The following is a 72,089-nucleotide window of genomic DNA, read 5'->3' on the forward strand; positions in this document are numbered from 1 at the left end:
CAACAAAAATGTCTCCAGGTATTGTCTAATATCCCCTGGGGAAGTGGGGAGAGACTAACCCCCACCATTACCCCCAGTGAGAACCACTGGTCTCTACAAGTTCAGGGAAAGCCCTGTCCCTGGGGCTGAGCTAATGGGAATTCAGATTCCATCTCCTACTCCCTTCTGCATACTCCCTGTGGGACACACACACACACACACACACACACACACACACGTCTAGTATAATGAAAGCTCTCTGAGTTCCCTTTGACTTGTTGTCCTGTCTGTATTGAATGTGGAACAACATGGCTTAAGAGAGTCCTGGTCAGTCGTGTGTCCACCAGGCAAGTGACTGAAGAACACAACTCCCATCACTCCTTACCCATCACTGCTTCTCCTCAGCCTATCTGCAGAACATGTTCTTGCCAGGACTAGCTGTCTTTAAAGCCAAGCTTAAGTCTCACTTCTTCCATGAATCCTTGTTGGCCTGTTCAACTTCCTGTGGCTGGTAGGGGCAGTTGAATGACTGTTTAATTCATTCATTCAACAAATATTTACTGAGCCCCTACTATGTGTCGGGCATTGTTCTGAGTCCTGGGAATACAGCAATCAACAAAGCAAAGTGTCTACTCTCATGAACTTACTAGAAGGGAAGAGACAATGAATGAATGAATGAATGATGTAGTGTGGGGGTGTAACTGTAGGGGTTTGGACGGATCAATAGTCTATCCCCCATGTGTGGTAGGTAGTTTCCAAAGAAGGCCCTTCCCTCCCTGTATGTGCAGACTGCTCTTTACATCAAGATGCTGGGATGGCTCTGTGACTGCATCGACCAATAGGATTCAGTAGGAGTGATATTCCAGGGCTTCTATGACCAAGAAGAAGACTTAAGAAGACTGTTGGCTCCTACTTCCTTCCTCTTGGAACACTTGCTTTTGGAACAGTCCCACTTGGAACCTAGTTGCCATGCCAGGAGGAAGCCCAAGCCCAAGCAGCTATGTGGAGGAGAGCCAAGCCCCGCCCACCCACCCCCACCCCCCCCAGCAGACAGCCCCAGATGAGCTCCCAGCTAGTGGCCAGCACCAAACACCAGCCATGTGAGTGAGGCCATTTGGGACCTTCCAGCCGGTCCAGCATTCCAGCTGACAACCTGGGAAGCAAAAGAACTATCTGGTCAACCCACAGACTCTTGAGAAATAGTAAATTGTTAACTTAAGCTATCGAGTTTGGGACGATTTGTTATGCAGTGATAGATAAAAGAGACACATCTAAATCCATAACCACTGACAGGCCAGCATAAGAGCCCAACAGATATTTAAACTTATAATTGGTAACGCTGACTGGAGGATATAGCTAGTTAATGCTTTACTCATGAACTAGACAGAGTCCAGTGACTGGCACAACTGGATACCCTCAGGCCTTCTCTTCTTCCCCCTCCCTCCTGGGCAGGTGGGGAGGCCCCTTCTGTGAGACAGAGAGCAGACGAGAACTTGCTCTCGGCAGAAAGGCTGGCTCCCCGAAGAAGGCGGCCAAGCTGAGCATGCTCAGTGTCTTCCCCCAGACTCATCCATCAGACAACTCAGTCCTCCCACAGAGAACAGGGAGTGATGGGTAGGGAGACAGGCCAACAGAGATGGTCTGACTGGTCTTCCTCCACGTGGAAATATGACGAATATGAGAAAAAGAGTGTCCCAGCAGTGACAAGGGCTCTGCCAAGGAGAAGCTGTGTTTGTGCTACTCAACACAGGCTGGACAGGGAAGACCTCTTTGAGGGGTTGACATTTGAGCAGTGATCTGGATGGGGGGCCGTGGGGACATCTGGAGAAGAGCTTCTAGGCAGAGACAGTGGTTAGTGTGTTTGCAGAGCAGCAGGGAGGCCCGTGTGCCTGAAGCTGGGGGCGGGGCATGAGAAGAGGAGAAGGGATTGAGGTTTAGAGGTGGGCAGAGGCCAGAGCATGGGGGCCAAGTGCACCTGGGAAGGATGTCAGACTTTATTTTACATGTGATGGGAAGTCACCAGAAGGTGATCAATGTTCCTTGATAAGTGGGGTCTCCAAGTCACAAAGGCAAGGGCTTCAGTGTCCTGGTAGTTAGGTTTCCTGTTTGTTGGAGGTGTGGCTGAGCCAGGAAGAAGGGGCTGCAGGGCTCCTGTGTGTTGGTGAGGCCACCAAGCTGGAGGGGTGGAGACTCCAGGTGCTCAGTCACGTGCACTGCGATCGGGTCCAACACCTGGCTGGTTACAGGCACTTTCAGAACAAAATGGCCAAACAAAAGGTGTTTGCTTTGCAAGACTTCCGGTCTGAGCCACATGGGCAGTGGAATTTCAGATACCAAACTTCACGTGAGTGCCTATGTAATGTTCAGGGCATTCTACAGACACTGGGTGGGACGGAGGGGCAGCGATGACTACAGTGGGCTCTGCTTGTCTTCCTGGAGAAGGAGAAGGAAGGTGATGTCTCCATAATGAAAGGGAGAATGCTGTCACCACCACAGGGAGTGCTGAGGGCCCTCAGAAGATGCAGAGACCACATACGAGAAGGGGATTGGCTGAAGTTGCTGTGGCATGGAAGATATGCTATACAAACTTACGAGTATATTATATACACTGCTTTTCCAAATACTCCTTGCAGGCTTAACCCTACGTGAGGAACTGGGCTATGCACCCAGCACTTACAACAGTAGGTGTTCTGCAAATTATTGATTGGCTGACTCTACACAGATGATCCTGTTTAGCGCCTACACACAACTCTATGAAGTAGGCATCATGCCCATTTTACAGATGAAGAAACTGAGACTTAGGGGGGTTAAGGAACTTGTCTGAAGTCCCCGCCACCAGGAAGTGATAGAGGCAGGACTGGCACAGCAGTTCTTCAGTATTGAAGACTTCTCCGCAGAAGCAGAAAGGGTAGAGGCCTACCTCGGTTCCCCTCCAACTCTCTGGCTGGTCAACATCTAAGGGCCTCCTCACCCTGAGATGCTGTCTTTCTTTCCATAGAAAGGGTGGGGCAGGCTCACAGGAAGCTGGGTCACCACCCTTTGCCTCCGGCTTCCCAGAGTAAAAAATAACTTGCTGTTCCCGGAAGTATGTGCATACTGCAGGAAGGACATGGAATATTAGTCAAGGCTCCCTTTGTTCTGCAGCTGCGGTAAAAAATGTAGCTGCCTCTCTCTCCAGCTCCGCTCCCTTCTCTCCCATCACCACCTCTTGTCTCCTCTCATTCAGAATAACTGGGAGAGCTTGTACTGGAATTCCAGTTTTTCCTAAAGTGTGGAAAACTCGTCCCTGCTGGTATGGCAAACGATCTTCACTGGGAAACAGCCAGACTTCTAAGGAATCGTAATTGTTATGTATGTCTTTCTACAGTCCTGTTTTTGGCAAGAAATACCGGGCTTCCAGTTATTACAACAATCAAATATTTCCCTCATAATTATATTTAAATTTAAAACGTGAGTTGATTTTAAGAAAAATGTTAACCGGTTAACAACTCCGGTGGTGTGGAGATACGGCCAGAATCACAAACAAGGATGTAAAGGGCTTGAGCGTGGGAAATACTCATCTTAGTTCAGAGCCCAGTACACCATCTCTTAAGAAGGGCTGTGCGAATACCGGCAAATTTTTTGGAAGAGCCCCGTTGGTGAGTCTAAGGGCTGGCTCTAGGCCGGCCCAGGAGCTGGAAGGACAGGAGTCTTGGCTGTGCCATTCCCCCTGGGGGCCTGCGTGAGCCTCCTGGCTCTGGGCCGAGTTCCCCTTTTCTGCAATTGAGGAGGTTGCTGCCCTTCCAGCCGGCGCCTTCTCCTTCTTTCACCCTCCTGCCAGCTCTGGAGCTTAGACCAGGAGACAGTGTAAGGGGAAACGATTTCATGTTTCACATGCACACTCGCTTCCTTATCAAATACTCCTTGCGCCCCTCTGTGCACCGGGCACCTCTGCTCTCTCTAGGAAAGTCGTTACTTAAGGCCGTCTTGTCTCGGCCACCAAAGCCCAGGGCGCCACCTGCTGTCCCCATGGAGCCAGTGCAGCCTCCGATTTCGAGCCCCCTTCATCCGGAGGGAGAGGATGAGAATCCCCGGGAAATCCGGGGACGCAGGTCTTTTGCGAGCAGTTGGGAAGGCCGAAAGGGGATGCAAAGTAAATGGATGTGGGCAATTGGAAGAAAAGCCTCCCACGGATGGAGGGGCCCGGAGAGAACCGAAGGAAAGTGGGCAGCCGCCGCCGCCGCGTCTCGCCGTGCTTTTCTCTGGGATAAACGCTTACCACTGGCACCTCCAGGCGACCAAGGGGCACTGGGTCTGCTCCCCACCGCATCCCCGGGTGTGGATAGAGCAGCTGGGGAGCTGCATCAGAATCTCAATAAATGGATGATGAATCAATTTAATTGGGACAGTGCATTCTTTTTCGCTGCTTTAAGTGGAAAGGAAAGCGATGCAAGATTCAAGGTACAGAAAAGGCACCTCCTCCCCCCGCCGCCCCGCAACACACACGGAAATTGCTCCCCAAAGCTCTCTTTCTCAGCAGTCTCAGCGAGGAGGTTGGAACTCCTCTGCGTCCAGAATGACATCTCCATGTCCGTCCGCCTGGGCCTGCCACCTCCCGCCCCCACCGCCAGCGCCCGCCCTCCTTCGCCTGGTGGACGCTTGAGCAAACAGCTCAAAGTCCAGGTAGGTTTTGCAGCTGGATGCCGGGGTGCAACCAGGAGCACAGGCTCTCCACCTAAGGTGTTCTCTCGCTTTGGTCTGAGTTGGTGGTGGGGAGGGGGGGTGTTAGAATCGGAGTACTCTGGTCTCACCAGTAGATTCTGGGGCAGTAGGTTTGGAGTGGAGTCCTGGGAGGCAGTCTCCCCCGCCCCTCCCCCCCGCGATTCTTGTCCTTCAAGGGTTGCACACCACTGCACTGGCCTGAAAGGCACTCCTTTGTCCAGGCTTCTTCCAGGCGCAGTGAAAAAATAATTGATTGTGGATGGGGAACTTACTTCCTGCGAGGTACTGCACCTGGGCTTCATGAGAATTCTCATTTAATGCTCACCACTGCCCTTTGAGGGGGCACCGTCTTTCTGTACATTTTAAAGAAAGGGGAGACTAAAGCTTAGAGGATTACTTGACTTGCCCCAGTCCAGTAAATGGCAGGGACAGGATTGGAATTCAATTCATTCTGATTTCAAAGCACTTTTTCCCTAACTTTTCCCAGTACAACAATTCTCTTTTTTCACGTTATTTGGGTATAACGATTTTAGAGTTAATTTTTAAAATAGGCAATACAGGTATGTGGTTCAAAAATTTTTCAAAGTACTAAAATATATTCAGTACCATTGCAAAGCAATGTGAATACACTTAACATTCCTGACAACTGCGCTTGAAAATTTAAAGATGGTGACTTTTATGTTATGTGTTTTTTTTTTAACCACAATTTTTAAAAAGAGGCGTTCAGTAGGAGGATTCTCTCTTGCCTTTGTCCCCTGTCTGTCTGGTGACCCCTCACCATGGGTAACCATCGCTATTAGTTTTATATGGATCTTTCCTTTTTAAAGTACACACGAATACATACAAATACATCCCCCCCCCTTCCTTTTTTGCACAAAGAGTAACAAACTGTCCGTACCAATCTGCATCTTGTTATTGTCATAGGACACTATATCTTGGAGAACTTTCTATATCAGAACTTCAAGAGCCCCTCATTCCTTTTTAAAATTAATTAATAATTAAAAATTTTAAATTGAGGTATAATCAACGTAACATTGTATTAGTTTCAGGTGTACAACCTAATGATTCAACATCTTATACCTTAACTACAGTAAGTCTAGTTAACAGAAACTTTTTCTTGTGATGATGACTTTTAATATCTATTAGCAACTTTCAGATATTCAGTACAGTATTATTAACTAGAGCTGCCATGCTGTACATTACATCCCCATGACATCTCTTTTCTAACTGGAAGTTTGTACCTTTTAACCCCCTTTGCCCATATTCTCCATCCTCCCACCCCCTCCTCTGTAGCTATGGGTGTGGTTTTCGTTTGCTTGTTTTTTACATTTCACATATAAGTGAGATCGTATGGTATTTGTCTTTCTCTGACTTGCTTCGCCTAGCATAATACCCTCAAGGCCCACCCATGTTGTTGCACATGGCAGGATTTCCTTCTTTTTTATTTTTTAATGATTGAATGGTATTCCATTGTGTATATACATATACATCACACCTCCTTTATCCATTCACCCATGGATACTTAAGTTGTTTCCACATCTCGGCTATTGTAAATAATGCCGCAGCTCATTGCTTCTGTTAGCTGCTAGGGTAGCTCATTGTACAGAGACCATAGTTTCTGCTCACCACTCCCCTGCTGATGGGCCTTAAGATATTTTCCAGTCTCTTGAAGACATATTGGTAACTAGCACCCAGAGGAGCCCGTTCAACTTACCTAGAGTTTAAACCATGACCTCAAAATAAAATGTATGGCTTAGACTCACCCTTGAAAACCGACAGCCCCATGTTCAAGACTCGGCCCCTTGCCTCAGTAAATCCCAGGCTGTTTTTCCTCCAGTGCTGGAATGGATAACGTGCCATATGGAGTAGCAGGTGTGCATTTAGGGGCCTTGGGGTCCAAATCAAGTGTCTTTACACACTGCAGTCACCCACGTTGTGGTCAGCTCACACCGTGAGAGACTTTTGGCATACAGGGCCCAGCAGATTCACAGCCCCCATCTCATGCCCTCTCTGGGCTTGTTGGGTGGAGTGGTGGGTGGAGTCACTCAAGATATTAAACTTCTTTTGGGGGGTAGGTGGGAAGATGCATACAAATGAATTAATGTAAGTTGCACACGAGGGTGCTGGGGTGCCACCTCTTGCTGTGCTGCATGGTAGTGGTCACTCTCCATAGGTGCTCTGATGGCCCTTCCATTAGCGCTTTCTCCCACTGTCCCTCATTAAACCGTGAGCTCCTGAAAACCCGAAGTGGAGACCTCGTTGTTCCTTGCCATTCTCACAGCCTTGAAAGTATGACTGGGGCACAGGCAACGCTGGGTGTTGACCACGTGCCAGGGGCCTGCTCAGCACCTTATTCAATTGCCTCACTTAATCCTGGTAACAACTCCCTGAAGTAGGTGCTATTGTTATTCTCAGTTTTGAGATGAAGAAAATGAGGCACAGAGAGGTCAGGCTACCTGTCAAAGTCACACAGCTCCTAAGTGGCAGAGTTGAGATTGTGAGTCTGGGAGGTTTGGCTCCAGAATCTGTCCTCTTCACTGCTCTGCTGCCTCCGTGACCTTTCCTCTTTGTCCTGGATAGTGAGGGAGGAAAGCTGGATCGTGTTAACTTTAATACTTGCTTTAGCAAAAGTGTATTGTGAGCCTCGGCTCTGCTACTAATTAGCTGTTTTGACCTTGAGACAGTTAGTTAATGTTTTTGTTTCTCATCCATAAAGCAGGGACAATAGTACTGAGTGCATGTGGCTATCGTGAGGGTTCAGTGAATTAGGACATATGAGGAGCTTACACAGAGTAAGCATTCAAAGAGTGTATGCTGCTAGGCAATGGGCCAGGTCCTTTAGGCTCTTGGTACTCAAGGCAGCATGGGCATCACCTGAGAGCTTGTTAGAAACGCAGAATCCCAGGCCCCTCCCCAGACCAGCTGAATCAGAATCTGCGTTTTAGCAAGGTCCCTAGGTGATTTGCAAGTGCATTAAAGTCTGAGAGAGCTCTGCTCTGTAGCAATGACTTTCAATCCCCCTTCTCCCTCAGAATCCCAGGCCTGACTCCTGAAACCCTGCATGGCGTGCGGGGGTGAGGCTGGACCATCCAGTTTTATCAGCTCCTTCAGCCTCTTCTGAAGGTTGGGGACCAGCCAGGCTTGGGAACCCAGCTCTAAGAGCCAGCAGAGGTGAGTGAATGAAGCAGTTTCTGCACTTTTTTTTCTTTTCTTTTTTTTTTTTGTGGTACGTGGGCCTCTCATTGTTGTGGCCTCTCCCGTTGCGGAGCACAGGCTCCGGACGCGCAGGCCCAGCAGCCATGGCTCACGGGCCCAGCCGCTCCGAGGCATGTGGGATCCTCCCGGACTGGGGCACGAACCCGTGTCCCCTGCATCGGCAGGTGGACTCTCAACCACTGCACCACAAGGGAAGCCCAGTTTCTGCACTTTTGATGTGACAGGGTAGACACTCTTTTGGCTGTAGTGCCCAAACTTTTTAATCTTTTTCTGGGTCTGTCTTTCATCCTTGCCCAACCTGGAATTTTGAGAAATGAAGCTTTAGTGACTCACGCAAGAAAGGAGGTCAGAGACAAGAGTGCCACCCTGTGGCAAGAGCCTGGCATTACCATCCAGAAAGCCGCTGGTGAGGATAAGAACTGAGTGACTTCTGTCTGTGGTAACAGGATGTTGATAGCTACGTCCTACTGAGCCTTTCTTATATGTCGGGCACTGTGCCAAGTCTTCCTCATGGATTAGTTTATTTGAAGCAGGTACTATTGTTACCCCCATGTTGCAGAGGTAGAGAGGGATGAGGTGATTTGATCAGGCTCCCTCAGAGGTGAAGGCTGGAGCTGGGAGGGAACTCAGGGCAGCCTGGCTCTAGAGCAAACAATTATAACAGTTTTGATATATTTCCTCTGTAGCAAAAGAAGAAGGCCTTTCTGGTGTGGACCCCCAAATTTTCGACTATTTTTAGACCTGTGCTATTTTGTTTACTGGAGCCGGGCAGTCAGAGACCTGGGTTCTGGCATGAGCGCCCCTCTCTTCTACCCAGGGAGTTGCAGGTAAGTCATTCACCTAATCTTTCTGAGTTTGTAGAAGAGGGGGTAATACTATTTGAGCTGTTTACATTATAGCATCTCTGCATGCTCTGCAAGAAGGCAGCATCTACAAGCCAAGGAGAGAGACCTCTGGAGAAATCAACGCTGCCAACAACTTGATCTCAGACTTACAGACTCCAGAACTGTGAGGAAATACATTTCTGTTGTTTAAGCCTTCCAGTCTGTGGTAATTTGTTGTGGCAGCCCTAGCAGACTAATATAAGCCCCCAAAAGCAATAACCTCAATCCAGACAGAGCATATACAGTGGAAGCTCTGTTTAAAAAATGGGGTCTCCCTATGGAGAACAGTATGGAGGTTCCTTAAAAAACTAAAAATAGAACTACCATATGATCTAGCGATCCCACTCTGGGCATACATACAGAGAAAACTATGATTTGAAAAGATGCATGCACCCCAATGTTCATTGAAGCACTATTTACAACAACCAAGACATGGAAGCAACCCAAGTGTCCATCAACAGATGAATGGTTAAAGAAGATGTAGTATATATGTGCAATGGAATATTACTCAGCCATAAAAAAGAATGAAATAATGTTATTTTGCAGGAACATGGATGGACCTAGAGATTATCATACTAAGTGAAGTAAACCAGACAGAGAAAGATAAATATCATATGATATAGCTTATATGTGAAATCTAAAAAAAGTGATACAGATGAACTTACTTACAAAACAGAAATAGACTTACAGACATAGAAGACAAACTTATGGTTACCAAAGGGGAAAAGGCAGGAAGGGATAAATTAGGAGTTTGGGATTAACATATACACACTACTATATGTAAAATAGATAACCAACAAGGACCTACTGTATACTGAATATTTTGTAATAACCTATAAGGGAAAAGAATCTGAAAAAAAATGATATATATGTGTGTATAACTGAATCATTTTGCTGTACAATTGAAACTAACACAACATTGTAAATCAACTATACTTCAATAAAAAAATTAAAATTAAAAATAAAAAGGGGGTTTGGGTTGACTAGTGTTACTATCATGTTGAGGCCTGGTCTTGGGTCACAGTGGTGACTTCAGGTGGTGTTTCCCAGAGTGTGGTATGTGGAACATGGTGGTACATGAAATGATGTTAGAGGTTATATGGATGAATGTAATTCTATATATATAATTTTTTAAATTAGGAAAATATTAACATATCATACTCATGACTTCATGGTTATTATTGTTTAGAGTGAGCTAAGTTAAAAAATAATAAACTGAGGCTTCCCTGGTGGTGCAGTGGTTGAGAGTCCGCCTGTCGATGCAGGGGACACGGGTTCCTGCCCCAGTCCGGGAAGATCCCACACGCCGCGGAGCGGCTGGGCCTGTGAGCCATGGCCGCTTAGCCTGCGCGTCCGGAGCCTGTGCTTCGCAACGGGAGAGGCCACAGCAGTTAGAGGCCCATGTACCACAAAAACAACAACAAAAAAAAAAACAAAAAAAAACTGATTTGAAGTTGATTTAAAGAAAATTAGATTAGTTGGGTGATAAGTGAATATAACAATGTTGGCAGAATAATGAAGGTGTATTCACATGACTGCCATTGGGGGAAATGCTGAGCTGAGGACTGACTGTATTTCTGGGAAGATGGCTGTGTGTTGAGAAAGGCTGCTGCCATGTGCATTCCCCCACAAAGTGCTACACCTCTGTTTATGGATCTGAATGAGCTTGAATTTTAAAATGATTCAGTACAACATAGCTGCTCCAAACTGCTAAGTCCACCATAGATTGAATTACACAGAAAAGAGGGAACGGAGCTGGGGAAAAGGACTTGGACTGTAAGAAAGGGAATTCCGACTTCCCTGGTAGTGCAGTGGTTAAGAATCCACCTGCCAGCTAACACATATCCTTCTCAAACTCTTCCAAAATATAACAGAGGGAGGAACACTCCCAAACTCATTCTACAAGGCCACCATCACCCTGATACCAAAACCAGACAAAGACGTCACAAAGAAAGAAAATTACAGACCAGTATCATTGATGAACACAGATGCAAAATTCCTCAACAAAATACTAGCAAACAGAATCCAACAGCACATTAAAAGGATCATACACCGTGATCAAGTGGGGTTTATCGCAGGAATCCAAGGATTCTTCAATATATGCAAATCAATCAATGTGATAAACCATGTTAACAAATTGAAAGAGAAAAACCATATGATCATCTCAATAGATGCAGAAAAAGCTTTCAACACAATTCAACACCCATTTATGATAAAAACTCTCCAGAAAGTAGGCATAAAGGGAACTTTCCTCAACATAATAAAGGCCATATATGACAAACCCACAGCCAACATAACATCATTCTCAATGGTGAAAAACTGAAACCATTTCCACTAAGATCAGGAACAAGACAAGTTTGCCCACTCTCATCACTCTTATTCAACATAGTTTTGGAAGTTTTAGCCACAGCAATCAGAGAAGAAAAAGAAATAAAAGGAATCCAAAATCAGAAAAGAAGTAAAACTGTCACTATTTGCAGATGACATGATACTATACATAGAGAGTCTCAAAGATGCTACCAGAAAACTACTAGAGTGAATCAATGAATTTGGTAAAGCAGCAGGATATAAAGTTAATGCACAGAAATCTCTTGCATACACTAATAATGAAAAACCTGAAAGAGAAATTAAGGAAACACTCCCATTTACCATTGCAACAAAAAGAATAAAATACCTAGGAATAAACCTACCTAAGGAGACAAAAGACCCGTATGCAGAAAACTATAAGACACTGTTGAAAGAAAGTAAAGACGATAACAAACAGATGGAGGGAAATACCATGTTTTTGGATTGGAAGAATCAACATTGTGAAAATGACTATACTACCCAAAGCAATCTACAGATTCAATGCAACCCCTATCAAACTACCAATGACATTTTTCACAGAACTATAACAAAAAATTTCACAATTTGTATGGAAACATAAAAGATCCTGATGAGCCAAAGCAATCTTTAGAAAGAAAAATGGAGCTGGAGGAATCAGGCTTCCAGACTTCAGACTATACTACAAAGCTACAGTAATCAAGACAATATGGTACTGGCACAAAAACAGAAACATAGATCTATGGAACAGGATAGAAAGCCCAGAGATAAACCCATGCACATATGGTCACCTTATCTTTGATAAAGGAGGCAAGAATATACAGTGGAGAAAAGACAGCCTCTTTAATAAGTGGTGCTGGGAAAACTGGACAGCTACATGTACAAGAATGAAATTAGAACACTCCCTAACACCATACACAAAAATAAACTCAAAATGGATTAAAGACCTAAATGTAAGAAATGGAAATAAAAACAAAAATAAACAAATGGGACCTAGTGAAACTTAAAAGCTTTTGCACAGCAAAGCAAACCATAAACAAGAGGAAAAGACAACACTCAGAATGGTAGAAAATATTTGCAAATGGAGCAACTGACAAAGGATTAATCTCCAAAATATACAGGGAGCTTATGCAGCTCAATATCAAAAAAGAACAAACAACCCAATCCAAAAATGGGCAGAAGACCTATATAGACATTTCTCCAAAGAAGATATACAGATTGCCAACAAACACATGAAAGGATGCTCAATATCACTAATCATTAGAGAAATGCAAATGAAAACTACAATTAGGTATCACCTCACACCAGTCAGAATGGCCATCATCAAAAAATCTACAGACAATAAATGCTGGAGAGGGTGTGGAGAAAAGGGGACCCTGTTGCACTGTTGGTGGGAATGTGAATTGATACAGCCACTATGGAGGTTCCTTAAAAAACTAAAAATAGAACTACCATAAGACCCAGCAATCCCACTACTGGGCATATACCCTGAGAAAACCATAATTCAAAAGAGTCATGTACCACAATGTTTTTGCAGCTCTATTTACAGTAGCCAGGACATGGAAGCAACCTAAGTGTCTATAGACAGATGAATGGATAAAGAAGATGTGGCACATATATACAATGGAATATTACTCAGCCATAAAAAGAAACGAAATTGAGTTATTTGTAGTGAGGTGGATGGACCTACAGACTCATACAGAGTGAAATAAGTCAGAAAGAGAAAAACAAATACCATATGCTAACATATGTATATAGAATCTAAAAGAAAAAAAAAGGTTCTGAAGAGCCTAGGGGCAGGAAAGGAACAAAGATGCAGAGGTAGAGAATGGACTTTAGGACACGGGGAGGGGGAAGTGTAAGCTGGGACGAAGTGAGAGAGTGGCATGGACATATTATACACTACCAAATGTAAAATAGACAGCTAGTGGGAAGCAGCTGCATAGCACAGGGAGATCAGCTATGTGCTTTGTGATCACCTAGAGGGGTGGGATAGGGAGGGTGGGGGGGAGACGCAAGAGGGAGGAGATATGGGGATATATGTATATGCATAGCTGATTCACTTTGTTATACAGCAGAAACTAACACACCATTGTAAAGCAATTATACTCCAAAAAAGATGTTTAAAAAAATAAAAAAATAAAAATAAACCTTAAAAAGAAAAAAGGAATCCGCCTGCCAATGCAGGGGACACGGGTTCGATCCCTAGCCCAGGAAGATCCTACATGCTGCAGAGCAGCTAAGCCCGTGTGCCTTAACTACTGATCCTGTGCTCTATAGCCCATGAGCCTCAACTACTGAAGCCCATATGCTTAGAGCCCATGCTGTACAACAGGAGAAGCCACCGCAATGAGAAGTTCGTGCACCGCAAGGAAGAGTAGTCCTGGCTCGCCGCAACTAGAGAAAGCCCATGCACTGCAACGAAGACCCAACGCAGCCAAAGATATAAATAAACAAACAAACAAACAAATAAATAAATAAATAAAAGGGAATTCCTATGGAATAAGGTGCCTGCTCCATGTTCAGCACACACATCGAGAGAAGGGAAAACTGTCCTGTCAAGATCCGTTGAGGAAATGAGAGAAGAGAGAAAATGCAGGAGGAGTGGGACAAAATGCCAGTCGCTTACAATTGCTTAGCCCTTAGCAATTGGCAAAGGTCTTACAGGCCTGTTTTCTTGACTGGATTCAATGATATTCTGTAGTCAAGCTGGGTGGGACATGGGGAACTCTTAAACACTGTGTTCTCCTGCACCTCCCTTCCCAGTCCCCTTGGCCTGGCTCCTGCTTCATCACTCCAGCAAGCAGACCCCTCAAAGTCACCAGGGCTCTTGATGATCACCCCAGTTTTGCAGACAAGGAGCCAAGGGCCACCAAAGTGAAGCCACTTCCTTGACTAAGGCTGTCCAGCTGGTGGGGGGCAAAGCTGAGGAGCTTTTTGTTCCTCACTCTAGGGCTTGTTACGACCTAGTATTTCCCTTTCTTTACCTGTTTGCAGGACTGTTGTATGGATGTGACACTACTCTGTCTGGGCAGCTTAAGAGTAAATCTGGGCCTCAGTGGGAGAAGATGTCAGCAGAGGGTGGAGCTGGTAGGAGAGGGTAAGGCCAGAGGCAAGTTTCAGCTCTGTTATCTCACCAAGAAAATTCTCCTGACTTCCTTGTTTCAGTGGTGTCATGCTTAAAGTCTCCAGGCCTGAGATTTTTAAAAAACAACTTTACTGAGGTATAATATACGTACAATAACATGCATCCCCTTTTTGTGTGCAGTTCCACGAGTGTTGATAAATGTTTGCACCCAGGTGTCCACCACATTCAAATATAGAACAGTGCTGTCACTCCACGTTTCCTTGTACCCACGGACCTCTGTTCTGCCACGAAAGATTAGATTTGCCATTTCTAGAGCTTCCTGTAAATAGAAACATGCAGTAAGTATTCTTTCATGTCCGGCTCTCTCAGCATGTTTTGAGACTCATCCAAGTCACGTGTATTAATTTTTTTTTCTGACTAGTTTCCATTGTATGTATATACCCTAATTTTTTCATTCATTTATCTCTTGGTGGACATTTGAGTTGTTTCCAGTTTTTGTCTAATATGAGTGAAGCTGCCATGAACATTCCTTAAGATTTTGTGTGGAGTTATACTTCCATTTCTCTTAGGTAGATACCTAGGAGTGGGATTGCTGAGTCATACTATAATGGGTAGCCTTTAAAAGGAAAATGCCAAATTATTTTTCAAAGCGATTTTGCCATTTTACATTCCCTTTAGCAATGTATAAGGGTCTTGGGTTGGGTTGCTCCGTGTCTATACCAATGCTTGATAATATCGGTCTTTTGATTTTTTTTTTTAAACCTGACTGTTTTCTTATTTTTAGCACTGTGGGTTTTTTGTTGTTGTTTTGATTTGGTTTGGTTGTTTTTTTAAAAATATTTATTTATTTATTTTTATTTTTGGCTGCATCAGGTCTTAGTTGCAGCACGCAGGATCTTTTGTTGCGATTTTCGGGCTTCTCTCTAGTTGTGGTGTGTGGGCTCCAGGGCATGTGGGCTCCGTAGTTGTAGCACATGGGCTCCAGAGTACATGGGCTCTGTAGTTGCAGCACTCAGGCTCTCTAGTTGTGGCATGTGGGCTCAGTAGTTGTGGTGTGCAGACTTAGTTGCCCCACGGCCTGTGGGATCTTAATTCCCCACCTAGGGTTTGAACCCGTGTCCCCTGTATTGGAAGGTGGATTCTTAACCACTGGACCACCAGGGAAGTCCCAATGTTGGTCTTTTTAATATTAGCTATTTTATTGAGTGTGCAGTGGCATCTCTTCATTTTGATTTTAACTTGGACTTTCTTGATGACTAATGATGTTGAGTATCTTTTCATGGACTTATTGGCCATTTATGTAAGTCTTCTTTTGCTAAGTGTCTACTCACATTTTTTGCTCATTTTTTATTGGGCATTGTCTTATTATTGAGTTGTAAGAGTTGTTTTTTAAAAAATTTATCTGGACACCAATCCTTTTTCAACTATATGTGTTATATTTTCTCCCCCTCTGTGGCTTGCTCTTTCATCTTTTAAAATGATATCTTTAGGAGAGCAGGAGTTAAATTTAGTTTTTCTTCTGCCAAGTGGATTTTCAAGATTTAATTTTCAAAATTTATTTTGGTGCTGAGAAGTGGGAAGGCTATTTATTTGTTCACATAACATGCCTTAGTCCCCAGTGTTCCTCTGGCCAAGCACACTGCATGGGAGGAATCCATCTGTCTCCCTGACTTGCTCCCAGTCAGTAATGCCAGCTAGGAAGTGCCTTGGCCCTGACATCTCAGCTGGAGGCTGCCAAGCAGAGGGGCCAGAGCTAAATCCCAGGTAAGCCGGGTAGGCTTCTGTCCTTGCTGGGGCCCTACCTTTGCAACATCTGACACTGTGAATCTAAATACAAATATCCTCTTTTTTTCTCTGTAGCACTTATGTTGGCTTGTAATCTTATCTTGGTGGGTTCATTTATCTGTCTTTCCCACTTGACTGTCTCTGAGGACAGGGACCTTGTCTGTTTTTATGTCCAAGAATTTGCAGAATATTAGTGGCTTTCAGAGCCCTACTTGCCCAGCACTGTGGGAAGAAGGCAGACAGTTCCCATTCTCAGGGTCCACAAGGAGTTCTAACTTGTGGCTGAGAAGTGTCCCTCACGGTTCTCCATCCCTAGACCAGGGCAAAAGTGCTTGTGGTCTATGGGCAGGAGGCTGGGAGAATCCCACCTCTCAGCCATGTGCCTGGGGTCCTCACCTTAGGAAACACTTGTTTTCAGCTTTACCCTCTTCCCCCTGTGGATCCCCTACTGGTCTGTTAGGTGATGAAGGGTCTCATCACACTATTTGCTCCTTCCTCCTGTCTTCTGTCCCCTCTCTTCTTTCCATCTTTCTTCTGGGGTCCTTTCCTGCCCCCTCCTCCTCCCCACTTCCCTCTTTCCAGCTGTAAGATGTGAGGAAGACCTCAAAGACTCACCAGGAGACAAATTCAACTGTAAGGACAATAAACGTAAACATGGATAACTATACAAATTCCAAAAGTATCTTTATTGTTTTCAAAGCAACCTATTAAATAGCAGTTCTTGCGTGCATTATAAACTTCCTTAAAATTCATTGCCATCTATTACAGTGCATGTGTCAGCTTCAAATTTCACCTCAAATGCCCAGGGCTGAGACTTAGGCTTTCTGGGTGGGTTAACCTCCAGTAACCCCCAAAGAGCTTAAGGTATGGGAAGTGAAGGCACATCTAAGGAGTTTTTACATAATCCTGGAGGAGTTTTTAATTTTGATGAAATCCAACTTTATCATATTTTTTCTTTTATGATTTGTGCTTTTTGTATCCTATTGGAAAAAATTTTGCCTACTCTTACTTCAAAATAGTCTATGATTTCTTTGAGAGCTAACGATTACATTTAGGCCTATGATTCATTTCAGGTTAATCTTTGTGAATGCCATGAAGTTGCCTTTTCATTTTGCTGATTTATTCTTTTGCTTACAGAGGCTTTTTAGTTTGATGTAGTCTCACTTGTTTATTTTTGCTTTTGTTGGCTGTGCTTTTGGTGCCATACCAAGAAATCATTGACAAGACCAATATCAAGGAGATTTTCCCCTGTATTCTTCTGGGAGTTTTATGGGTTCAGGTCTTACAGTTAAGTCTTTAAACTATTTTGAGTTAATTTTTATGTATGGTATAATATAAGGGTCCAATTTCATTCTTTTGAATGTGGATATCTAGTTTCTTAACACCATTTATTGCATAGACTATCTTTTCCCCATTGTTAATTTTGGCTCCTTTGTCATAAATTAGTTGACCATATATGCATGCGTTTATTTCTGGACTCTCTATTCCACTGATTTATGTGTCTGTTTTTATGCTAGTACCATACTCTTTTGATTAGTATAGCTTTGTAATATAGTTTGAAAGCAGGAAATTGGATACCCCCAGCTTTGTTCTTCTTTCTCTAGATGGCTTTGGCTATTCAGGGTCTTCTGTGGTTTCATTTGAATTTTAGGACATTTTTTTCTGTGAAAAATACCCTTGGAATTTTGATAGGGATTGCATTGAATCTGTAGATTGCTTTGGGTAGTATGGACATTTTAACAACATTTTAATTCTTCCAATTCATGAGCATGGAATATTTTTCTATTTATTGTGTCTTCAGTTTCTTTAATTAATGTCCTATACTTTTCAGTGTACAAGTCTTTTTTTTTGTGATACGTGGGCCTCTCACTGCTGTGGCCTCTCCCGTTGTGGAGCACAGGCTCCGGACGCACAGGCTCAACGGCCATTGCTCACAGGCCCAGCCGCTCCGCGGCATGTGGGATCCTCCCTGACTAGGGCACGAACCCGCGTCCCCTGCATTGGCAGGCAGACTCTCAACCGCTGCACCACCAGGGAAGCCCAGTGTACAAGTCTTTCACCTCCTTGGTTAAATTTATTCCTATAAATTTATTCTTTTGATGAAATTATAAATGAGATTGTTTTCTTAATTTATCTTTCTAATAGTTTGTAGTTAGTATATAGAAATACAACTGATTTTTTTTTGTGGTACGCAGGCCTCTCACTGTTGTGGCCTCTCCCATTGTGGAGCACAGGCTCTGGACGCGCAGGCTCAGTGGCCATGGCTCATGGGCCCAGCCGCTCCGTGACATGTGGAATCTTCCTGGACTGGGGCACGAACCCATGTCCCCTGCATCGGCAGGCGGACTCTCAACCACTGTGCCACCAGGGAAGCCCACAACTGAGTTTTGTATATTGATTTTGTATCCTGCAACTTTACTGAATTCTTTTATTAGTTCTAACAAATTTTTTGGTGGAGTCGTTAGGGTTTTCTATGTCATATCATCTGCAAATAGAGACAGTTTTATTTCCTCCTTTTTGATTTTAATGAATTTTATTTCTTTTTCTAGCCTAACTGTTCTGGCTAGGACTTCCAGTACTATGTTGAATAAAAGTGGTGAGAGTGGACATCTCCATCTTGTTCTTGATTTTAGAGGTAACAATTTCAACATTGATTTGCCCTTTGGTCTTATGGATCCAAAAACAGTTGTTAATTTTTCAGTCTATTCAGCTCCTTTCTTATGGAATTGGACACTGGAAATCTCCTTTCCCCAATTTTTAATGGGATATTTTGTTGTTGTTGAGTTGTAGTTCTTTATATGTTCTGGATACTAACCACTTATAAGGTATATGATTTGCAAATATTTTCTCTCATTCCATGAGTTGCTTTTTCACTCTGTTGATAGTACCCTTTGAGGCACAAAATTTTTAATTTTGATGAAGTCCAACTTATCTATTTTTTCTTTTATTGTCAGTACTTTTGGTGTCATATCCATAAATCACTGCCAAATGTCATGAAGTTTTACCCTTATGTTTTCTAAGAAGGGTTTTATGATTTTAGCTCTTATGTTTAGGTTTGATCCACTTTGAGTTCATTTTTGTCTATGGTATAAAGTAAGGGTCAATTTTTGTTCACTTGCATGTGGATGTTCATATTTCCCAGGACTGTTTGTTGAAGAGACTGTTCATTCCCCATTGTGTAGTCCTGGCTCCCTTTTTGACTCATTTGACCACATAAGTGAGGGTTTATTTCTGGGCTCTCTATTATATTCCATTGGTCTGCCATTATGCTGGTAATACAGTTTTGATTACTGTAGCTGTAATATATTTTGAAATCAGGAAGTATAAGACCTCTAAGTTTGTTCTTTTTTCAAAGATTGTTTTGACTACTTGGGGTTTCTTGAAACTTTGGATGGACTTTTCTATTTTTGCAAAAAGGTTGTTAGGATTTTGATAGAGATTGCATTGAATCTCTAGATTTCTTTGGGTAGTATGGATATTTGAAAAGTATTAAGTTTTCCAGTCTATGAATATGCATTTTCATTTGTTTGTATATTCTTTAATTTCTTTCCACAGTGTTCTGTAGTTTTCAGTGTACCTTCACCTTCTTGGTTAAGTTTATTTCTAAGTATTTTATTCTTTTTGGTGCTGTTGTAAATGGGACTGTTTTCTTAATTTTCCTTTTATATTGTCCACTGTTAGTGTATAAAAATGCAACTAATTTTGTGTATTGATTTTGTATCCTGCAACTTTGCTGGATTTGTGTATAAGATCAAACAGTTTTTTTTTGTGTGTGTGGAATTTTTAGGGTTTTCCACATATAAGGTTATATCATCTGTGAACAGAGATAATTTTACTTCTTCCTTCCTAATTTGGATACCTTGCATTTCTTTTCCTTATGTGATTGCTCTGGCTAGCATTTCCAACACTATGTTAAATAGAAATTATGAAAGTTATCCTTGTTTTGTTTCTGATCTTAGAAGAAAAGCTTTTCAACTTTAACCATTGTATATGATGTAGTTTTTTCATATATGATTTTTCTGATGTTGAGGTAGTTTCCTTCTATTCTGAGTTTATTGAATTCATTTTTTTTTATCATGAAAGGGTATAGATTTGCCAAATGCTTTATCTGTCTCTATTGAGGGGATCATGTGATTTTTTTCTCACTTCATTCTCTTAATGTAGTGTATCATATTGTTTTTCATATGTTGAACCATCCTAGCGTTCAAGGCATAAATCCCACTTGGTCATGTTTTGTAATCATTTTAACATGCTGATGAATTTGGTTTGCTAGTATTTTGTTGAGGATTTTTATACCAATATTTATAAACAATACTGGTCTGTGTGTGTGTATATATATATATATATATATATATATATATATATATATATATATATATACACACACACACATATATGGTAGTATCTTTGTGTGGCTTTGGTATCATGGTAATGCTGAGCTTGTAGAATGATTGAGGAAGTGTTCCCTCCTCTTCAATTTTTCGGAAGAATTTGAGAAGGATTGGTGTTAGTTCTTTAAAGGTTTCATAGAATCAAAGCCATTTGGTTCACGGCTTTTCTTTGTTGAGAAGTTTTAACTTACAGAATTAAACTTCCTTAGTAAGTGTAGATCTGTTCAGATTTTCTACTTCTCTATTACTCAGTTTTGGTAGGGTGTGTGTTTCTAGGAATTTGTCCATTACACTTAGGTTATCCAATTATTTTGGTATACAATTTTTCATACTACTCTTTTATGGTCCTTTTATTTCTGTAGAATTGATAATAATGTTCCCATTTTAAACTTATGATTTTAGTAATTTGAGACCTCTCTGTTTCTTTTTAATCTAGCTAAAGGTTTGTCAATTTTGTTGTCATTTTAGAAGAACCAACTTTTGGTATCATTGATTTTCTTTATTGTTTTTCTATTCTCTATTTTATTTATCTCTGCTCTAATCTTTATTATTTCCTTTCTTCTGCTAGTTTTGGTTATAGTTTATTTATTTATCTGTTCCTCAAGGTATAAACTTAGATTGTTGATTTGGGATCCTTTTCTCTTTTGTACAGCTATAAATATTCCCCTTAGTACTGCTTTCATTGCATCCTATGTTTTGGTATGTTGTGTTATCATGTTCGTTTCTGTCAAGATATTTTCTAATTTGCCTTTTGATTTCCTTTTTAGACAATTGGTTGTTTAAGAATGTGTCATTTAATTTCTGCATATTTGTGAATTTTCCAGTTTTCCTTCTGCTATTGATTTCTAGATTCATTCCATTGTGATCGGTAAAGATACTTGGTATCATTTCAATCTTTTAAATTTTATTAAAAATTTTTGGCATAATACATGATCTCTTCTGGAGAATGTTCCATGTATACTTGAGAAAAATATGTATTCTTCTATTATTGGGTGGAGTGTCCTGTATATGACTGTTAGGTCCAATTGGTTTATAATGTTGTTTAAGTCCTCTATTTCTTCATTTTCTGTCAGCTGTTATATCTGTTATTGAGAGTGGGGGTATTGAAATCTCTTACTATTATTGTAAAACTGTATATTTCTCTCTTCAATTCTGTTAATGTTTGCTTCATGTATTTTTGAGCTCTAATATTTGGTAATTGTTATATCTTCTTGAATAATTGACCCCTTTATCAATAAAGAATGCTCTTCATTGATTCTTGCAACTTTTCTTTTTAACTTAAGGTCTATTTTGTCTGATATTAGTGTGGCCATCCCTGCTCTCTTTTAGTTATTAGTCGTATGAATTATCTTTTTATATCTTTTTACTTTCAATCTATGTATTTCTTAGGTCTAAAATGAACCTCTTGTAGATGTCATATAGTTGGAACTTTTTTTTTTCAATTATTCACTCTATGCCTTTAAAAAAATTTTTTTTTTTAAACATCTTTATTGGAGCATAATTGCTTTACAATGGTATGTTAGTTTCAGCTTCACAACAAAATGAATCAGTTATATATATACATATGTTCCCATATCTCTTCCCGCTTGCGTCACCCTCCCTCCCACCCTCCCTATCCCACCCCTCCAGGCGGTCACACAGCACCGAGCTGATCTCCCTGTGCTATGCGGCTGCTTCCCACTAGCTATCTACCTTACGTTTGGTAGTGTATACATGTCCATGCCTCTTTATTGCTTTGTCACCGTTTACCCTTCCCCCTCCCCATAGCCTCAAGTCCATTCTCTAGTAAGTCTGTGTCTTTATTCCTGTTTCACCCCTAGGTTTTTCATGACATTTTTTTTTCTTAAATTCCATATATATGTGTTAGCATACGGTATTTGTCTCTCTCTTTCTGACTTACTTCACTCTGTATGACAGACTCTAGGTCTATCCACCTCATTACAAATAGCTCAATTTCGTCTCTTTTTATGGCTGAGTAATATTCCATTGTATATATGTGCCACATCTTCTTTATCCATTCATCCGATGATGGACACTTAGGTTGTTTCCATCTCTGGGCTATTGTAAATAGAGCTGCAATGAACATTTTGGTACATGACTCTTTTTGAATTATGGTTTTCTCAGGGTATATGCCCAGTAGTGGGATTGCTGGGTCATATGGTAGTTCTATTTGTAGCTTTTTAAGGAACCTCCATACTGTTCTCCACAGTGGCTGTATCAATTTACATTCCCACCAACAGTGTAAGAGGGTTCCCTTCTCTCCACACCCTCTCCAGCATTTATTGTTTCTAGATTTTTTGATGATGGCCATTCTGACTGGTGTGAGATGATATCTCATTGTAGTTTTGATTTGCACTTCTCTAATGATTAATGATGTTGAGCATTCTTTCATGTGTTTGTTGGCACTCTGTATATCTTCTTTGGAGAAATGTCTATTTAGGTCTTCTGCCCATTTTTGGATTGGGTTGTTTGTTCCTTTGTTATTAAGCTGCATGAGCTGCTTATAAATTTTGGAGATTAATCCTTTGTCAGTTGCTTCATTTGCAAATATTTTCTCCCATTCTGAGGGTTGTCTTTTGGTCTTCTTTATGGTTTCCTTTGCTGCGCAAAAGCTTTTAAGTTTCATTAGGTCCCATTTGTTTATTTTTGTTTTTATTGCCATTTCTCTAGGAGGTGGGTCAAAAAGGATCTTGCTGTGATTTATGTCATAGAGTGTTCTGCCTATGTTTTCCTCTAAGAGTTTGATAGTTTCTGGCCTTACATTTAGGTCTTTAATCCATTTTGAGCTTATTTTTGTGTATGGTGTTAGGGAGTGATCTAATCTCATACTTTTACATGTAGCTGTCCAGTTTTCCCAGCACCACTTATTGAATAGGCTGTCCTTTCTCCACTGTACATTTCTGCCTCCTTTGTCAAAGATAAGGTGACCATATGTGCGTGGGTTTATCTCTGGGCTTTCTATCCTGTTCCATTGATCTATATTTCTGTTTTTGTGCCAGTACCATACTGTCTTGATTACTGTAGCTTTGTAGTATAGTCTGAAGTCAGGAAGCCTGATTCCTCCAGCTCCATTTTTCGTTCTCAAAATTGCTTTGGCTATTCGGGGTCTTTTGTGTTTCCATACAAATTGTGAGATTTTTTGTTCTAGTTCTGTGAAAAATGCCAGTGGTAGTTTCATAGGGATTGCATTGAATCTGTAGATTGCTTTGGGTAGTAGAGTCATTTTCACAATGTTGATTCTTCCAATCCAAGAACATGGTATATCTCTCCATCTATTTGTATCATTTTTAATTTCTTTCATCAGTGTCTTATAATTTTCTGCATACAGGTCTTTTGTCTCCTTAGGTAGGTTTATTCCTAGGTATTTTATTCTTTTTGTTGCAATGGTAAATGGGAGTGTTTTCTTGATTTCACTTTCAGATTTTTCATCCTTAGTGTATAGGAATGCCAGAGATTTCTGTGCATTAATTTTGTATCCTGCTACTTTACCAAATTCATTGATTAGCTCTAGTAGTTTTCTGGTAGCATCTTTAGGGTTCTGTATGTATAGTATCATGTCATCTGCAAACAGTGACAGCTTTACTTCTTCTTTTCCGATTTGGATTCCTTTTATTTCCTTTTCTTCTCTGATTGCTGTGGCTAAAACTTCCAAAACTATGTTGAATAAGAGTGGTGAGAGTGGGCAACCTTGTCTTTTTCCTGATCTTAGTGGAAATGCTTTCAGTTTTTCACCATTGAGGACGATGTTGGTTGTGGGTTTGTCATATATGGCCTTTATTATGTTGAGGAAAGTTCCCTCTATGCCTACTTTCTGCAGGGTTTTTATCATAAATGGGTGTTGAATTTTGTCAAAAGCTTTCTCTGCATCTATTGAGATGATCATATGGTTTTTCTCCTTCAATTTGTTAATATGGTGTATCACGTTGATTGATTTGCGTATATTGAAGAATCCTTGCATTCCTGGAATAAACCCCACTTGATCATGGTGTATGATCCGTTTAATGTGCTGTTGGATTCTGTTTGCTAGTATTTTGTTGAGGATCTTTGCATCTATGTTCATCAGTGATATTGGCCTGTAGTTTTCTTTCTTTGTGACATCCTTGTCTGGTTTTGGTATCAGGGTGATGGTGGCCTCGTAGAAGGAGTTGGGGAGTGTTCCTCCCTCTGCTATATTTTGGAAGAGTCTGAGAAGGATAGGTGATAGCTCTTCTCTAAATGTTTGATAGAATTCGCCTGTGAAGCCATCTGGTCCTGGGCTTTTGCTTGTTGGAAGATTTTTAATCACAGTTTCAATTTCAGTGCTTGTGATTGGTCTGTTCATATTTTCTATTTCTTCCTGATTCAGTCTTGGCAGGTTGTGCCTTTCTAAGAATTTGTCCATTTCTTCCAGGTTGTCCATTTTATTGGCATAGAGTTGCTTGTAGTAATCTCTCATGATCTTTTGTATTTCTGCAGTGTCAGTCGTTACTTCTCCTTTTTCATTTCTAATTCTATTGATTTGAGTCTTCTCCCTTTTTTTCTTGATGAGTCTGGCTAATGGTTTATCAATTTTGTTTATCCTTTCAAAAAACCAGCTTTTAGTTTTATTGATCTTTGCTATCGTTTCCTTCATTTCTTTTTCATTTATTTCTGATCTGATTTTTATGATTTCTTTCCTCCTGCTAACTTTGGGGTTTTTTTGTTCTTCTTTCTCTAATTGCTTTAGGTGCAAGGTTAGGTTGTTTATTCGAGATGTTTCCTGTTTCTTAAGGTAAGATTGTATTGCTATAAACTTCCCTCTTAGAACTGCTTTTGCTGCATCCCATAGATTTTGAGTCGTCGTGTCTCCATTGTCATTTGTTTCTAGGTATTTTTTGATTTCCCCTTTGATTTCTTCAGTGATCACTTCGTTATTAAGTAGTGTATTGTTTAGCCTCCATGTGTTTGTATTTTTTACAGATCTTCTCCTGTGATTGATATCGAGTCTCATAGCGTTGTGGTCGGAAAAGATACTTGATACAATTTCAATTTTCTTAAATTTACCAAGGCTTGATTTGTGACCCAAGATATGATCTATCCTGGAGAATGTTCCATGAGCACTTGAGAAAAATGTGTATTCTGTTGTTTTTGGATGGAATGTCCTATAAATATCAATGAAGTTCATCTTGTTTAATGTATCATTTAAAGCTTGTGTTTCCTTATTTATTTTCATTTTGGATGATCTGTCCATTGGTGAAAGTGGGGTGTTAAAGTCCCCTACTATGAATGTGTTACTGTCGATTTCCCCTTTTATGGTTGTCAGTATTTGCCTTATGTATTGAGGTGCACCTATGTTGGGTGCATAAATATTTACAATTGTTATATCTTCCTCTTGGATCGATCCCTTGATCATTATGTAGTGTCCTTCTTTGTCTCTTCTAATAGTCTTTGTTTTAAAGTCTATTTTGTCTGATATGAGAATTGCTACTCCAGCTTTCTTTTGGTTTCCATTTGCATGAAATACCTTTTTCCATCCCCTTACTTTCAGTCTGTATGTGTCTCTAGGTCTGAAGTGGGTCTCTTGTAGACAGCAAATATATGGGTCTTGTTTTTGTATCCATTCAGCCAATCTGTGTCTTTTGGTGGGAGCATTTAGTCCATTTACATTTAAGGTAATTATCGATATGTGTGTTCCCATTCCCATTTTCTTAATTGTTTTGGGTTTGTTATTGTAGGTCTTTTCCTTCTTTTGTGTTTCTTGCCTAGAGAAGTTCCTTTAGCAGTTGTTGTAGAGCTGGTTTGGTGGTGCTGAACTCTCTCAGCTTTTGCTTGTCTCTAAAGGTTTTAATTTCTCCATCAAATCTGAATGAGATCCTTGCTGGGTAGAGTAATCTTGGTTGCAGGTTTTTCTCCTTCAACACTTTCAATATGTCCTGCCACTCCCTTCTGGCTTGCAGAGTTTCTGCTGAAAGATCAGCTGTTAACCTTATGGGGATTCCCTTGTGTGTTATTTGTTGTTTTTCCCTTGCTGCTTTTAATATGTTTTCTTTGTATTTAATTTTTGACAGTTTGATTAATATGTGTCTTGGCGTATTTCTCCTTGGATTTATCCTGTATGGGACTCTCTGTGCTTCCTGGACTTGATTAACTATTTCCTTTCCCATATTAGGGAAGTTTTCAACTATAATCTCTTCAAATATTTTCTCAGTCCCTTTCTTTTTCTCTTCTTCTTCTGGAACCCCTATAATTCGAATGTTGGTACGTTTAATGTTGTCCCAGAGGTCTCTGAGACTGTCCTCAGTTCTTTTCATTCTTTTTTCTTTATTCTGCTCTGCAGTAGTTATTTCCACTATTTTATCTTCCAAGTCACTTATCCGTTCTTCTGCCTCAGTTATTCTGCTATTGATCCCATCTAGAGTACTTTTAATTTCATTTATTGTGTTGTTCATCGTTGCTTGTTTCATCTTTAGTTCTTCTAGGTCCTTGTTAACTGATTCTTGCATTTTGTCCATTCTATTGTCCATTCTATCTCCAAGATTTCGGATCAACCTTACTATAATTATTCTGAATTCTTTTTCAGGTAGACTGCCTATTTCCTCTTCATTTGTTAGGTCTGATGGGTTTTTATCTTGCTCCTTCATCTGCGGTGTGTTTTTCTGTCTTTTCATTTTGCTTATCTTACTGTGTTTGGGGTCTCCTTTTTTGCAGGTTGAAGGTTCGTAGTTCCTGTTGTTTTTTGTGTCTGTCCCCAGTGGCTAAGTTTGGTTCAGTGGGTTGTGTAGGTTTCCTGGTGGAGGGTACTAGTGCCTGTGTTCTGGTGGATGAGGCTAGATCTTGTCTTTCTGGTGTGCAGGTCCACGTCTGGTGGTGTGTTTTGGGGTGTCTGTAGACTTATTATGATTTTGGGCCGCCTCTCTGCTAATGGGTGGGGTTGTGTTCCTGTCTTGCTAGTTGTTTGGCATAGGATGTCCAGCACTGTAGCTTGCTGGTCGTTGAGTGAAGCTGGGTGCTGGCGTTGAGATGGAGATCTCTCGGAAATTTTTGCTGTTTGATATTATGTGCAGCTGGGAGGTCTCTTGTGGACCAGTGTCCTGAAGTTGGCTCTCCCACCTCAGAGGCACAGCACTGACTCCTGGCTGCAGCCCCAAGAGCCTTTCATCCACAGGGCTCCTTAATTTGGGATGATTGGTTGTCTATTCAGGTATTCCACAGATGCAGGGTATATCAAGTTGATTGTGGAGCTTTAATCCGCTGCTTCTGAGGCTGCTGGGAGAGATTTCCCTTTCTCTTCTTTGTTCTCACAGCTCCCAGGGGCTCAGCTTTGGATTTAGCCCCGCCTGTGCGTGTAGGTCGCCGGAGGGCGTCTGTTCTTTGCTCAGACAGGACGGGGTTAAAGGAGCCGCTGATTCGGAGGCTCTGGCTCACTCAGGCCCGGGGGTAGGGAGGGGCACGGAGTGTGGGGCGGGCCTGCGGCGGCAGAGGCCGGCGAGACGTTGCAGCCTGAGGCGCGCCTGTGCGTTCTCCCGGGGGAGTTGTCCCTGGATCCCGGGACCCCGGCAGTGGCGGGCTGCACAGGCTCCCCGGAAGGGCGCGTGGCCAGTGACCTGTGTTCGCACACAGGCCTCCCGGTGGCGGCAGCAGCGGCCCTAGCCGCTCTGGGCGGCCCTAGCCACGTCCGTCTCTGGGCTCCGCACCCCTAGCCGCGGCCCGCGCCCGTCCCTGGAGCTCTCTCAAGCAGCGTTCTTAATCCCCTCTCCTCGTGCACCAGGAAACAAAGAGGGACGTAAAAGTCTCTTGCCTCTTCGGCAGTTCCAGACTTCTCCCCGCACTCTCTCCCGGCCAGCCGCGGTGCACCAACGCCCCGCAGGCTGTGTTCACGCCGCCAACCTCAGTCCTCTCCCGGCGCTCCGACAAAAGCCGGAGCCTCAGCTCCCAGTCCCGCCCGCCCCGGCGGGCGAGCAGACAAGCCTCTCGGCTGGCAAGTTCCGGTCGGCCCGATCCTCTGCGCTGGAATCTGTCCGCTTTGCCCTCCGCACCCCTGTTGTTGTGCTCTCCTCCGCGGCTCCCAAGCTCCCCCACTCCGCCTCCCGAAGTCTCCACCCGCGAAGGGGCTTCCTAGTGTGTGGACACTTTTCCTCCTTCACAGCTCTCTCCCGCTGGTGCAGGACGCATCCCTATCCTTTTGTCTCTGTTTAGTTTTTTCTTTTGCCCTACCCAGGTACGTGGGGGGTTTCTTGCCTTTTGGGAGGTCTGAGGTCTTCTGCCAGCGTTCAGTAGATGCTCTGTAGGAGTTGTTCCACGCGTAGATGTATTTCTGGTGTATCTGTGGGGAGGAACGTGATCTCCGCCTAAAAAAATTTTTTAAATATATATTTTTTTATACAACAGGTTCTTATTAGTCATCAATTTTATACACATCAGTGTATACATGTCAATCCCAATTGCCCAATTCATCAAACCACCATCCCCACCCCCACCCCCTGCGGCTTTCCCCTCTTTGTGTCCATACATTTGTTCTCTACATCTGTGTCTCAACTTCTGCCCTGCAAACCAGTTCATCTGTACCATTTTTCTAGGTTCCACATGCATGTGTTAATATATGATATTTCTTTTTCTCTTTCTGACTTACTTCACTCTGTATGACAGTCTCTAGATCCATCCACATCTCAACAAATGACCCAATTTTGTTCCTTTTTAAGGCTGAGTAATATTCCATTGTATATATATACCACATCTTCTTTATAAATTCGTCTGTCGATGGGCATTTAGGTTGCTTCCATGACCTGGCTATTGTAAATAGTGCTGCAATGAACATTGGGGTATATGTGTCTTTTTGAATTATGGTTTTCCCTGAGTACATGACCAGTAGTGGGATTGCTGGATCATATGATAATTCTATTTTTAGTTTCTTAAGGAACCTCCATACTGTTCTCCATAGTGGCTCTATCAATTTACATTCCCACCAACAGTACAAGAGGGTTCCCTTTTCTCCACACCCTCTCCAGCATTTGTTGTTTGCAGATTTTCGGATGATGCCCATTCTAACTGGTGTGAGATGATACCTCATTGTAGTTTTGATTTGCATTTCTCTAATAATTAGTGATGTTGAGCAGCTTATCATGTGCTTCTTGGCCATCTGTATGTCTTCTTTGGAGAAATGTCTATTTAGATCTTCTGCCTATTTTTGGATTGGGTTGTTTGTTTCTTTAATATTGAGCTGCATGAGCTGTTTATATATTTTGGAGATTAATGCTTTGTCCGTTGACTCATTTGCAAATATTTTCTCCCATTCTGAGGGTTGTCTTTTTGTCTTGTTTATGGTTTCCCTTACTGTGCAAAAGCTTTTAAGTTTCATTAGGCCCTATTTGTTAATTTTTGTTTTTATTTCCATTACTCTAGGAGGTGGATCAAAAAAGATCTTGCTGTGATTTATGTCAAAGAGTGTTCTTCCTATCTTTTCCTCTAAGAGTTTTATAGTGTCCAGTCTTACATTTAGGTCTCAAATCCATTTTGAGTTCATTTTTGTGTATGGTGTTAAGGAGTGTTCTAATTTCATTCTTTCACATGTAGCTGTCCAGTTTTCCCAGCACCACTTATTGAAGAGACTGTCTTTTCTCCATTGTATATCCTTGCCTCTTTTGTGATAGATTAGTTGACCATAGGTATGTGGGTTTATCTCTGGGCTTTCTATCTTGTCCCATTGATGTATGTTGCTGTTTTTGTGCCAGTACCACACTGTCTTGATTACTGTAGCTTTGTAGTATATTCTGAAGTCAGAGAGTCTGATTCCTTCCACTCCGTTTTTTCCCCTCAAGACTGCTTTGACTATTTGGGGTCTTTTTTGTCTCCATACAAATTTTAAGATTTTTTGTTCCAGTTCTTTAAAAATGCCATTGGTAATTTGATACGGATTGCATTGAATCTGTAGATTGCTTTGGGTAGTATAGTCATTTTCATAATATTGATTCTTCCAATCCAAGAACATGGTATGTCCATCTGTTGGTATCATCTTTAATTTTTTTCATCAGTGTCTTATAGTTTTCTGCATACAGGTCTTTTGTCTCCTTAGGTAGGTTTATTCCTAGGTATTTTATTCTTTTTGTTGCAATGGTAAATGGGAGTGTTTCCTTAATTTCACTTTCAGATTTTTCATCATTAGTGTATAGGAATGCACGAGATTTCTGTGCATTAATTTTGTATCCTGCAACTTTACCAAATTCATTGATTAGCTCTAGTAGTTTTCTGATGGCATATTTAGAATTTTCTATGTATAGTATCATGTCATCTGCAAACAGTGACAGTTTTACTTCTTTTCCAATTTGTATTCCTTTTATTTCTTTTTCTTCTCTGATTGCTGTGACTACTACTTCCAAAACTATGTTGAATAAAAGTGGTGAGAGTGGATATCCTTGTCTTGTTCCTGATATTAGAGGAAATGCTTTCAGTTTTTCACCATTGAGAATGATGTTGGCTGTGGGTTTGTCATACATGGCCTTTATTATGTTGAGGTAGGTTCCCTCTATGCCCACTTTCTGGAGAGTTTTTATCATAAATGAGTGTTGAATTTTGTCAAAAGCTTTTTCTGCCTCTATTGAGATGATCATATGGTTTTTATTCTTCAGTTTGTTAATATGGTGTATCACATTGATTGATTTGCGTATATTGAAGAATCCTTGCATCCCTGGCATAAATCCCACTTGATCATGGTGTATGATCCTTTTAATGTGTTGTTGGATTCTGTTTGCTAGTATTTTGTTGAGGATTTTTGCATCTATATTCATCAGTGATATTGGTCTGTAATTTTCTTTTTTTGTAATATCTTTGTCTGATTTTGGTATCAGGGTGATGGTTGCCTCATAGAATGAGTTTAGGAGTATTCCTTCCTCTGCAATTTTTTGGAAGAGTTTGAAAAGGATGGGTGTTAGCTCTTCTATAAATGTTTGATAGAATTCACCTCTGAAGCCATCTGGTCCTGGACTTTTGTTGCTTGGAAGATTTTTAATCACAGTTTCAATTTCATTCCTTGTGATTGGTCTGTTCAGACTTTCTATTTTTTCCTGGTTCAGCCTTGGAAGGTTATACCTTTCTAAGAATTTGTCCATTTCTTCCAGGTTGTCCATTTTCTTCGCATAGAGTTGCTTGTGGTACTCTCTTAGGATGCTTTGTATTTCTGTGGTGTCTGTTGTAACTTCTTTTTCATTTATAATTTTATTGATTTGAGTCCTCTCCCTCTTTTCTTGGTGAGTCTGGCTAATGGTTTATCAATTTTATCTTCTCAAAGAAACAGCTTTTAGTTTTATTGATCTTTGCTATTGTTTTCTTTGTTTCTATTTCATTTATTTCTGCTCTGATCTTTATGATTTCTTTCATTGTACTAACTTTGGGTTTTGTTTGTTCTTCTTTCTCTAGTTCCTTTACGTGTAAGGTTAAATTGTTTATTTGAGATTTTTCTTGTTTCTTTAGGTAGGCTTGTATGGCTATAAACTTCCCTCTTAGAACTGCATTTGCTGCATCCCATAGTTTTTTTTTTTTTAAGTGGCTGATTTTACTTAGTTCTTTTTTTTTGATATTAGAATCTTTATATTTTTATCATATATTCTACACGATTTAAAAAATTAACGTTACAATGAGGATTTTTCCTATGTTCTATTGCTTTAAATATCACATATTTATAAAAGTAAATTGTATTTTGTATAAATTTGAATATATGTTAAGATATTAAATGAACAGTTTCTAATGGTGTTTTTTCTTTTTTCGTTAACATCGTTATTGGAGTATAATTGCTTTACAATGGTGTGTTAGTTTCTGCTTTATGATAAAGTGAATTAGTTATACATACACATATGTTCCCATATCTCTTCCCTCTTGCGTCTCCCTCCCTCCCATGCTCCCTATCCCACCCATCTAGGTGGGAACAATGCACTGAGCTGATCTCCCTGTGCTATGTGGCTGCTTCCCACTAGCTATCTATTTCACGTTTGGTAGTGTATATATGTCCATGCCACTCTCTCACTTTGTCACAGCTTACCCTTCACCCTCCCCACATCCTCAAGTCCATGCTCTAGTAGGTCTGTGTCTTTATTCCCGTCTTACCCCTAGGTATTTCATGACCTTTTTTTTTTCTTTTTCTTAGATTCCATATATATTTGTTAGCATACGGTATTTTTTCTCTTTCTGACTTACTTTACTCTGTATGACAGACTCGAGGTCTATCCACCTCACTACAAATAACTCAATGTCGTTTCTTTTTATGGCTGAGTAATATTCCATTGTATATATGTACCACATCTTCTTTTTCCATTCATCTGTTGATGGACAATTAGGTTGCTTCCATCTCCTGGCTATTGTAAATAGAGCTGCAATGAACATTTTGGTACATGACTATTTTTGAATTATGGTTTTCTCAGGGTATATGCCCAGTTGTGGGATTGCTGGGTCATATGGTAGTTCTATTTGTAGTTTTTTAAGGAACCTCCATACTGTTCTCCATAGTAGCTGTATCAATTCACATTCCCACCAGCAGTGCAGGAGTGTTCCCTTTTCTCCACACCCTCTCCAGCATTTATTGTTTCTAGATTTTTTGAAGATGGCCATTCTGACCGGGTTGAGATGATATCTCATTGTAGTTTTGATTTGCACTTCTCTAATGATTAATGATGTTGAGCATTCTTTCATGTGTTTATTGGCAATCTGTATATCTTCTTTGGAGAAATGTCTGTTTAGAACTTCTGCCCATTTTTGGATTGGGTTGTTTGTTATTGAGCTGCGTGAGCTGCTTATAAATTTTGGAGATTAATCTTTTGTCAGTTGCTTCATTTGCAAATATTTTCTCCCATTCTGAGGGTTGTCTTTTGGTCTTCTTTATGGTTTCCTTTGCTGTGTAAAAGCTTTGAAATTTCATTAGGTCCTATTTGTTTATTTTTGTTTTTATTTCCATTTCTCTAGGAGGTGGGTCAAAAAGAATCTTGCTGTGATTTATGTCATAGAGTGTTCTGCCTATGTTTTCCTCTAAGAGTTTGATAGTATCTGGCCTTACATTTAGGTCTTTAATCCATTTTGAGTTTATTTTTGTGTATGGTGTTATGGAGTGTTCTAATTTCATACTTTCCCAGCACCACTTATTGAAGAGGCTATCTTTTCTCCACTGTATATTCTTGCCTCCTTTATCAAAGATAAGGTGACCATATGTGTGTGTGTTTATCTCTGGGCTTTCTATCCTGTTCCATTGATCTATATTTCTGTTTTTGTGCCAGTACCACACTTCTTGATTACTGTAGCTTTGTAGTATAGCCTGAAGTCAGGGTGCCTGATTCCTCCAGTTCCATTTTTCGTTCTCAAGATTGCTTTGGCTATTTGGGGTCTTTTGTATTTCCATACAAATTGTGAAATTTTTAGTTCTAGTTCTGTGAAAAGTGCCAGTGGTAGTTTGATAGGGATTGCATTGAATCTGTAGATTGCTTTGGGTAGTAGAGTCATTTTCACAATGTTGAATCCTCCAATCCAAGAACATGGTATATCTCTCCATCTATTTGTATCATTTTAATTTCTTTCATCAGTGTCTTGTAATTTTCTGCATACTGGTCTTTTGTCTCCTTAGGTAGGTTTATTCCTAGATATTTTATTCTTTTTGTTGCAATGGTAAATGGGAGTGTTTCCTTAATTTCACTTTCATATTTTTCATCATTAGTGTATAAGAATGCCAGAGATTTCTGTGCATTAATTTTGTATCTTTCTACTTTACCAAATTCATTGATTAGCTGTAGTAGTTTTCTGGTGGTATATTTAGGATTCTCTATGTATAGTATCATGTCATCTGCAAACAATGACAGCTTTATTCTTCTTTTCCGATTTGTATTCCTTTTATTTCTTTTTCTTCTCTGATTGCTGTGACTACTACTTCCAAAACTATGTTGAATAAGAGTGGTGAGAGTGGGCAACCTTGTCTTCTTCCTGATCTTAGTGGAAATGGTTTCAGTTTTTCACCATTGAGGACGATGTTGGCTGTGGGTTTATTATATATGGCCTTTATTATGTTGACGTAGGTTCCCTCTATGCCCACTTTCTGGAGAGTTTTTATCATAAATGGGTGTTGAATTTTGTCAAAAGCTTTTTCTGCCTCTATTGAGATGATCATATGGCTTTTATTCTTCAGTTTGTTAATATGGTGTATCACATTGATTGATTTGCGTATATTGAAGAATCCTTGCATCCCTGGCATAAAGCCCACTTGATCATGGTGTATGATCCTTTTAATGTGTTGTTGGATTCTGTTTGCTAGTATTTTGTTGAGGATTTTTGCATCTATATTCATCAGTGATATTGGCCTGTAATTTTCTTTTTTTGTAGTATCTTTGTCTGGTTTTGGTATCAGGGTGATGGTTGCCTCATAGAATGAGTTTAGGAGTGTTCCTTCCTCTGCAATTTTTTGGAAGAGTTCGAGAAGGATGGGTGTTAGCTCTTCTCTAAATGTTTGATAGAATTCTCCTCTGAAGCCCTCTGGTCCTGGACTTTTGTTGCTTTGAAGATGTTTAATCACAGTTTCAATTTCATTCCTTGTGACTGGTCTGTTCAGACTTTCTATTTCTTCCAGGTTCAGTCTTGGAAGGTTATACCTTTATAAGAATTTGTGCATGTATTTCTGTGGTATCTGTTGTAACTTCTCCTTTTTCATTTCTAATTTTATTGATTTGAGTCCTCTCCCTCTTTTTTTTTTTTTTTTTTTTTTGGTGGTACACGGGCCTGTCACTGCTGTGGCCTCTCCCGCTGCGGAGCACAGGCTCTGGACACGCAGGCCCAGCAGCCATGGCTCACGGGCCCAGCCTCTTCCCAGGATCTTCCTGGACTGGGGCATGAACCCGTGTCCCCTGCATCGGCAGGCAGACTCCCAACCACTGCGCCACCAGGGAAGCCCCTCTCTCTTTTTCTTGATGAGTCTTGCTAATGGTTTATCAATTTTGTTTATCTTCTCAAAGAACCAGCTTTTAGTTTTATTGATCTTTGCTATTGTTTTATTTGTTTCTATTTCATTTATTTCTGCTCTGATCTTTATAATTTCTTTCCTTCTGCTAACTTTGGGCTTATTTTGTCTTCTTTCTCTAGTTCCTTTAGGTGTGAGGTTAGATTGTTTATTTGAGATTTTTCTTGTTTCTTGAGGTAGGCTTGTATGGCTATAAGCTTCCCTCTTAGAACAGCTTTTGCTGCATTCCATAGGTTTTGGATCATTGTGTTTTCATTGTCATTTGTCTCTAGGTATTTTTTGATTTACTCTTTGATTTCTTCAGTGATATTGTGGTTATTTAGTAGCATTTTGTTTAGCCTCCATGTGTTTGTGTTTTTTACATTTTTTTCCCTGTAATTCATTTCTAATCTCATAACGTTGTGGTCAGAAAAGATGCTTGATATGATTTCTATTTTCTTAGATTTACTGAGGCTTGATTTGTGACCCAAGATGTGATCTATCCTGGAGAATGTTCCATGCGCACTTGAGAAGAAAGTGTAATCTGCTGTTTTTGAATGGAATGTCCTATAAATATCAATTAAATCTATCTGGTATATTCTGTCATTTAAAGCTTCGCTTTCCTTATTTATTTTCATTTTGGATGATCTGTCCATTGGTGTAAGTGAGGTGTTAAAGTCCCCCACTGTTATTGTGTTACTGTTGATTTCCTCTTTTACAGCTGTTAGCAGTTGCCTTATATATTGAGGTGCTCCCCCTTGTTGGGTGCATATATATTTATAATGGTTATATCTTCTTCTTGGATTGATCCCTTGATCATTATGTAGTGTCTTTCCTTGTCTCTTGTAACATTTTTTATTTTAAAGTCTATTTTATCTGATGAGTATTGCTACTCCAGCTTTCTTTTGATTTCCATTTGCATGGAATATATTTTTCCATCCCCTCAATTTCAGTCTGTATGTGTCCCTAGGTCTGAAGTGGGTCTCTTGTAGACAGCATATATATGGGTCTTGTTTTTGTATCCATTCAGCAAGCCTGTGTCTTTTGGTTGGAGCATTTAATCCACTCACGTTTAAGGTAATTATCAATATGTATGTTCCTATGACCATTTTCTTAATTGTTTTGGGTTTGTTTTTGTAGGTCCTTTTCTTCTCTTGTGTTTCCCACTTAGAGAAGTTCCTTTAGCATTTGTTGTAGAGCTCGTTTGGTTGTGCTGAATTCTGTTAGCTTTTGCTTGTCTGTAAAGGTTTTGATTTCTCCATTAAATCTGAATGAGATCCTTGCCGTGTAGAGTAATCTTGGTTGTAGGTTCTTCCCTTTCATCACTTTAAGTATATTATGCCACTCCCTTCTGGCTTGTAGAGTTTCTGCTGAGAAATCAACTGTTAACCTTATGGGAGTTCCCTTCTATATTATTTGTCATTTTCCCCTTCCTGCTTTCAATAATTTTTCTTTGTCTTTAATTTTTGCCAATTTGATTACTATGTGTCTCAGCGTGTTTCTCTTTGGGTTTATCCTGTATGGGACTCGCTGCGCTTCCTGGACTTGGGTGGCTATTTCCTTTCCCATGTTAGGGAACTTTTCGACTATAATCTCTTCAAATATTTCTCCGGTCCTTTCTCTCTCTTTTCTCTTCCTGGGACCCCTATAATGCGAATTTTGTTGCACTTAATGTTGTCCCAGAGGTCTCTTAGGCTGTCTTCCTTTCTTTTCACTCTTTTTTCTTTATTCTGTTCCACAGCTGTGAATTCCACCATTCTGTCTTCCAGGTCACTTATCCGTTCTTCTGCCTCAGTTATTCTGCTATTGATTCCTTCTAGTGTAGTTTTCGTTTCAGTTACTGTATTGTTCAACTCTGTTCATTTGTTCTTTAATTCTTCTAGGTCTTTTTTAAAGATTTCTTGCATCTTCTCAATCTTTGCCTCCATTCTTTCTCTGAGGTCCTGGATTATCTTCACTATCATTATTCTGAATTCTTTTTCTGGAAGGTTGCCTATCTCCACTTCATTTAGTTGTTTTTCTGGGGTTTTATCTTGTTCCTTCATCTGGTACATAGCCCTCTGCCTTTTCATCTTGTCTGTCTTTCTGTGAATGTGGTTTATGTTCCATAGGCTACAGGATTTTACTTCTTCTTGCTTCTGCTGTCTGCCCCCTGGTCCACTCTATGCCTTTTGACTAAAGAGTTTAATTTGTCTATATCTAAAGTAATTGCTGATAGGAAAGGACTTACTTTTGCCATTTTGTTATGCTTTCTGTATGTCTTGTGACTTTTAATCCCTCATTTCTTCCATTACCGCCTTCTTTTTTGTTTATTTTATTTTTTTTTGGTAATGAAACATTTGATTTTCTTCTCATTTCCTTTGTGTATATTCTATAGATATGTTCTTTGGATTATTGTGGATATTATATATAACATCCTAAATTTATAACAATCTATTTTAAATTGGTACCAATTTAATACCAGTTGTATACAAAGACTCTACTCCTTTACACTTGTGCTTGCTACTTTATATTATTGATGTCACAAATTATATCTTTATATATTGTGTACCAATCACATAGATTTATAATTTTTTTAATGCATTTGTCTTTTAAGTCCTGTAGCAAATAAGAAGTGGAGTTCCAGATTCTTAAGGTGGAACCTTAGATCATTAATTTTAAAGCATTTGAAACCATAAATTTCCTTCTCAGCACTGTTTTAGCTGTACTCCCCACATTTTCACATGTTGTGGCTTCATTTTCATTAGGTCCAAAATTTTCTTATTACTATTGTGATTTCTTTTTTTACTTATATGTTATTTAGAAATGCGTTCTTTAATTTTTAAATATTTCAGGAATTTTCCACATATTGTTATTGATTTCTTATTTAATTCCATTGTGGTTAAAGACCATATTTTGTATAATTTCAATCCATTTACATTTATTGGGACTTGTTTTGTGGTCTAGTATATAGTTTGTCTGTTGAAAGTTCCATATGCCCTTAAAAAGAATGTGTATTCCACAGTCGTTGGGTGGAGTAGTCTATACATGTCAACTATGTCAAGTTGATTGAAAGTGTTAAGTGTTCTGTACCTCTATTGATGTACTGTCTACTGTTCTATTAATTATTGAGAGAAGAGTGTTGAAATATCCAACTGTAATTGTAGATTATTCTATTTTGTTTTTCAATTCTATTAGTTATTGCTACACATATTTTTGAAGCTCTATTATCATTTGTACTAAAATTTAGTATTGTTACATATTCTTGCTAGATTGACTCTTTATCATTATGAAAAATTCCTTTTAATCCCTGGCAATAGACCTTGTTCTGATGTTTACTCTGTTTGATATTAACATAGCCATTCCAACTTTATTATTATTATTATTTGCATCATGTATCTTTTTCTATACTTTTACACTTGTTTGTATTTTAATATTTAAATTGAGTTTCTTGGATTCAGCATATAGGTGGATCATGGTTTTTTTTGTTTTGTTTTTTAAATCCATTTTGGCAATCTGCCTTTTAATTGAAATGTTTAGACCACTTAAATTTAATATAATAATTTTAAAAGTTGGATTTCAGTCTATCAGCTTGATATTCGCTTTCTATTTGTCTCATCTGCTCTTTATTCCCTCTCCCCTTCTTTCTTGCCTTCTTTTGGGTTGAGTGTCTTCTGGTATTCCATTTTATTTCCACTATTGGCTAATTAGTTAAACACCTTTTAAATATTTTTCTAAATGGTTGCTCTAGGATTTAAAATATACATAATTAACATTGCAGACTACCTTAAAATAATATTATGCCACTTCATGTACAATATAAGAATCTTACAATAGTATACTTCCATATCCCCCCTCATACTTTGCACATATATATTACCTCTATATATGTCATAAATCCCCGAATATATTATTTTTTCTTCAAACCATTATCTTTAAAGAAATTTAAAAATTAGAAAAAAGACTTTTATATTCACCATTTCTGTCTCTTCAGTCTTTTGTTTATATGTAAGCTTCTAGTTGGCATAATTTTCCTTTTGCCTGAAGTACTTTCTTTAACATTTCTTACAGTGCAGATATGCTAGTGATGAATTATTTCAGTTTTTTCCTGAAAATATCTTTATTTGCCTTCATTTTTGAGATATAGTTTTACTGTGTATAAAATTCTAAGTTGATAATTTTTTTCTTTCAGCATTTTCATTTAGCATTGTTTTCTGGGTTTCTGAGGAGAGGTCTGAAATTATTTTCCTTTTTGTTCCTCAGTATGTAATGTGTCTTTTTCCTCTGGTTCTCAGGAATCTGATTAAAACGTGTCTTGGTATACTTTGCTTTATGTTTATCCTGTTTGAGTCTTGTTGAGCTTCTTGGATCTGTCAGTTTGCAATTTTCATCAAGTTTATCATTTTAAAATTTATTTATTTATTTATTGGATAAAGTTGACATGTAACACTGTATAAATTTAAGGTGTATGTCATGTTATTTTGATACATTTCTATATTGTAATATGGTTGCAGTTGTAATGATATTGATCACATTACATACTTGTAGTACAATAAACTGTACATTAAATATCTATTGCTATTTTAGAACTTGTTACAAGTTTGTACCTTTAAACACCATCAATCCACCCCCCATCTCCTAGTAACCACTGTTTAACTCTGTTTTTTTTTTTATTTTTTACATTATTTATTTTTTAAAATATTTATTTATTTGGCTGTGCTGGGTCTTAGTTGCAGCATGTGGGATCTTCATTGCCACATGTGGGATCTTTGTTGTGGCATGTGGGATCTTTAGTTGTGACATGCAGGGTCTTTAGTTGCAGTATGCAGGGTCTTTAGTTGTGGCATGAGAACTCTTAGTTGCGGCATGTGGGATCTAGTTCCTGACCAGGGATTGAACCCAGGCCCCCTGCATTGGGAGCGTGGAGTCTTAGCCACTGGACCAACAGGGAAGTCCCTATTTTGTTTTTTTAAAACATTGTTGTTGTTTTAGATTCCAAATATATGTGATTTACAGTACTTGTCTTTCTCTGTCTGCTTATATCACTTAGTATAATGTACTGAAGGTCCATCCGTGTTGTTGCAAGTGGCAGGATATCCTCCTTTCTCAAGGTGAGTTATATTCCATTGTGTATATATACTACATCTTTTTTATCCATTCATTTGTTGATGGTCATTTGGGTTGTTCCCATATCAGATATTTTTTCGTTGTTGTTGTGATTTTCTCAGACATTTTTTCTTTGCTCCTTTATCTCTCCTCTTCCCTGGGACTTTAATTTTACATACATTAAAATGTTTGGGGCTTCCCTGGTGGCGCAGTGGTTGGGAGTCCGCCTGCCGACGCAGGGGACGTGGGTTCGTGCCCCGGTCCAGGAGGATCCCACGTGTCGCGGAGCAGCTGGGCCCGTGAGCCATGGCTGCTGGGCCTGCACATCCGGAGCCTGTGCTCCGCAACGGGAGAGGCCACGGCAGTGAGAGGCCCGCGTACCGCAAAAAAAAAAAAAAAAAAATTTGATGTTGTTCCATAGGTTACTGAGGCTCTGTTCATTTTTTCAATCTTCTTTTGTTGTTCTGTGCCTTATTTTGTGTAGTTTCTGTTGTTATGTCTTCAATTTTATAGTTTTTTTCTTTGGCAGTGTCTACTATGTAGTTATTCCTATCCAGTGAAGTTTTTTCTTGAAATATTGTATTTTTTCATCTTTGGTAGTTCCATTTGATTCTTTTTTATGACCTCCACTTCTGTCCTTATTATGTTAATGCTTTCCTTTCACTAGTTAAGCATTTTGAATGTATTTGTAAGAGATGTTTTAGGACCCTTGTTAATTACATAGTTTTTGTCATTTCTACCTCTGTTCCTATTGATTTTTAAAATTCTTATGGATCACATTTTCATGCTTCTACAGATGTCTAGTAATTTTTTATTGAAGTTGGACATTGTATATTTTGCATCATTGAGTGTTGCATTGATCGCTTCAAGGTGGCTTGTTTCTTTTGAGACTCGTTTTTAAGCTCTTTAAGGGTGACTTTAGAGTAATTTTCCCCTGGGATTAGTTTAGCTTCACTACTAAGACACTGGTTTTTTTTGCCTTTTACTAAAGACTGTGTGATTCAGTAAGGTCTCTCCATTATTGCTGGTGGGAACTTGAATGATTCCAGGTCCAGGGTGAACTCTGGGAATTATCTAGTCTACAGCTCTTTAGTAATTGTTCTTTCTCCAGAGTTTGTCCTTTGCCCAGCTTTATGTAGTTTCACCATACAGAGCTTGTTATTTGAACAAAGAATAAAGGCAGTCCCTGTGCAGGTATTTGGAGCTCATTTTATAAAAGCTCTCTCCTTCTTGACATTCTGCCCCACAAATTTTAGCTAACTCAGCTCCCTAAAACTCTTGATCTCTGACTCCTCAATTCAACAATACCCACTGTGCTCTATTCAGGTTCCCCTTCTCTTTGCCACCATCTGGAAATTGACTCCAGGCAGAAATTTGGGGTGATCATGGAATTCACTTTGTTTATTTCTCTTCTCTCAGGGATCACAGTCTTTTGTTGCCTGTTGCCCAATATTTGGAAATATATTTTGTACAGTTTCCCAATTCCCTAGAGGGGTTAGTCTAGACACTGTTATTTCCTCATGGCTGGAAGTAGACATGCGGCTGGCATTTTTGACCCTTCTTTTCTTTTGTTGTGTATTACCATTCCTCAGGTTAAGCCCTTCATTACTCCCTTCCTGATTATTCTAAAAGCTGCCTCCTTTTACCCAACAACCCATCTGCCCAGGGCATTCATGTTTTTATATTTTTTTTAATTTTAAAAATTTTTGGCTGTGTTGGGTCTTCACTGCTGCACGTGGGCTTTCTCTAGTTGTGGCAAGCAGGGGCTACTCTTTGCTGAAGTGTGTGGCTTCTCATTGTGGTGGCTTCTCTTGTTGCAGAGCATGGGCTATAGGCACGTGGGCTTCAGTAGGTGCAGCACGTGGGCTCAGTAGTTGCGGGACGTGGACCCTAGAGTATGCAGGCTTCAGTAGTTGTGGCACGTGGGCTCAGTAGTTGTGGTACACGGGCTTAGTTGCTCCGTGGCATGTGGCTTGAAGACCAGGGCTTGAACCTGTGTCCCCTGCACTGGCAGGCGGATTCTTAACCACTGCACCACCAGGGAAGTCCCCATGTTTATTTTTATTTTGTTTCTTTCTTGTTTCATTTTGTTACTCCCTTGCTCAAAAATATTTAGTGACTCCTGGAGTGAATATACAATGTTTTTCCTACTCTTTTGTCCTTTCCTTTGGGAGCCATCCTTCCCCCATTACATTCTAATGGAAATGTCAATCTCCATCCCTTGCCCCAATCCTATACACCCCACCCTGCCTAGCCAATCTTGGTACCTCATTTCATAGCAATAGTGATTGTTCCAGGGGTAGATAGTGTCAATCATGGTCTTCTCTGGGACTGATATAGGGACATTGAGACAAAGGGATGCTCTTTTGGCTGAGTGTGTTAGGCTGGGAGAATGTAAATTTGGGACTGTCAAGGACCATCTCCCTTTGCCTAATAGAGAAAGATTTACTGCTATAGAAGAGAATGAGATCAACACACTGGGGGAAGGACAAAGAGACAGAGATAAAGATAGAGAATATATGACAGAGAACAACATTAAGTCCCTTGATTCATATGTGCATGAAGATAGCAAATCCGCATACTTCCCAGTTCTTTGAACTAATTAAATTTTTCCTTGTTTAATCTAGTTTGAGTGGAGATTCTTTTATATCTGAAAGAATTCTGTTTAAGACAGTTCCCCTTTGTTTATATAATAAAATGTAGCTTTAGGAAAGCTACTCACTTTTGGTACCTTTCCTTGCTTTTGGTACTTTGTGCTGACATCAGGTGTGCCATTTTTTGCTTATCAAAATGCTAGTCAGAGCAGCTCTGTGGCAACTCTGGAAAGCTTAGTTTTCAGAGTCAGAGAGATCTTGGTTGGCGCTTTTTTGCTGCCTACTAGCTGTGATATGAAAGGTCAGTGCATATATTTTACTTCCTTCTCCAATAAAGAATGGAGGAAGTAGGAAGCCCCATGGTACCAGTAAGAATTAGATTTAACCATGTACAACTGAAAACCCAAGATAAGAATATTTTGAACAGGTAGAAATTTCTTTCTTATGTAAATTAAATCTGAAGGTAAACATGCAGGCTTCACAAAGTCATGAGGGAACCACTCCTTACCCCCTTTTCCTCCACCATCCTAACAAATGGCTTCAATTCTAAAAGTCCTCTTCTCTTTATTGAAGTTAGCTAGACCTATTATGCAGACTCAATATATTATTCCCACCTGGGTACAAGGAAAAATGGGGGAATGGACAGGTATTTTTCTATGTTGGAAATTTTCTCCTCAGAAGGAAGCTTTCCTTTGCTACTATTGTTCACCTCTGTTAGCAGAATCTGCCAAAACAGAAAGTTGAAAGCTCTCGGAATCTCCAATAAAGAAAAGGAGATATGATCCAAGACCATGTGGATAGTAGCAGCTATGATGAGTTGCAAGTTTGTTTTATCAGCTGAGGAAGATAGTGCTTTGCCTAAAATGATTAGGCTTGGTCATGTTTGTGGGGATGGCAAGGAAAGGGCAGATACAGAGAAGCTAAATGATTTGGGGACTCTAGGAGTATGGGCAAAGGAAGGATCAAAGTTCACATGGCTGCCTGGAGTCTCCAGGCCCCTCTTCCCACCATCCTCCATGATTCTCATTGTTCCTCTAGCATCATTTTATGGCCTGTTTTTTCCTGTATCTTTATCATTCCTAGCTGAATTTGTTCTATACCCCTCTAGTCCCTACCTCCACCGATATATCTTCGTATCAGAACAAGAGGGTCTTCCAAGAATGTAATTTTCATTATGTTGCTTTTCTGGTGACTTTCATTATGTTGCTGTTTTGGTGACTTTTTTTTTTCCCCCTCCTGGCTGCTTTGTATTGATTACTAGGACCTGTCTCTTCACCATGGCCCCTAGGATCCTGGAATAATATAATTTAAGAAATTAAGACAGACTAGACAGATTCTCAGGAGATTTTATTGATACTCAACCTGCAGCATGTCTTTGAAATTAAGCCATGCTGCAGTTCACACCTAAACCACAGAGTCGGGATGGTCTAAGTTATGCTGTGTTAACAAACAGCCCTGGGCCATGTGGGCTGGCAAGGGGCTCTTCTCCACATAGACACTCAGGGAACCAGAGTGACCATCTTCTTGTAGTGGCATCACCTGGACCCCATGGTCCTCTCAGTCTCTAAGGGAAAAGAGAGCACTGGAGAGTGTTGTAGAAGCCAGCTCTGCTCCCATAAGCAGAGCATAAGTTCCCTGAGGTAGGGACTGTGATAAATAAATGCATATTCATCTATTTGTTCATTCTGTGAGACATCCTAGTGAGAGATAGTGTGAAGGTGAAGTTTGGCCAAGAAGTGAGGAAAACCAAATTCTGCCTGTTTTTTCCCACCAGAACCCTGAGGGAAATGAGCAGTGGTAAATGGGAATTGACCCTTGTCTCCCAATGCAGAACACTCTGGCAAGCTGACCTGGGCAACGTGGACCAACCCTTTTACACAGACTACTATGGAAATGGAGTGGAGTATGGGTCCTGCTTTGCCTACGTGGTCCCTCAGTGTGAAGACTGAAGGCTGAGTTCTTATCGTCGAGAAGGAAGGCTGATTCATTCCATCCCTCCAGAGCCGGAAGACTTACAAGAAGATCTGGTGTAGAAAGACAGTGCCTGGTACCAGGCTGGCTTAGTCCTGTACCAGGGCTGGTGCCATGTGGGAGAGGAGGCAGGAGGTGAGGAGAGGGGCTGGATCTCAGCTCCAGTCTCCTTACCCCTCTCACCTCCTACTACAGGGTGTCTCTACCCTTCAGCCCATTAGTGTTCACAGATCTGACCAGTCCATGGAGATTCCTTCTTCCTGGGCAAGTGAGGAAGAAGGTGGCATGGGGAAAGGGACCTTGAATATTGATTAATTAATTCAAGGCAACATATTAATTAATTAAATTAAAAATTGCAATGAACATCTCACATGGGTCAAACATTCCTCACAGTTGCCATATCAGAACTGGGGGCAAATAGGAAATACTAATGACATAACAGGCCACGCTTTTTATTTTCCTAATAAAATCTGCATATTTTCAAAATTAAATCTGCTTGGCTGTCACCCACTGGAGTTCAGAGGTAACAACAACGATGATGATAGGACAGCAGTTGGGTATTGCTTATTCAGTGTTTACTGTGTGTCAGTCACAGTGCTAAGTGCAGCACACCACTGAATTCTCATAGCAAACCAAAAGACGTGGATGTTACTGCACTCCATTCTGTAGGTAGGATGACTGGAGTTCAGAGTGGTGAAGTGGCTCACCTAACTCACAGTCATAGCAATTATGTGTATAAATAAATAAGGCTGCATGTGTGTGTATTTAATAATTATGTACAAGGCCTGAAATGCTGCAGTGGCAGGATAAAGAGGCAGATTTCATGGTGGGCTTTGAGAATTCACCTTACATCTGTAGTTTGCTTCCCATGGCTACACACATGAACGGAAGCTCCATAAGGCAGAAATCTTTTTCTCTGTTGTTCCCTAATATTTCTGAACTCCTGGCACTGTGCTTGTCTTGTGGTGGGTACTCAGTGGCTCAGTGTCTCTTCGGTCGTTCCTTTATCTAGGTATATGGTAGTTATATGGTGACGTGGGAAAGAGCACTGGGTTGGCAGGTGGAACTGGATTTGAGCTTTGCCCTGACTTACCTTACTAGTTGCATGAACTTGGTCAATTCCTTCAGTCTCTGTGAGCCTTAGTCTCCTCATTTGTGGGATGGAGCCGTCACTGTTCTGCCTCCCTCTCTGAGCTGCTGTGAGGATTTGATGCCAGTGGGCTGTAAGAGAGCTGTGTAAACCCTAAGATGTTTTATTTGATTAAAAGCCCTGGCTTATCTGGTTGCTTTGGTGTAAGGAAGAGTACCTTACAAAGATGACTGCAGCAATGAGGTTTTAATAAGAAGAAACATGGCAAAAAAGAGACAAGACTTGGGCTTGTCCTGGGAGTTGTCAGAGAGTCAGAGTGAGGCATAGTTCAGGGACTGAAAGGGTCCGAGGCCTTTTTACCAACAAGATTCTTTTGGCCCCTCCACTGGAATTTGTAGATATGCTACTTTCAAGTAATGTAACATCTCATAATATTTGCTTTTACTATTCTTGCTGTTACTGACATCCTTCTTCCCTGTCCTCTGAGTCTCTGTGTACCCTCCAAATATTTTTCTCCTCTGGATGGCTTTCACTTCTGCATAAATTGAGTTCACTTATAGACCCTGCTGCTTCAGAGCACCCCTCCAGTGTGTACCCTTAGGAATTAGGCTCTGACCACCAAATATTCCTGATCAAATTCCTGAGGGATAGGATCTGACAGGTTCCCATTTTTTTTCTCTCTCTCTCTCTTTTTAAGCAAAGCTTTTCCCTCCAGGACACCTCCTGGGTCAGTGTCCAACCCTGGCTAGGGGATGGGGCTGTGTCTTCTTTGTACTCTGTCATGCATCACTCACTTTTGGGAAACCCAGCCACCATATTGTGAGGACACTCAAGCAGCCCTGTGGAGAGGTCCGTGTGAAGAGGAACTGAGGCCTCCTGCTGACAGCCAGCACCAACGTTCCAGCCATAAGAGCACACCAGTCCACAGTCAAGCCGTCCCTTGATTTACCCACAGCTGACATGTTGATTGCAACTTCATAAGAGACCCTGAGCCAGAATTGTCCAGCTAAGCCGCTCCTTGAACTTCTGACTCACAGAAACTGTGAAAGGAAATAATTACAGGTGATAATGTGATTAATCATGGTGTCACTGCTCACTAGAGGTTACTAGTACTAATACCCCATTTCTCAAGGACCACAGCACTGTTTTCAACAGACCAAGGACAAGAGGACCCAACCAATCCCAGAATCCCATCTTTGAGGATCAGCTTCCTAAGACCACTTTTGGTATCAAATATTGGATTAGTCAGAGTCAAGTCAGTAGAAAAAAAACCTCACTAGCTTTCTCTATTTTAAATTCTCTCTTTTAAAGGGACTTGAAGGGCAAAAAGGGAATACTGAGGTATCAAAAGGTAGTAACTGCAGAAAGCATGGATTATTCTTAAGGCTTGAGAAACAAAGTTAAGAACATGGGGCTATTGGAACCTAGGTTCTTGGAGGAGGGGCCCTATGGAACTGGGACTCAGAACTCTGAGAAGGAAGTGCTACCAGCTGGGGCTGGTGTATCTGAGTGGGTAGGGAGGATGCCACGAGTTTATATCTGGGAGGGCCGGAAGGACCTTGGAAATGGGACCCACTGTTGTTGCTGAGGGGAAGGGCCATCACTTGGTTGATGCCAACAGGAAACAGCAAAACAGGAAAGAGCAAGTCCTTTTTTACTCCTACAGCTTTTCAGTCTCCCTTTAGTGCCCTCCATCAGTGGCACTTAACAGGAAGCCAGCTGGCAAAGGAGAAGTGATTTGCAAAGTCTTAGCCCCACACCACAGAGGAGAGTGTAGAAGGGTGGGTTTACTGCTCAGAGCAATAGCTTAATAACCTGAGTACTGGCTCCTGGAGGCCATGGCATCTGTAAGCCCTGAATGAGATGCTTAAGGATAATCCATGACTAAGGGCATTTTACTTAAGACCAGGGCTCCCCTAAAACATTGCCTGGAACCCAAAGACGAGATGATAGGAGAGACTCCCCGCTATTTTGTTTCCTTCCTCCTTCCGCAGGTGGCCTTCTTCACCTCCCTCCTGCTCCCAGCACTGGTGAGAACTCAGCTAAATGGAGGACCATTGGGCTGTGGCTACTTTCTACACATACTGGACCACTGTGCATCCTAATTAGAGCTCTGAAGAGTGCACTGCATGGGAACGTTTTTATGCCATTAAGTAGTATTAGCAAGCTTCCTTTCTTTTTTTAACACTTAAACTACCTTTTCTCATTAGCACTGTCTTCTGGAGGGAGAGGAAGGGGCAGAAGAGCTAATTAGTGAACTTGGGTGACTGTCTCCTACCTCTAACCTTTCCTAAACATCTTGCCCCTTGCTAGAGGAAGCCAGAGCCTACTCTGTCTTTTGAGAAACTATCAGAAAACATTTGCAAATAACTGTGATTGCCTTACAGTGGAGGAAGGAAGCACATTTTCCAATTACAGCCTGGGTGATTGCTCCGGCTTGTTTAATTAATGGAGTGGGCATCTGTTTGCTGAGGCCCTTTTGAATGCATTTTCTGGAGTTTCTTAATTAGCTACAAAAAGCTGCAGGTGTACTGGCAGGGGAGCATGGTAGAGCTGGGATGTCTTCCAGAAGAGAGAATCTTTTTTAATGTAAATATTTAGTTGTATGATGATGAGGTCCATTTTAAAGTTCTCTTCCTATTTGCTCTGTGTGCAGTGGTGTTGGAAGATATATTCGGGTTCCATTTGGATTGTTGACAAAATGAATTGAAATGGAAGAGACCAGTTTTCATTATGACAGACACTTGTATGCAGTTAGACCATTACCAGGATGACAAGTTATTCTCGCGCTGTCGCGATGAGACTGCTGTCTGGTTTTTCAGGCACAAATGCTTGCGAGGGGAGAGGAGATGTCACATACTAATTCTGTGCATCGAATTACACATGCTATATGGAGAGACCCACGGGGGGAGTGAGAGGGCCTTTCGGCTTCCTGGTAAGAGAAGATCGTCTCAGCAACAGGGGTGTGTCCGAAAGGTTTACCATCCTCTGACACGGCTCTCTGCCTGTTATTGTTTATGAGAATCAAAGGATGTTGTCTCTTATGGCAGTAATTACCACCTCTGGATCTGAGAGATGATGTTACCTCGAAAACATTCGAGGCTGAGTTAGAGAGTCTGTGATGATACAGCGGGTGGGTATCGGAGGGCACACTGATCAACCACAGCAAACCATGGCCATGGGCCAGATTTGGGCCACTGTTTCTTAACGTTTTATTGGACCACACCCACATCCATTAGTTTACGTTTATGGCTGCCTTTACCAAATGGGCAGAGTTGAGTAGTTGTGACTGTATGGTCTTCACAGCCTAAAATATTTACCATCTGGCTCTTTATTGAAAACTTTGCTGACCTCTGAACTGTAGGGATTCTGTGGTCTATTGGATGAAGCTCAGGGAGAAAGACCGCTACTTCTGTGGTCTCCTTTCCAGGCCTCAGTTTGCCGATCTCTGTGATGGGGCTAAACCTTCCTACCCTTTGTGTCTTATTAGACTGCTGTGTGAGGTATAACAGTTGAAACACTGTCTGATGAATTTTTGTATTTTCTCACTAAGAAACACACACTCAGTAATTGAGAAAATGCAACATATGCTTTCATTCTTTCCTTGATGTCCTGTATCCTGTGAACCAAGACTAAGACCAGCGAGGCACTGAAACCAAACTTGTCTTGGATTAGCCCCTCTGTCCTTCATTACTGCTCCCCTCCCACACCTTTTGTAGCATGTGTGGGACGAAGGTTCTTTTTATTCTGGGAGAAAAGGTGCACATGTCTGACTGTCCGAATAGCGGTTCATCGCTTCTCTCATGCATGCACCTCCCATTCTGCCTCAAGGGTCCTTGTTATTTTGTTCCAGGAACCACAAGTGGAGGCAGCTCTATACTGTAGATCTTAATTTTTTAATGTTGAAAACATCTCACAACATGGCCCTTAAGGTTTCAGGTTTGCACTTCTGGACCAGGGTTAAATTTTGAAGGCAAACTGATTTCAGCAAAGCATCTTGTGAGCGTTTTTGCACAGCTCGGTGAGCGGAAGTGATGCCCCTCTTTGACTCAACTCCAGCCACATCCTGGTGTCCATGGAAATAATGCAATTGAGCAGCCAAGGTAGAGAGGCTTGTAGAAGCTGCTATTAACTAGCTAGGTGACCTTCCACAACTCACTTGCCTCTGCTGGGTTTCATCCGCCAACATCTGATAGATATTCTCTAACATCCCAGTCTGTTTAAAAAATTCAGTACGTGGAGACCAGTTTCTATTATCTGGGTAGTGGAACAGTAGTCTCGTCCAACATGCTCATTCTTTTCTAATTCCACACACCCCATTAAGGCTGGCCTTTTCCAGGGACCCTTACGTGACAAAGCAAGGTGGGATGAGTTGTTAAGAAGGGGTGTGTGGTCAGGGGTCCCTGCTGGACAGACGCCAGATGTGCAACAACAGAAACTGACTCTCGCAGCCTTAAGGAGAAAAGTGACGTGTCGGGAGGGTAACGGGCAGCTTGCAGGAGCCATAGGAAGGCTGGAGACCAGAGACCAGGGGAGGCTGGGTGGCTGAGGACAACCAGTGTTATGCCCTGGAGTAAACTGCTGGTGCCTCCACCTGAACTCCTGCTCAGGACCCGGCTCCTCATCTGTGTGGGTTAGAAAGAGGAGCCTGCTTTGCAACCACGTGTTACAGGACCAGCTTGGTGAGCAGAGAATGGCCTGGATTCAGCCCTCCAACATGTCCTTACCCAGGCAGGGGCCACCCTAGAGCAGGGGTCAGTGGCAGCCCGCTGGACCCACCACTGCTGGCCTCTCCACTCCACTGCTGCTGTCTTTGATGATTTCCATTCAGCCTGCATTTTTTGTTTCACTACTTATTTATTTATTTAAATTGGTGTGTAGCTGATGTACGATATTATGTAAGTTTCAGGTGTACAACGTAGTGATTTATATCCATTTATAGTTATTATAAAATATTGGCTATAGTCCCTGTGCTGTACAGTATATCTTGAAGTTTATTTATTTTATATATAGTAGTTTGTACCTCTTAATCTCCTACCCCTATCTGGCCCCTCCCCCTTTCCCTCTCCCCACTGATAACCTCAGTTTGTTCTCTAAATCTGTGAGTCTGTTTCTTTTTCCTTATATTCACTAGTTTGTTTTCTATACTAGGTTCCACATATAAGTGATATCATACAGTATTTGTCTTTCTCTGTCTGACTTATTTCACTAGGCATAATGCCCTCTAAGTCCATCCATATTGTTACAACTGGCAAAATTTCATTCTTTTTTATGGCTGAGTAATATTCCATTTTGTATATATACCACATCTTCTTTATCCATTCATCTGTTGATGGACACTTAGGTTGCTTCCATATTTTGGCTATTGTAAATAATGCTGCTATGAACATTGGGGTGCATGTATCTTTTCAAATTAATGCTTTTGTTTTTTGTGTGTGTCATTGCTTTTAGATTTAGAGTTCTGGGCAAAAGCACTGGCTTACTTTGGCTTACTTTGACTGAGCGTGGCCCAGATCCAAGCTGTGGGGAAGGGGAAATACGTATCCCCTTTGGCTACCATAATGGGGTTTGGGGTCCTGTGGTTTGGATTCCCCTCGACTTGAAAGAATATTTCCGTGCCAGGTAGCCAAACAAAAGACAACAGTACAACTTACAGACTGCACCAAGTACAGATGTGCAGGTTGTTCACTGCAGAATCTAGGGGGCGCCATTTGCATTGTGGTCTAAATGAAAAGTGCCGCCAGGTTCTGTGCACAGCCGCTTGTACTGTGCGGTGATCAAAACCAGTGCACGCATTCACCTTCTCTTCTCAGCATCCTGTGAATGCTGACCCAGCAGTCCCCAGTTCTCTTTGTCTCCAGAGAACATCACATCAAATTCAGAATTACACGAACATTCTGAATACATCGAACAGGAGCGAGGATTTAATTGCTGGCTCCTTGATGGGACTTGGGTTGAAAGTATGCCAATTGTCGTTCAAATGTTTTCAGAAATACAAAATGGCAAATTGATCATTTGTCCGTTTTCAGAGAGCTTGCTTCCTTTAGGTGATCTCTTTTCGACCTTTACAAAATTCAGTTTTCTCTGATCAAAGGAATTTGCTCTGGAAACACTTAGGGATATTATGAAAGAAGTTAATATTTAAACTTGCTGTAGACGTGTTTATATTTAATGTTCACTTTTGAATGCCAAAGGAGGGAGAGAGATTTCTAATGATTTTTCTCAGCAAACGTGCCTTCAACAGTTGTCAAGTGTTTGAAAACAGAGTTTAAAAGGAGATTGTTTTTCCTCCAACTATCCTATAAAAATCCTATACATACTGTTCTCTCCTTGGTTGAGCCATTTATGTTCATTTTCCCGAGTTTAATAACAGAAAATTCTCTTTCCATTATTTTATCTAGAAGCCTATATTTTGACATAAAACCAAGAAGCTTTTCCACTCCTTTCATTTTAGTTTCCTCACTCCTCAAAGAAAAAAGTAGTTCAATTAAATACCATCTAAGGGCTCCTTCGAGGCAGAGACCTTTGGAAATTGCGCTAACCCTTTAACATTTAGGAAAGCGTATTTATAGAAGCAGAATGTCTTTGCAGTATGTGCTTGCTGTTCAGAGAGGCAAAAACTTCCTGCACTCTCCTCTGAAGAATGAAGTAATTCCACTTCAAGGCTGGTCATTAGGAGTAATGGAGAGGCTGCCTGGGTGGAGTCTGGAATGTCACAGGCCCATCAGACCAGATTCATGTTTAGGTTTTAAATTAACTACAAGGGAAGTGTCCACTTCCACTGGTTCAGGGGAGCATCAGAGTGAAGATTTGGGGGGGAATCTCTGAAATCACAAGAAGAAATTTCCTCCATGCTAAGGGGTGGTGGTGGGAAGAGTACCATATCCATCCTCTCATTTATCTAATTCAATGATCCATCCATCGATTGATTCATCCATCCGTCCAACGATCCTAGCATTTATTCAGTACGTATTTAATAAGCACTCACTCTGTACCAGTGTGTACCAGATGCCGTATGTGAATGCTACAGAGAATAGAGAAACACAGAATGCCAGAGAAACAGATTCAGGAGCAGAAAGGGATAATAGTGAATAAGGGAAGGCAGGAGGGCAGAGTGGGGCTAGGGATGTGAGTCGGTAGCAAGGGGAGTAGGCCAAATGCATTTTATGTTAGCATTTTAAGCTCTTTCAGATTCACTCTTCCATTATTTTATGTGGATTCTCTGCTGTGTAGAATTTCCATGGCCAAGTGCATTCTTCTTGCATGAATTCATTTATTCATTTAACAAATATATATTGATACAGGGACTGTGTCAGGTCTTGGGTATACAGTAGTAGACAAAAAAAGACACACTCTCTGGTCTTATGGAGTTGACATTCTAGTGGGAAACAAATACACCTAGATAAATATCTATTTATAATTGTAATATGGGCCACAAAGGAAAAGTAAAAGGTATTAAAATACAATAAAATAAGTCAATAATATGGCGTCTGGTACACAGTAAGTTCTCATTGGATCATTGGGTGGGTAGATCAATGGATGGATCATTCAATTAGATAAATGAGAGGATGGATATGGTACTCGCCCCACCCCCTTAGCATGGAGGAAATTTCTTCTTGTGATTTCAAAGATCTCCCCCAAAATCTCCAGCCTGATGTTCCCCTGATGCAGTAGAAGTGGACACTCTCCTTGTAGTTAATTTAAAACCTAAACATGAACCTAGTCTGATGGGCCTGTGACAATTCAGGCTCCATCTGGGAGACTCTATTGGGTTGGGGGTCAGAGAAGGCATTCTGAGCAATTAGATGTATAAATAGGGGTTAGGTGGGAGAAAGCAGGGCAAGAATGTTCCAGGCAGAGATAACAAATAGCTTGTGTGAAGGTCCTAGGGCCAGAATGGAGGGCTTTGTCAGCTGGGCAGGGAGGAGAGTGGCTTTCTTTATAAGACGAATGGGGTGGCAATGAGGAGTTTAAGAAGGACGCAGCTCACGGTGGAAACCCTGACATAGAAACATCATGGATCTTGGATATTTCTGTCCATTTGTGGCTGATGAGCTCTCTCCCTGGTGTCCAAGCTAGACACAGGGTGACAGCTCTAACGATTCATATGTGTTTTGTATTTTGCAAATTAGAGTTTCATCACTTTTGAAATACACGATGTGAAAAAGCTCCATTGAATGATAAAACCATTTTCATTGTCACAGAAATTTCAACATTCAAAAGAGCCGTTCAGTTCTAGAAGAATAACTTTAACAATTTTGGAATTGTTGTAAAGATAATTTAAAAATTTCCTCACTATCTGTGCATATACAAATTTTCTCATGGATGGCGAATACCAAGACTTTGAAGAGATAATCATTAACAACTTATTATCAGGAATTGTGTGTGGCCCTTTCAGGCATAAAATGTAATGGAAAAAAAGTTATATTCACCAAAACAAGCCCAAGTTTCTCCATTAAAATATTAAAAAAGACTTTAAAGGGAGGGTTTGTCAAATTTAATAATAAACATGTTCCCTAAATCTTTGCCTATTATAATTATATAACATTAAGAAAAGAAAATGAAGTTTTCGCCAAATCCTATATAGATATTCCTAATTTTCCGTCAGTTTACCCCTGGATGCCACACACATATTAACATTTTCTACATGTGCCAAGATGTGCAAAAGGCAGGGAAGTGCCCTACCGAACCAAAAGCAGCACCAGTCTGACTTGTGTTCTAATCAATTCAAGAAGCAGCTAAGCCCTGGCTTGCCTGATATGGCCTCACAAATCCTCTTTGAATGTCAACATTCTTCTGAGTAGAAAGTTCTCAACCTGTGAGCTTAGATGATGAGTCAGTCATAATGGACTAAGTTATGCTGCATAACAAACAACCCCAAAATCTCCAGTTTTATTTTTCTACTATAGTACATGGTGCTTGCAGATTGGGCACCGGGGGAACTCTGCTCATTGTGGATACAAGAACTCTGGAAGGTTTTGCACCCATGATTAAATGCTCTGACTTCTGCTCAAACAGCTGCCTGGAACTATTTACAAGGTCCCATCCAGCCATAGGCGGGCCAGAAAGTATGCTTCCAGTGTGTGCCCAGACAGTAGAGAGCCAGGACTTGTGGGTGAGCAGCCCCGTGTACTCCCACAGGTGGTTCCTTTGAGTGGTCCTGGTGACGGCTACTGTCATCTTTGGCCACTCTGCCTGTTCTATATCCTCTTCCACAATTGTTCAGAGACTGGCTCAATGGATTATGGATTTTCCCTTCTCCAGGGCACTTTAAGGGATGATGCGTCCCTCTCAATTGCCCATGAAGAGACTCCTTATAATGGGATCTGCAACTGGGGCCTTGAACCTCTAAGCTGGAAAGTGAGCTCTGGGCTTTGAGATCAGGGCTTGTATGGGAAGGGGCTGGTGGGCGGCGGCACTGCCTGCCTTCCTCTCAGCCTTGGCAGACATGATAGAGTCGGAGGCGGAAGAGTCCATCTGTGTCCATAAGGAGCCTGCCTTCGGGCTTCACACCCTGGGCCGAAACACTCCCTCTCATTCAGTCTCTGTTTTGCAAATACAAAAACAGCTCCAACCTACACGAGAAGATCCAATCCTTTTCTTCTCACAGAGATCCTCAGTGGGCCTCAGTCTGAATCTGAAAAGTCCTTTCCTCCCTCCGTGTGCCCAAGGCGGGCTGGCTGTTCTACTTTCTACCAGTAGGGGTCACCATTTCCCTTTGTAATTCTTTGGAGACTAAAGCTGGTACCTTCACAGCCCTAATTATATTTTTCCTTTTTTGTTTATGGCATTAATCCTGAAGTTAGTGTCGATCTGTGGTGAGCAATAATACATTTAACCTTTGCCTTCATGCACTAAGATGTAATTGATCATTTGTGGTCTCATTTTCAGGAGCTGGGAGCCTCGGTTCAGTTTAAGATAAATGGAGACGGGGGACCCTCGATTTTAGTGACATGTTGAAGAGAGCAAAGCACAGAGCTGACTTATTTTATGAACTCCAATATCTCTCTCACCTTTATTTAAAAGCAAAAAAGAATGTTTTTTTTCACTAAGTGATTTGTTATTTATAATTTTACAACCATAGTCAGATCCTGGTGAGGGTAATTTCCCTTAGAATGCACATTAGCGTCTAGTTGGTAAATAAACTTGAGGCATTTCTGCACTGGGCATAAAATAAAGATGAAAACGTTAAATTCTAAGCCAAATGGTAGCACGGAATTAGAGCTTCTACATAGCACACACTATGTTCTTCCTTCGATTATAATCTCATTGCTGTATGTCTGGATTGCAAAACAATTATTCCATGTGTTTTAATGCAAACCTAAAGAAGCATTTCTGGTGAATTAACATTAACTGTGACTGTTTATTGAAAGCCCACAATGTGTCAGGCACACTAGCTACTGATATCCTCCATTCTTTAATGCTCACAATGTTGAAGAATAGAAGAGTAGATGTCACTAGATTTGATTCAAATACCTGGAGAGTAGGTACCACTAGATCTGATAGAAAAAGAAGGTGAGGCAAAGAGAGGGTAAGCAAGGAAAGACAAGATGACAAAACTAATAAGGGGGTAGAATCAGGATTTGAACCCAGGCTCACGAGGCCCCTGATCTTATCACAATACCACTTTGGGCTCTGAATACTTGCATGAGTGTCTTGCCTTTCCATCCTTTTACAATTCTGGTTCGTTTTTCTTATTTTCCAGCTTGAGGCTCTAGACTTATGAACTTTTCAATTCCCTAATGTGTGTCTGGGCTTTAGTTTAGCCTGAGAATTAAGGAACACCCCTTGAGCAGTCTAGTTAGTAGCTTGCTCCTCATAAGAGGGAAACAGTATATGCTGGTATATTTTGAATCTTCGAAGTGGATGTAGCAGCCATTTGAATTCTGCACAGATTTGGTTTCTTCTGTCCGCGGGGCATTCTCCTTCATCTTTGAACAATAAAACTGGTTATTGAAAAAGAATCTGGGTCCATCAGGTAAGTAGAGAGCCCCACGTGCAGAAGTTTATCCCCTGAATGGCACAGCCTGCATCAGGCTAGTGATGGGTCCTCAGTTAGTGGGCAGGTTCTATAGATTTACTGACCACACAGGGCTTTCTGCAGGGTCATCCCTGGTGTCTGAGGATGACTCTGGCCTGTGGCCAGGCAGATGCATCACCTTTACCTCCTGCTTTTCTGTCTAGTGGGGAGAGTGGATTCGAGGACTCACATCCTTCCATGGTCAATGCTTTTCCCATCCCAGAGAATAGCCAGCCCACCTGTCCTCCCTCTGATGCCAATTTTAGGTCCAGACATCTAGGTTTTGTATCCAACTATGCCCTTGGAGTGACTCAAGATGCCATTTTTTTCTACATTCTTGCCCTTTGCATGCTGATGTCCCAGGAGCTTCTCTGTTTTTTTTTTTTCTTTTTTTTTTTTACATCTTTATTGGAGTATAATTGCTTTACAATGGTGTGTTAGTTTCTGCTTTATAACAAAGTGAATCAGCTATACGTATACATATGTTCCCATATCTCCTCCCTCCTGCATCTCACTCCCTCCCACCCTCCCTATCCCACCCCTCCTTTGTGGTCACAAAGCACCGAGCTGATCTCCCTGTGCTATGCGGCTGCCTCCCACTAGCAAGCTATCTTACGCTTGGCAGTGTATATATGTCCATGCCACTCTCTCGCCCATCACAGCTTACCCTTACCCCTCCCCATATCCTCAAGTCCATTCTCTAGTAGGCCTGTGTCTTTATTCCTGTCTTACCCCTAGGTTCTTCATGACATTTATTTTTTCTTAAATTCCATATGTGTATGTTAGCATACGGTACCTGTCTCTCTTTCTGACTTCTTTCACTCTGTATGACAGACTCCAGGTCCATCCACCTCATTACAACTAGCTCAATTTCATTTCTTTTTATGGCTGAGTAATATTCCATTGAATATATGTGCCACATCTTCTTTATCCATTCATCCGATGATGGACACTTAGGTTGTTTCCATCTCCAGACTATTGTAAATAGAGCTGCAAGGAAAATTTTGGTACATGACTCTTTTTGAATTTTGGTTTTCTCAGGGTATATGCCCAGTAGTGGGATTGCTGGGTCATATGGTAGTTCTATTTGTAGTTTTTTAAGGAACCTCCGTACTGTTCTCCATAGTGGCTGTACCAATTCACATTCCCACCAGCAGTGCAGGAGTGTTCCCTTTTCTCCACACCCTCTCCAGCATTTATTGTTTCTAGATTTTTTGATGATGGCCATTCTGACTGGTGTGAGATAATATCTCATTGTAGTTTTGATTTGCATTTCCCTAATGATTAATGATGTTGAGCATTCTTTCATGTGTTTGTTGGCAGTCTGTATATCTTCTTTGGAGAAATGTCTATTTAGGTCTTCTGCCCATTTTTGGATTGGGTTGTTTGTTTTTTTGTTATTGAATTGCATGAGCTGCTTGTAAATTTTGGAGATTAATCCTTTGTAAGTAAGTTGCTTCATTTGCAAATATTTTCTCCCATTCTGAGGGTTGTCTTTTTACCTTGTTTATGGTTTCCTTTGCTGTGCAAAAGCTTTGAAGTTTCATTAGGTCCCATTTGTTTATTTTTGTTTTTATTTACATTTCTCTAGGAGGTGGGTCAAAAAGGATCTTGCTGTGATTTATGTCATAGGTGTTCTGCCTATGTTTTCCTCTAACAGTTTGATAGTTTCTGGCCTTACATTTAGGTCTTTAATCCATTTTGAGCTTATTTTTGTGTATGGTGTTAGGGAGTGATCTAATCTCATACTTTTACACGTACCTGTCCAGTTTTCCCAGCACCACTTATTGAAGAGGCTGTCCTTTCTACACTGTACATTCCTGCCTCCTTTATCAAAGATAAGGTGACCATATGTGCGTGGGTTTATCTCTGGGCTTTCTATCCTGTTCCATTGATCTATATTTCTGTTTTTGTGCCAGTACCATACTGTCTTGATTACTGTAGCTTTGTCGTATAGTCTGAAGTCAGGGAGCCTGATTTCTCCAGCTCCGTTTTTTGTTCTCAAGATTGCTTTGGCTATTCAGGGTCTTTTGTGTTTGCATACAAATTGTGAAATTTTTTGTTCTAGTTCTGTGAAAAATGCCAGTAGTAGTTTATTAGGGATTGCATTGAATCTGTATATTGCTTTGGATAGTATAGTCATTTTCACAATATTGATTCTTCCAATCCAAGAACATGGTATATCTCTCCATTTATTTGTATCATTTTAATTTCTTTCATCAGTGTCTTATAATTTTCTGCATACAGGTCTTTTGTCTCCTTAGGTAGGTTTATTCCTAGATATTTTATTCTTTTTGTTGCAATGGTAAATGGTAGTGTTTTCTTGATTTCACTTTCAAATATTTCATCATTAATGTATAGAAACGCCAGAGATTTCTGTGCAGTAATTTTGTATCCTGCTACTTTACCAGATTCATTGATTAGCTCTAGTAGTTTTCTGGTAGCATGTTTAGCATTCTCTATTTATAGTATCATGTCATCTGCAAACAGTGACAGCTTTACTTCTTCTTTTCTGATTTGGATTCCTTTTATTTCCTTTTCTTCTCTGATTGCTGTGGCTAAAACTTCCAAAACTATATTGAGTAAGAGTGGTGAGAGTGGGCAACCTTGTCTTATTCCTGATCTTAGTGGAAATGCTTTCAGTTTTTCACCATTGAGGACGATGTTGGCTGTGGGTTTGTCATATATGGCCTTTATTATGTTGAGGAAAGTTCCCTCTATGCCTACTTTCTGCAGGGTTTTTATCATAAATGGGTGTTGAAATTTGTCAAAAGCTTTCTCTGCATCTATTGAGATGGTCATATGGTTTTTCTCCTTCAATTTGTTAATACAGTGTATCACGTTGATTGATTTGTGTATATGGAACAATCCTTGCATTCCTGGAATAAACCCCACTTGATCATGGTGTATGATCCTTTTAATGTGCTGTTGGATTCTGTTTGCCGGTATTTTGTTGAGGATTTTTGCATCTATGTTCATCAGTGATATTGGCCTGTAGTTTTTTTCTTGGTGACATCCTTGTCTGCTTTTGGTATCAGGTTGATGGTGGCCTCGTAGAAGGAGTTGGGGAGTGTTCCTCCCTCTGCTATATTTTGGAAGAGTTTGAGAAGGATAGGTGTTAGCTCTTCTCTAAATTTTGATAGAATTCGCCTGTGAAGCCATCTGGTCCTGGGCTTTTGTTTGTTGGAAGATTTTTAATCACTGTTTCAATTTCAGTGCTTGTGATTGGTCTGTTCATATTTTCTATTTCTTCCTGGTTCAGTCTTGGCAGGTTGTGCATTTCTAAGAATTTGTCCATTTCTTCCAGGTTGTCCATTTTATTGGCATAGAATTGCTTGTAGTAATTTCTCATGATCTTTTGAATTTCTGCAGTGTCAGTTGTTACTTCTCCTTTTTCATTTCTAATTCTATTGTTCTGAGTCTTCTCCCTTTTTTTCTTGATGAGTCTGGCTAATGGTTTATCAATTTTGTTTATCTTCTCAGAGAACCAGCTTTTAGTTTTATTGATCTTTGCTATCATTTCCTTCATTTCTTTCTCATTTATTTCTGATCTAATTTTTATGATTTCTTTCCTTCTGCTAACTTTGGGGATTTTTTCTTCTTCTTTCTCTAATTGCTTTAGGTGCAAGGTTAGGTTGTTTATTCGAAATGTTTTCTGTTTCTTAAGGTAGGATTGTATTGCTATAAACTTCCCTCTTAGAACTGCTTTTGCTGCATCCCATAGATTTTGAGTCATCGTGTCTCCATTGTCATTTGTTTCTAGGTATTTTTTAATTTCCTCTTTGATTTCTTCAGTGATCACTTTGTTATTAAGTAGTGTATTGTTTAGTCTCCATGTGTTTGTATTTTTTACAGATCTTTTCCTGTAATTGGTATCCAGTCTCATAGCATTGTGGTCGGAAAAGATACTTCATACAATTTCAATTTTCTTAAATTTACCAAGGCTTGATTTGTGACCCAAGATATGATCTATCCTGGAGAACGTTCCTTGAGCACTTGAGAAAAATGTGTATTCTGTTGTTTTTGGATGGAATGTCCTATAAATATCAATGAAGTCCATCTTGTTTAATGTATCATTTAAAGCTTGTGTTTCCTTATTTATTTTCATTTTGGATGATCTGTCCATTGGTGAAAGTGGGGTGTTAAAGTCCCCTACTATGAATGTGTTACTGTTGATTTCCCCTTTTATGGATGTTAGTATTTGCCTTATGTATTGAGGTGCTCCTATGTTGGGTGCATAAATATTTACAGTTGTTATATCTTTTTCTTGGATTGATCCCTTGATCATTATGTAGTGTCCTTCTTTATCTCTTCTTATAGTCTTTATTTTAAAGTCTATTTTGTCTGATATGAGAATTGCTACTTCAACTTTCTTTTGGTTTCCATTTGCATGGAATATGTTTTCCATCCCCTTACTTTCAGTCTGTATGTGTCTGTAGGTCTGAAGTGGGTCTCTTGTAGACAGCATATATATGGGTCTTGTTTTTGTATCCATTCAGCCAATCTGTGTCTTTTGGTGGGAGCATTTAATCCATTTACATTTAAGGTAATTATCGATATGTATGTTCCTATTTCCATTTTCTTAATTGTTTTGGGTTCGTTATTGTAGGTCTTTTCCTTCTCTTGTGTTTCTTGCCTAGAGAAGTTCCTTTAGCATTTATTGTAAAGCTGGTTTGGTGGTGCTGAACTGTCTCAGCTTTTGCTTGTCTGTAAATGTTTTAATTTCTCCATCAAATCTGAATGAGATCCTTGCTGGGTAGAGTAATCTTGGTTGCAGGTTTTTCTCCTTCATCAATTTAAATATGTCCTGCCACTCCCTTCTTGCTTGCAGAGTCTCTGCTGAAAGGTCAGCTGTTAACCTTATGGGGATTCCCTTGTGTGTTATTTGTTGTTTTTCCCTTGCTGCTTTTAATATGTTTTCTTTGTATTTAATTTTTGACAGTTTGATTAATACGTGTCTTGGTGTATTTCTTCTTGGATTTATCCTGTATGGGACTCTCTGTGCTTCCTGGACTTAACTATTTCCTTTCCCATATTAGGGAAGTTTTCAACTATAATCTCTTCAAATATTTTCTCAGTCCCTTTCTTTTTCTCTTCTTCTTCTGGAAACCCTACAATTCGAATGTTGGTGTGTTTAATGTTGTCCCAGAGGTCTCTGACACTGTCCTCAGTTCTTTTCATTCTTTTTTCTTTATTGTGCTCTGCTGTAGTTATTTCCACTATTTTATCTTCCAGGTCACTTATCCGTTCTTCTGCCTCAGTTATTCTGCTATTGATCACATCTAAAGTATTTTTACTTTCATTTATTGTGTTGTTCATTGTTGCTTGTTTCATCTTTAGTTCTTCTAGGTCCTTGTTAAATGTTTCTTGCATTTTCTCTATTCTATTTCCAAGATTTTGGATCATCTTTACTATCATTATTCTGAATTCTTTTTCAGGTAGACTGCCTATTTCCTCTTCATTTGTTAGGTCTGATGGGTTTTTATCTTGCTCCTTCATCTGCGGTGTGTTTTTCTGTCTTCTCATTTTGCTTATCTTACTTTGTTTGGGGTCTCCTTTTCGCAGGCTGCAGGTTCATAGTTCCCGTTGTTTTTGGTATCTGTCCCCAGTGGCTAAAGTTGGTTCAGTGGGTTGTGTAGGCTTCCTGGTGGAGGGGTCTAGTGCCTGTGTTGTGGTGGATGAGGCTGGATCTTGTCTTTCTGGTGGGCAGGATCACGTCTGGTGGTGTGTTTTGGGGTGTCTGTGGACTTATTATGATTTTAGGCAGCCTCTCTGCTAAAGGGTGGGGTTGTGTTCCTGTCTTGCTAGTTGTTTGGCATAGGGTGTCCAGCACTGTAGCTTTCTGGTCAGTGAGTGAAGCTGGGTGCTGGTGTTGAGATGGAGATCTCTGGGAGATTTTTGCCATTTGATATTATGTGGAGCTGGGAGGTCTCTTGTGGACCAGTGTCCTGAAGTTGGCTCTCCCACCTCAGAGGCACAGCACTGACTCCTGGCTGCAGCACCAAGAGCCTTTCATCCACACAGCTCAGAATAAAAGGGAGAAAAAGTAGAAAGAAAGAAAAAAAAAAAAGAAAGAAAGAAAGGAGGGAGGAAGGAAGGAAGGAAGTGAAGGAAGGAAGGAAGGAAGGAAGAAAGAAAGAAAGAAAGAAAGAAAGAAAGAAAGAAAGAAAGAAAGAATGAAAGAAAGAAAGATAGGAGGGCGGGAGGGAGGGAGTAAGGAAGGAAGGAAGGAAAGAAAGAAAGAAAGAAAGAAAGAAAAGAAAGAAAGAAAGAAAGAAGATAAAATAAAATAAGGTAAAATAAAATAATTAAAATACAAAATAATTGTTAAGAAAAAAAATTTTTTTAAAAAGATAAAAAAAAAAAAAAAAGGACGGATAGAACCCTAGGACAAACGGTGGAAGCAAAGCTATACAGACAAAATCTCACACAGAAGCATACACATACATGCAGAAAAAGAGGAAAAGGGGAAAAAATCATAAATCTTGCTCTCAAAGTCCACCTCCTCAATTTGGGTTGATTCGTTGTCTATTCCTGTATTGCACAGATGCAGGGTACCTCAAATGGATTGTGGAGCTTTAATCCGCTGCTCCTGAGGCTGCTGGGAGAGATTTCCCTTTCGCTTCTTTGTTCTCACAGCTCCCGGGGCTCAGCTTTGGATTTGGCCCCGCCTCTGCGTGTAGGTCGCTGGAGGGCGTCTGTTCTTCGCTCAGACAGGATGGGGTTAAAGGAGCAGGTGATTCGGGGGCTCTGGCTCACTCAGGCCGGGGGGAGGGAGGGACATGGATGCGGGGCGGGCCTGCGGCGGCAGAGGCCGGCGTGACGTTGCACCAGCCTGAGGCGCGCCGTGCGTTCTCCCGGGGAAGTTGTCCCTGGATCCCGGGACCCTGGCAGTAGCGGGCTGCACAGGCTCCCCGGAAGGGGGGGTGTGGATAGTGACCTGTGCTCGCACACAGGCTTCTTGGTGACAGCAGCAGCAGCCTTAGCGTCTCATGCTTGTCTCTGGGGTCCGCGGTTTTAGCCGCGGCTCGCGCCCGTCTCTGGAGCTCCTTTAAGCAGCGCTCTTAATCCCCTCTCCTAGCGCACCAGGAAACAAAGAGGGAAGAAAAAGTCAGCTTCTCTGTTTGTAATGAAACTCCAGAATATAAGATTCCACAATCTTCTATAACACAATCTGATTGTTCAAATTTGTTAAATATTTGTCTTACAGCTAACTCAAATACTGCATGCTGTAATGTCAACCCATTTCCCGTTACCTCCTTGGACAGAAATCTGAAGAAACTCACTGATATTCCTTAGGGCATGAATCTACTTGATACTTTAATAATAATCAAGAAATATAGGGGTCCTTCAGTGTACAAGGTGCCTTCTAGACCTCATGAAATAGGCTTTTAGCAAGGAGTAAACTGAGGCTCAGAGAAGTTAGAGGATTTGCCTAGGTCACACAGCTGGGCACTCAAACTAGATGACAGGTTGGAAAGGCCCGGGAAAGAGAAGGATAGAGAGAGGATCAGATCAAAATCAGTACAGCTACTAAGGAAATGGAGGGAGTGGGCAGGAACCTGTTGAGTGACGCTTGGGAGAGCTTTTCTCATCTCTTAACAGAAAATTAGTCTCTAGGACCCTGCTCCAATATCCAAGACCTTTCTTTACACTCCTGCAGATGGAGCAATTGCTGCTGGACGCACCAGGTCCATAAGGACTCTTCTTAGGGTATATATATATATATATATACCATATATATATATATATATATATTTTTTTTTTAAGGAATTGGTCCACATGATTATGGAGTCTTGTCAAGTCCAGAATCTGATGGGGTAAGCTGGAATGCTGGAGACTTAGGGAAGAGTTGCAGTTCAAGTCCAAAGGCCTCTGCTGGCAGAATTCCTTTGCCTCTGGGGGAGGTCAGTCTTTGTTCTATTCAGGCCTTCAGCTGAATGGATGAGGCCCACCCACATTATGGAGAGCAATCTTCTTTTACTCAAAGTCCACTGATTTAGGCATCAATCTCATCCAAAAAACACCATCACAGAAACATCCAGAATAATGTTTGACCGAATACCTGGGCTCCATGGCCCAGCCGAACTGACACATAAAATTAGGGATTCCCCTTCCAGAGTCTGTCTTAACTGCTGGGCTGTGGGCTCCCCCAGGGCAGTCACTGTCTTTTATCTTTCTCTCCAGTACTCACTCAGTGATGAATATGCAGCAGATACTCAATAAATGCATATTTATTTGATAGAACAAAAAATAAACAAAAACCCCCAAAGCACTTTCAAAACTCGTATCCAATTTTATTCTTACCATACTTCTCTGGGGTGGGCACACTTGTCCCCACTCTCCCTGCTAAGAAACAGAGACTTACGAAAATATGCCCAGAATCACAAACCTGGTAAGTGGCAGAACCTGGTCTCCAGCTGTGGTCCTTATACTTTTTGCCTTTGCACTATACTACAATGTGCTTTTATTTGATGTGAATGTGAGAGGAGGCATTCTGGGATATACAGAATCAGTATCTTACAGAAACAGTTGTTCAAGGTCTAATCCAACCAACACCAGCAACAATGAATATTTTATTGAGATCTACCATTTTCTTGTGCACATAATTCAGCTATTTACTGAACAGCTGTGAAGTACCTAGCCCTGACTGGAGGTGAGCAATTGATCTAGTTTCTATCCATCCATTCCTCCATCTTTCCCTCCCTCCCTCCAGCTGATAGTTACTGAGCATGTACTGTGCACCAGACGACAGGGGAGGTGCCGGGAGCATAAGGACGGTTAAGACCTGGTTCTGTCCTCAAGGTGTTCACAGTTAAGGGGGAAACCAGATATGTTACCCACCAGCCACAAGGGCTCGACGGCAGCATGTTTCTCTAGCAACAGGGAAGCCTGTGAGCATCATGGTGCCTGGATCCCAGTAGGGACTTGGCAGCAGCAGGAATGCCTTCATACACGAGGGACCAGCTGGCTCTGGGCAGTGAGACTGGTCCCTGGGCTTCTCAGGTGTGTCACAGGCAGCAGAAAGAATGAAGTACACTGCTCTCTACTTTGTCCTTTATTTGAGGCTGAAAAAGGCCACATACACAATGCCAGGGGCAGCATTGCCCCCTGATGGCCTGGTCTCTTGATCATTTTTATCCTCATCGTTATCAGTTATTATATCAGCATTTATCATCAAATATTTAGAGTCGTCCATTTGTAGCAGGTCATCCTTCCATCTTCCCTTCTCAGGTCTTAACAACAAAGCTGCTCAAGGGACAGCAGCCTAATCACTCCCCATGAGACCTCTTGTCAGTGTTTCTTTCTGTTCGACAGCTCCACCTGCAAAGCCTGCTGGGGGGCAAGATAGCTTCCATCCACATGGGCCACCGGGGGCCTCAGAGCCTTCTCACGCACTCGTCCATATCCTTGGAACGCTCTTTGTATGGCCCCTCCTCATCCTCTTATGTCCTAACTTACATGCTACATCTTTGGAAAGTTTGTCACTCACCTCTTCCTCCCACCTGAAGTAGCGCCTTTCCCATTTGCTTCTCACTGTCTCTAATTCTCTGGTTTGTTTAATTATTGGCTGCCTCCCCAGCGAGAATGCAAGCTTCCCAAGGCCTTGCCTGTTTCATTCAGCATAGCACCGTGTGCCTTGCGTGTCGTAAATGCTCAACCAAGATTTAGGGAATGGATGCAAGGGTCTTGGGAGTCATATAGCCTGTCTCTACACAGCACAGTGCCTCTGACCCCTGTCCCTGCTGGTGAGCTCATCCCTCCCACTGCTCTTTAAGGTGTCCTGATTCAGGGCTGACAGCGCACATCTGGTGGAAAGCGGAGCCTTGGGTTGAGGTTGGTCTGCTGAACCATTTATTCTGGACCCTCCCAGCACATTCCTTACAGGCTGTCTGGTGATGTCCTCTTGCTGCTTCCTGCCCATGTTCCCAGGCAGACTGTGAGCCTGTCAAGGACCTGATATGCTCTTTCATATCCCTGATGACACTACATGCTCAGGAAATACCTGGGGGGTATCCAGTCATGGTTATTTTAAAGCTCATAACCATCTAGATTTGGATAGAGCCACACAGCTCTCTGATCATCCCAGCTAAGGTGACAAGCTCCCGGTAGTATAGCAGAGTGGATAGGGATTCGATCTTGGAAATCAGTCAGTCTGAGTTTGAGTTCCGGCTCTGCTACTGTGACTTCAGGCAAGTCACTTAACCTATCTGAGACTCAGTTCTTCATCTATAGCATGGGCATAACTATAGTACCCACTATGCAGAGTTCATGGATGGAGGAGTGTATCTGGAGGGTCAGAGGACGAGGAAGAATTGCTATCAAGCGGCTGCCCCATTACGTGTGCTTGCTGAATATCATGGTTTGTTAAGAGCAGGCAGAATGTTGCTGCTCATGAGTGGCAGAGGATAGTGAAAGAGAAAGGAACAATAAGAATCCAATAAAAACCACACTCAGGACTGTGGAGAGCTGCTCTGTATCACAGGGCCACAGAGCACTTGGGGCTCGCAATCACAGCCTTGGAGTTCCAGGAAAAATGTAGACTGTGAGATAGTGACATCTGTAAGAATCTTAGAAAGCTTTCCACCAGGAATGATTAAAATAAAAATACATTTATACACTCGTAGTCACATAAATTGGCATGTGAACAGTGAAATCTCTAAATCTACTAAGTTATGAAATCTCTGAAGACACCATTAATCGAAGGTTCATCCTGGAAACCCTAATGACTACAGGACACCAGACGCAGCACAGGAACTTAGGAGATGCTGCCTGGCGGAATGGATGAATCTAGAATTTTGTATTGGAGAGGCATGTCATTCCTATCCCCTCCATGGTCATGGCAGCAGCTAACCAGGGTCGGGAGGGTGGGGTTCAACTCTGTAGAATGATCAGCTGAGTCAGGGGCCAGATAGGAGATGCGCTGGGTGCCTGATCAGGCTGGAGAGCTAGAAGTGTGGTCCTGCCCACGCACAGAACCTGGGGGGAAGCAGGGTAATCGGAGGGATGCTGCTTAGAAGCCCGGAATTGGGAAGGACCTACAAAGGTCAGTGGTACCAGCCTTTCCTTCAGCACATGGGAATCTGACACGCCCAATTCTTCTTGGAGGTGTCCAAGGATGGGGAGTCACCATTTTCCTCCCTTTCCTTTTAAAAGCTGCATTTCCCTGGTGACTCTTTCTTATGGCTGACCACAGTCTCTTGCTTTATTAGGAGTCCATGTCTCATTCTTTAGGTCCCTAGGAAAATGTAAAGGAGAGCTCAGCATCCTCAAATGCTTCACTGACCTCATTTACTTCAATGTCTTTTAAAATACTCTAATCGAAAGCTGGGTATGAAGCCCAATGTAGGCCTTACTAATGAAGAAAGTTCAAATGGACAGAAAAATCATGGTATTCTGGAAGCTCAACCAACAATCTTTAATATTCTGACTCAGTTGAAGTTGTCAACTCTAGGTGGCCACGATGAGATAACTAAATGCCCCATAGGTGAGTAGGACATAGCCATGAGGCTCCCAACAGAGCCAGCCATACTGGCTTTAGAAGGTGAGCGGGTACCTTGATATCTGGGGAGCTCCAGGGTAGCTGGGGATTAGGAAAAGGGCTCTAGTTCTGGGGGATGCAGTGTGACAAATAAGGCTTTCTGGGAAAACTAAACTATGTGGGTGATTGGACTGAACTCAGAATAGTGATTAAAGGAGGACTCTAATACAAATAGCAATAATTGCAACAAATTTAGTTTTAACGATAAAAATAGCTTTTTGTTTTATTTGTCTCTCCTTATTTCTTTTACTTCCCCAGCTTTACTGAGCTCTGATGGACAAATAAAAATTGTATATATTTAGGTTGTACAATATGATTTTTTAAAAGGTATACAATGTGACGATTTAATATACATAAATGTTGTGAAATGGTTACCACAATCAAGTTAACTAACACAGCCATCACCTCACGTAGTAGCTTTTAGTTTTAAAAGCACTAGCACGTACAAGGTATTCTGCTAGACACTTTATAGGTATTATCTCACTCCTCACACCAGTCTATGAATTAGGCACCATTATTATGCCTGTCTTATAGGTAAGGAAACTGAGGTACATAGTGTAATAAGCTTATCAGGCATTCTGTTAAAGATACACTAGTGGCTATCAACTGGCAGTGGTTTTGCTCCCAGGGGACATTTGAAAATGTCAGGAGACATTTCTGGTTTTCCCGTGGAGCTGAGGGGCATTGCTACTGGCATCTAATGGGTTGAGACCAAGGATGCTGATATACATCTCACAATGTACAGGACAGCACGCCCGCTCCTAACCCTAACAAAGAATTAACCAGCTTAAAATGTCACTAGTGCCCAGGTCAAGAAACCCTGCTCTATACAAGTGGTCTACATTAATCCTTACAGGGACCCTGATGAGAAAATTCGGGCTCACAGGGATGAAGCCATATGCCCAAGGTCTCTCAATAGGTGAGTGGCAGGGCTCGGGGTTGAAGCTATGTGCGTCTAATTTCAAGCCAGGGCTCTTAGCCACACGGGCGGGTAGCTCCAAAGGGGTTGGTACACAGCGTTTCAGGAATGGAGAAGAGTCTTGGTCTTGGGAGGTTGGACTCTGGGGCACTGTTATCAAGATGTGGCTAAGCTGCAATCGTGGGAGCTCAATGGTGAGCGTGGGGGAGCTGTGTTCCTTCTTGACACCAAGGGGAGGGCACGTCAGCACTAAGCACCTTCTGACAGAAGGAGGACATTCCCTAAGGAAGCTGGAATGGATTTTCATTCATTCACCCGTTCTGTGTTTATTGAAGGTTAACTCTGTGCTTGGTGCTGGTGATGTGATGGCAAAAGGCCAGTTTCCTGCCCCCATGAAACATATATTCAAGTGGGGAGATTGACAGTGTGCTAACCAGCAAACGCGTAGAATAAGTATGTATCATTAGCCCCTTGAAGAAAGTACATAGGTGCACTGACAAAGGATAGCGTGTTGGTGGATATGTTACTAGGGAGTCAGGAAGGCCTCCCTGAGGTGGGACCACATAAACCATAAGAAGGCTGGGAAGGAGCTGGGAGAAAATAATTTCAGGTAGTGGGAACGGCAAAGATAGAGATCATGTGGTGGGACTAGGCTCAGGGTGATCTAGCGGCAGAGGGATGGTAATACACGGGGCTATTCAAAGCCCTGGTCTCTGACACTGCCAGGCTATGACGTGGGAAGAAGCTTGCACCAGAGTGTACGGTAATGCGCTGCTTCCTTCATCGAGAGAGTCTGGCTCTGAAGAAAATGTCAGTGGAACCCAGCAGCATGCTCAGTGATGTAGTTGATCGACATTCTGGCCCAAGCTCCTCGTCTTATCACAGACTGGTTACATTTTGTGGATGGTAGCTGGTCTGGGGACAACACGCTGAGTAGTCCTGCAGAAGCCAATGCTGACGGTTTTCCAGCCAGATCCCTCAGTCTATCCAGGCAGGCATGGCCCTGTGTCTTCTTGCTTAAGTGTGTTCCCAGGCCCATGAAGTGAGAGAGTGGCATGGACATATATACACCATCAAACGTAAAATCGATAGCTAGTGGGAAGCAGCTGCATAGCACAGGGAAATCAGCTCGGTACTTTGTGACCACCTAGAGGGGTGGGATAGGGAGGGTGGGAAGGGGGGAGATGCAAGAGGGAGGAGATATGGGGATATATGTATATGTATAGCTGATTCACTTTTTTATACAGCAGAAACTAACACACCATTGTAAAGCAATTATACTCCAATAAAGATGGTAAAAAAGTAAATAAAAAAAAATAAAAGGAGAGCTAAGAAAAAAAGAAAAAGAGTGTTCCCAGGCCCAAATGGACACCCTGCCAGAGCACTGGGAATTAATGCCCCCATAATGATGCTCAACAGTGAGGGTGGTAAACTCCCCAGCTGCCTCACTCTGTGCTGAGACCACTCTGAGGCATGTCTACACAGAGGGTCCCCAGGAGAGCTGAGCCCCTACTGTCCACAGAAGTGATCCCCTCAGTAATGCACTGTTACACGTTTCCCAATCTCTCACAGCGCCTCCGGGATTATCTCTCAAATTATCTCCTTGAACCGAATCCATGTCTCAAGGTCTACTTCTGGGAGAACTCCAGCAGAGAGCATGGCTGGACTGGAACGCACACAGGGCGAATGGCAGCTGTAGAAGTCGGATAGCTGTGCAGTCCCAGATCACACAAGGCCTTGTGGATCATAGTAGGAAACTTGGACTTGATTCTAAGTGTGTGGGGAACCACTGAAGAGCTTAAGCAGGGGAGGAGTATTACATGAACCAGTTTGTAATTTAAAAAGCTCCTCAGGTTGTGCTCTGTGGAATGGATTAGATGGGAGCAGAAGTAGAAGCAGGGGACCAGTTAGAAGCTGTTGGCAGCAGTTCAGGTAGGAGCTGATGGGGGCTAGGGGGTGTGGTACAGATGGAGGTACATGCACAGATTTGAGATATATTTTAGAGGATAAACCAATAGGACTTGATGGTGGATGCACCGCAGGGGGCAGGGAGAAGGAGGAGGGTCAAGGATGCCTTGATTTCTTGATTTCCAGTGTAGATGGAGGGAGCTGGGTGGTATTCTGCCATGAAAGGCACTCAGGAAGTCAGTGATTAGGAAAAGCTTCTCTGCTTTGATAGTGTCTCACATTTAAGCCATGCTAGCTGATCCAGGAATCTACTGCGTGCAGTGAATAAACATGAACTGTATGTATCTTGGTAGAATCTCTGAGAGAAGATTAAAACCACTGTTACAGCCACAGGGAGAAGCCATTCCCTCTACTTCACCAAGCATAGGGACATTAAACTTAACAGGCTAAGAAATGCAGTGGAAAACCTGCCCAGTGACCACGACAGCTGCTGACGAGCTCACACTGAGAGGATTCCCTCCACGTGAAATGGGAGACACGGGAGAGGTAGGGTAAGGGCATGAGACCAAGACCTCTATCTTCAATAGCCAGGGGCTGCCAAACCACCACCCTCAAGCCACAGAGGGCCACCTGAAATGCACATATACATTTCCCAAGATCTGGCTGCAAAGGGAGGGATT

The 72,089-nt window shown here is 41.4% G+C and overlaps 1 long non-coding RNA gene across 4 annotated transcripts; it reads left to right on the forward strand.

The window, feature by feature from the left end:
- The first annotated feature begins 3,757 nt into the window (after positions 1-3,757).
- On the forward strand, positions 3,758-54,587 carry LOC137214448 (uncharacterized). Of its 4 annotated transcripts, XR_010938914.1 has the most exons (7): positions 3,758-4,641; positions 7,713-7,851; positions 8,583-8,723; positions 14,371-14,511; positions 40,310-40,370; positions 44,791-45,065; positions 46,718-54,587. It is a non-coding gene; the product is annotated as an uncharacterized lncRNA (long non-coding RNA). The 4 variants fall into 4 exon arrangements; XR_010938913.1 differs by lacking the exon at positions 46,718-54,587 and having other exon boundaries at positions 44,734-45,300; XR_010938912.1 differs by lacking the exon at positions 46,718-54,587 and having other exon boundaries at positions 3,759-4,641; positions 44,791-45,300.
- Positions 54,588-72,089: the final 17,502 nt, after the last annotated feature.

The sequence above is a fragment of the Pseudorca crassidens genome, chromosome 20 (genome assembly GCF_039906515.1).
Source record: "Pseudorca crassidens isolate mPseCra1 chromosome 20, mPseCra1.hap1, whole genome shotgun sequence".
Taxonomy (NCBI): Eukaryota; Metazoa; Chordata; class Mammalia; order Artiodactyla; family Delphinidae; genus Pseudorca; species Pseudorca crassidens.